The sequence below is a fragment of the Chaetodon trifascialis genome, chromosome 7 (assembly GCF_039877785.1).
Source record: "Chaetodon trifascialis isolate fChaTrf1 chromosome 7, fChaTrf1.hap1, whole genome shotgun sequence".
Lineage (NCBI taxonomy): Eukaryota > Metazoa > Chordata > Actinopteri > Chaetodontiformes > Chaetodontidae > Chaetodon > Chaetodon trifascialis.
In genome coordinates, this window is record NC_092062.1 from 14,789,492 (window position 1) to 14,860,401 (window position 70,910).

General features: G+C 41.1%; 5 protein-coding genes across 8 annotated transcripts in view; 2 read left to right on the top strand and 3 right to left on the bottom strand.

Annotated features, from left to right (window-relative positions):
* Nucleotides 1–371: 371 nt before the first annotated feature.
* On the bottom strand, nucleotides 372–27,184 carry mtbp (MDM2 binding protein). 2 transcript variants are annotated; one of them, XM_070966635.1, is made up of 23 exons: nucleotides 27,030–27,184; nucleotides 26,474–26,557; nucleotides 26,300–26,373; nucleotides 25,208–25,356; nucleotides 24,817–24,875; nucleotides 23,967–24,111; nucleotides 23,286–23,400; nucleotides 19,500–19,616; nucleotides 13,728–13,822; nucleotides 13,323–13,389; nucleotides 12,926–13,043; nucleotides 12,386–12,568; nucleotides 10,526–10,639; nucleotides 7,357–7,521; nucleotides 5,471–5,564; nucleotides 5,228–5,386; nucleotides 5,021–5,116; nucleotides 4,635–4,898; nucleotides 4,334–4,497; nucleotides 3,437–3,549; nucleotides 1,769–1,882; nucleotides 1,073–1,138; nucleotides 372–994 (listed from the first exon to the last, which is right to left on the bottom strand). In XM_070966635.1, the coding sequence occupies exons 1-23, from the start codon at nucleotides 27,094–27,096 to the stop codon at nucleotides 956–958; spliced, it is 2,661 nt and encodes an 886-aa protein (XP_070822736.1). In that variant the 5' UTR covers nucleotides 27,097–27,184; the 3' UTR covers nucleotides 372–955. The 2 variants fall into 2 exon arrangements, with proteins under 2 accessions (XP_070822736.1, XP_070822737.1); XM_070966636.1 differs by having other exon boundaries at nucleotides 10,526–10,636; nucleotides 27,030–27,157.
* A 956-nt stretch (nucleotides 27,185–28,140) lies between these two features.
* Nucleotides 28,141–39,168, bottom strand: zfat (zinc finger and AT hook domain containing). 3 transcript variants are annotated; one of them, XM_070967274.1, is made up of 24 exons: nucleotides 38,995–39,168; nucleotides 38,001–38,159; nucleotides 37,524–37,691; nucleotides 37,088–37,216; nucleotides 36,784–36,897; nucleotides 36,535–36,657; nucleotides 36,352–36,425; nucleotides 36,094–36,182; nucleotides 35,851–35,931; nucleotides 35,403–35,551; nucleotides 34,740–34,831; nucleotides 34,237–34,385; nucleotides 33,181–34,144; nucleotides 32,844–32,970; nucleotides 32,504–32,736; nucleotides 32,307–32,388; nucleotides 31,801–31,920; nucleotides 30,858–31,031; nucleotides 30,361–30,449; nucleotides 29,769–29,907; nucleotides 29,514–29,620; nucleotides 28,877–28,964; nucleotides 28,685–28,782; nucleotides 28,141–28,606 (listed from the first exon to the last, which is right to left on the bottom strand). In XM_070967274.1, the coding sequence occupies exons 1-24, from the start codon at nucleotides 39,011–39,013 to the stop codon at nucleotides 28,406–28,408; spliced, it is 3,768 nt and encodes a 1,255-aa protein (XP_070823375.1). In that variant the 5' UTR covers nucleotides 39,014–39,168; the 3' UTR covers nucleotides 28,141–28,405. The 3 variants fall into 3 exon arrangements, with proteins under 3 accessions (XP_070823375.1, XP_070823373.1, XP_070823374.1); XM_070967272.1 differs by having other exon boundaries at nucleotides 33,166–34,144; nucleotides 38,995–39,135; XM_070967273.1 differs by having other exon boundaries at nucleotides 28,287–28,600; nucleotides 33,166–34,144; nucleotides 38,995–39,135.
* Nucleotides 39,169–39,653: 485 nt separating this feature from the next.
* On the bottom strand, nucleotides 39,654–49,033 carry LOC139334113 (protein tyrosine phosphatase type IVA 3). The gene is made up of 7 exons (XM_070966868.1): nucleotides 48,733–49,033; nucleotides 44,912–45,393; nucleotides 43,298–43,426; nucleotides 43,040–43,132; nucleotides 42,830–42,960; nucleotides 42,339–42,413; nucleotides 39,654–41,742 (listed from the first exon to the last, which is right to left on the bottom strand). Exons 3-7 carry the CDS (start codon nucleotides 43,391–43,393, stop codon nucleotides 41,625–41,627), a joined length of 513 nt encoding a protein of 170 aa, XP_070822969.1. The 5' UTR covers nucleotides 43,394–43,426; nucleotides 44,912–45,393; nucleotides 48,733–49,033; the 3' UTR covers nucleotides 39,654–41,624.
* Nucleotides 49,034–58,052: 9,019 nt separating this feature from the next.
* LOC139333520 (protein NDRG1-like) lies at nucleotides 58,053–62,679 on the top strand. The gene is made up of 12 exons (XM_070965982.1): nucleotides 58,053–58,288; nucleotides 58,549–58,654; nucleotides 59,007–59,127; nucleotides 59,251–59,313; nucleotides 59,419–59,479; nucleotides 59,829–59,915; nucleotides 60,138–60,194; nucleotides 60,316–60,482; nucleotides 60,826–60,925; nucleotides 61,053–61,088; nucleotides 61,194–61,245; nucleotides 61,625–62,679. The coding sequence occupies exons 1-12, from the start codon at nucleotides 58,238–58,240 to the stop codon at nucleotides 61,855–61,857; spliced, it is 1,134 nt and encodes a 377-aa protein (XP_070822083.1). The 5' UTR covers nucleotides 58,053–58,237; the 3' UTR covers nucleotides 61,858–62,679.
* Nucleotides 62,680–65,758: 3,079 nt separating this feature from the next.
* LOC139334466 (focal adhesion kinase 1-like) overlaps nucleotides 65,759–70,910 on the top strand; it is a 58,694-nt gene continuing 53,542 nt past the window's right edge. The window contains exon 1 of the mRNA XM_070967362.1: nucleotides 65,759–65,922. The gene's annotated coding sequence lies outside the window, so the exon portion shown is untranslated. The remainder of the gene's footprint in view (nucleotides 65,923–70,910) is intronic.

Sequence of the window (70,910 nt, forward strand, 5' to 3'; positions counted from 1 at the left end):
CCGGTTCGATCCCCAGGTTGGGCAGGGCCTTTCTGTGTGGAGTTTGCATGTTCTTCCCGTGCATGCATGGGTTCTCTCCAGGCACGGACCAAAAAACATGCTCATTAGGTTAATTGGTGAATTGGTGACTCAAAATTGTCCTTAGGTATGAGTGTGAGCGTGAATGGTCGTCTGTCTGTATATGTTGCCCTGCAATCGACTGGCGACCGGTTCAGGGTGTACCCTGCCTCTCGCCTGTTGACAGCTGGGATAGGCTCCAGCCCCCCGCAACCCCGAAAAGGGATAGTTGGTATAGAAAATGGATGGATGGATGGATGGGTTGCGGTTGTGTTCTCGATCAACCTGAACTGACAACAAACAGGACAAATCCGAATGTGATAAGATTCACAAACACTTTATTATGTTACAAATGGTAAAATGTGAAACACAAAGATAAAATATGTACATCCATAAAGCCTTAAAATTATTAGTGTGTTTAGAATAAAAAAGGAACAAGCAGGAAAGGATTTAAAATCACGTCTGAAAGCTGTTACAAAGGAAAGACGAGTGAAACCTGAAGCCAGCGTGAAGCCCTCGCAGCCTCTCAGTGACTGCAGCCGGAGCTGAGTGTACTTCTGCTGCAAGGCTCAGGAGCAGTGGGAGAGTGTCAGGATAGAAAAAAACACAACAACAATACAAAAACAGAACACATCTGAAAACATAATATGTTGCTTTCTGATTGCCGCAGTGAAAGAATGAGTGAAATTAAACAAAGGATTAAGATCATTAAAACAGGCTTAATGTGACCGTTTACAACTAATCAGGAAGGCTTAAAAAAACAAAGTCTCTTATAATTATGTGGAAATGTGATGCAACACCACGCTTTCTTTTGTTAAGGTGGAACCCTCCTTTACCCATGAAACAAAACCCCATATCAAAAGAGATGTTTTTCCCCACTTCTTCCTCCAGACTGTTTTTACTTCTTCGAGGTCTTCTCCAGCACCCAGTCAATGACCTGCAGTGAGAGGAAAGAACCTTTAGCTGTTTCAGGCTGAGGAGAGCTGAACCGCCTGAGGACCAGCAGTGGCGTTACCTGTTTGACGTTACTGCCGGCCGCCTTCTTCATCTCATCGTGGAGACCCCGAGATGTCTTCAGATCCTGGGATCACGCAGCAGAAGAGGAGGATCACAGAGATAGAGATATAATCACATGGGCTTTGCATCATATGAATCAAACATTTTAGGTCACAGCAGCTGACAAGTCGGCAAAAAGTTAACAAAGAAATTAAGGCTCGTTCTGCTCCTGTCAAAAAACCACAGCCCCTCTCAGGTGGATGCTGGTCCTACATAAAGCTGAGGTGCCTGCAGTGCTGCACATTCCTTACAAAACAAAGAATTAGCTGAACGAAATAAAGAAAACATCTGACACTACCCAACAGAACATGAAGTAGATAAATTAGCTTCTTCTCGATCAGCTACAAACATCAAAGTATACTCATGAACTCATGAATTTTAACAGGACTTTTACATTGTTGTATTGTTGCTTCAAAGTAAAAGATCTGAATACTTTGCTGGCAAATCAGGCAGTTTTTACCCATTGTTCATATTCTATGAAACAAAATTTGGCAGAAATAGCATAACAGACAAAGGTGTTGCCATTATTGTGCTAATTTGTTGTGAGGATCTATGACAAAACACAACATATGGTCAAACATTTGCGGTACAAGAAGCATACAAATAAAGAAAGGGAGGACAGCGCTGACTGTGTGTGGGCAGTAAAAAGACGAACCTTGAGATAGAATTTCGAGATATCAAACAGTCTTTTGCTGCAGGCCTCAAAGCACTCATGCTCGGCAGTGATCCCGTGCTGTTTGAGTGTTTTAGCGACTACCTCCAGCAGCATCTGAGGACACACACACAGACACATGCGCAATTTCATATTAGCACAATTGTCAAAACATTAAATGGAGTTGTGCTTACTCCCTAACCACCTGACGAGGTTCAGAACAACTAATTTTAGCACAACTCCCTTTTTTTAAAAGGAGGGGATGTCAAAATATCTTGACTTTGGGGGACGTCCTTGTGCAGAGTTTACATTCACAGCATGAGCAGGAAGAAACATACAAATATGTTACTGGTAGCACTGAAAGGGAAAACAACATCCCTGAAATAAATAGATCTGTCTTTAATCTTGTCACATTGACTGTTCTGATGAAACGCCATAAATTATTGTGAGGAATCATCTGTGCCACGCAGTCTCATGAGGAGCAGAAAGGCAGCTTTTAATCTCTGTCCCGAATAAACTGCTATCATTATTTCTGAACAGGACCAACTGTTCTTTCCTATACTTGGGTTTGGATGATAAGCCTGTTTGCATAGCAATCACAAATCAGAACAAGTCAAGGTTGGGATGCAGATTGTGAGCTGTACATGGGACAGAGGAAACGGTGTGCGTGCGTGCGTGCACTTATGCATTTATCCATGCATGTGTTTCTGTCATTGCACACACTGTGCAAATACGTCAAAGATGAGAGTGAAAAGTGTGTTTGTCTGTGGAGGCAGGCGGCGGCTGATGTGATAATGCTATAGTTACAGTAAAGTGCCTTTGCGGGGACATTATAATGCAGCCCACACATTTACAGTGATCGCACGTAAAACGCTGATCTTCACTTGAGCTGTTGCACAACTCGGTCTGTCTGCCACCGTGTCTGTGTGTATGACGTTTATAGTGAGTGGGGGAGCAATTCAATTTTCAGATTTAAGTAGGGAGAGTAAACGATTTCTTTTTTTTTCATTGCTGAAGAGGCGAATATCACAGGAACGCTATATATTCATGCCTCCAGCCATCGCTTCATCGATTATGACAACATTTCGCTAAAAATCTGCTAAAACTAAGACCGATTTCTATGACTGTTATTACCATTGTTTTCAAAGGGCATCGTGAACACAGCACAGCTCTCCTGTCTTCATTGGCAGGTCTTAAAAGTCTCGAGGGTTCAGCTTTTTTCCCCGTCAAACAGAGGCAGAATGACCACAGCCGGCTGGCAAACCAGGCTGTTTATCTCTTTACAGCTCTATTTACTGAAGCGATGCTAACATCAGCTTGATGACCTGCTGGAGGCCTGATAGGTGCTGAACTACTAGTGCATTGCTTTTAAAAAAATCATAAAACCAAAGCTGTAATAAACCATACTTTCAAGAATACTTATCCAACATGGTGAGAAGTTCATATTACACTGAAATTTTAAGGTCAACGCCAATTACTTGGTATGAGACGTATTTTGTTCTCATGGTCAATGTCTGCTGCCAAAGTGCTGCCTAGCAAGAAACTTGTAGGCACATTAATTTGACCCCCATTACATACTACTACTAGAAAACATGTGAGCTTGAAATGCTTTGATAAGGACTTGTTTACAATGTATCAGTTACGTTTATCTCATTGCATGCAAACACTCACTCTGTTGTGTTTCTGGGAGCGTGACTCTTTGGCGGTTTTGTCTTCTGTTTGTCCATGATGTGTCCTCTGCTGTTGAGGTTTAGGTTTGTCAGCAGAGGGAAGAGTCACCAAACCTGGGCAGTAACATCAGGAAAATGAACAATAAGATATTACCATCATGGCAGTACAAATCTTTATCATATCAAATAGCAAATAAAAATAATCCTGATAATATCGATATGAATAAGTATGTTTGTAAAATTTAAACAGCTCAAACGTGGTTTCAGGATTTCCTGTTAAGACATAAGCATTTTAAGTCAGCAGACGTTCACACCTCCTAATAAAGGGCTTGCAGTAAAATTGGAATTAGTGAAAAAAAGATCCATAAAAACCATTCTTTAAAAAACAAAAAAAAAGGATCTATCTAAAGCATGTTGTTCCAAAATGATGTGGAATAAAGACTGAAATATGGAGATAATTTGCAAATCCTCTGATACGAAAGGATTTCTAAGAGATTATTGGATAGCTTAACTGGTAGCTTTTTGATGCTATAATCACACGCCTCTAAATTTATTTGATAAAACATCCCATAAAAATACAGTTTGTTATTGTACATGATGACAGACATTTGTTGTCTTGCTTCCACTCCATACATCAAGAAATTAAGGGTGAGGATTCACTGACTTTTCAATCATTGTGCACCATTCTATGTTGGTCATATATACATTTAGCTCATGAATTTATTTAATGGTGGAATATTTGCCAGTTTTGAAGTTCTAGCACCGAAGCACTTGACTACAACAAACAGAGGGATGTTTCTTAGTCCTGTCACTGACACCATGCACTAATAACAACACTGATTACACTAGTGCGTGGAAAATAACCTAACGCAAAGCAGGATCACTGTTTCTGTTGTACCTGAGGATGTGCGTCTTCCTGCTGAAGAGGAAAGAGGACTATTGGTCGAGGAGGTCGACTGGGATCTGCTCGGCTGTTGTCGTAGAGACCTGAGGGCAGGGTGTGTCCCACTGCTGCCGCTGCTCTGAGAACAGAGGGAGTCGCTGCTCTCTGACTTCACCAGCCTGACAAACACACAAACATGGTTAACATTCCCAACACTGAAGCGACAACATTCCACATACCACAACCACCGCCTGAAGACCCGCCCATCCATCCACCAATGGTAATCAGGAGCGACATACACCATCACCGTCCGTACCTCTTGCGAGGATAACCTCCGATAATATCTGCGTCCCGCGACCTGCGCTTGAGTCGCGCTACATCAGCGTTCTGCAGAGTCTCTCCGTCAGGCACACTTCCTGGTTCTGACATCACAGCAGGGGAGGGGGCGGGGCTGAGGGCAAAAGGGAGGGCACAGGGCTCCTTGGAGCAGGTGGTTTGGGTCTCATACCGAATCAGACGGGACTGGAGTTTTACAAAGGCCTGGTCCCGGTCCAAGGACCGCTGCTTGTCCAGGCAGAACCTAGACGAACAAATAAAACTAATTAAAATTTCTGTCTGAGCTGCTACTGATAAGAAACGTTTCATAGCTGCCCGCAGCATACAATAGCAGTTACTGCAGCTGAATAGTTTAAAGAAACTTACTCTATGCCATGGTAATGTGACGCTGAGGCTTTGTTGAAGGGCATCTGGCTGACTCTCCTTGGAGAGAGGTCTGGTGACAACTGAAACACATTATTACTGAACAGCAAGAGAGGAGGGGGAGGGAGGAGAAACAAACAGTTTGTCAAAGAAAATTCATCTGCCCCTTCATTAAACTCAATTAAATCAATTTGAGATGACTGAGCCTACCCTCTGTTGATAGCCAGTGGTTGCAGCTCCCCAGTTGGCAGGCCATCAGATGTGAAGTGTTTCAGAAATTCTCTTGCGTCCAGTAAAGAAGACAAGCCTTTCTGACTGTCTTTAGGACCCAGCAGACCATCGCTGGAGCCTGGACCTAACAGACCAAATCTAAGACACATAAAGTGCACTGTAGATTAAATCCAGCAGATGACGAACACGTCGCTGTCATGCGTCTATTTAATTGTCATTTACCTCCTCTTCTGTCGTCTCCTCTGCAGGTTCTCTATGTTGAGGAGGACACTCCTCTCAGGCCAGTCGGCTTGCAGCTGGGAAACGGTCTGAAACCCTTCAATGACAAAACAACAAGCATCTCTCAATGTGAGCCAAACATTTCTGTTTGTCTGCATGGCAATGAAAAGTGACTGCTTCCCTTTTCTTCATAGCAGATTGAAGAACAATCAGTTGATTCCACAGAAACTGCAGTCACACGGTGCTTCACATTATGAAGCAGACACAAAGGTACAGTGAGCTGAATAGAACAGACATTTCGCTGTGAATATAAGGCTTTAGTTGTCTGATAAGGACATGTCCAGAAATACCAATAACTGCTCAGCTTTTATGCTGCTTGACACTGCTTGACCTGTGCAGCCGGAGCTCACAGTGGTTTTAAAATGCTGATGGACAACCATGCACAGCACCTTAAAGGATATAGAGCTGAACTGGAAAAATCAGTCAGACAGTACATGTTTGACATTAATTATATTTCAGAGAAACTACCCAGTACAGGCCTCATATGAGGACCATGTATTGTATAATGGACTACAAAGGTTGAATATAGGTTAATACATTTACTCAAGGACTGTACTGAAGTACAAATCTGAGGTGCTTGTACTTTCCTTGAGTATTTCCATTTTATGCAACTTTAATCTTCTACTACAATACAACAATACATCTAAAGGACAGGGAGCATTTTACTTTGACGTGAGATACATTCAGAAAACTTCTGATATTTCGATAGTTTTACTTAAGCAGTGCTTGAAAGCAGGACTCTTACATGTATTGGAGTATTTTCGGTGTGGTATTGCTACTTAAGGATCTGACCGCTTCTCCAATCACTGATGGATTACAAGAGTTATCCCCACTCTCACTTGAGCCAGGACACTGAACCCTTGGCGGACAAAAACCTGAACCGATACAATCACACCATCCAAAATATCATCACTCTGCAGTCTGCACTTTTCTTGTGTTTGGACAAGAAGATTGCATGTTATCTCAAGGAGGACAGAAATGCGATGAAGCTGTGTACAGCAGGTTCACTGCCGACATGCACAGTGATGGCCTGAGGTGGTAAGTGTGTGCGATATGAAAAGACTGAAGCGCTCCCACACAAAGTCATTCACACCTTCAGGTAATGCAGACACTGGGTTTCGGGAGCTGTTTATTGCTGTCAACGACATTCCCATCTCCAGAGTAGAGGGTGGGCAAGGATTATGGAAAAGAAATATGTAGTGCAGTGCATGTGTAGTGCAGAATGTATGTTTCTACATGTTTACACCTATCATCCCTTCTGACTGGCTCGCTTCTTGCAAGGTCCTGTAGAGCTAAATACACGTAAATGGCACAGGACATGAAAATCGGGAGGATACACACAAAGACAAAGCCATTATGTGGACTGTGTTAGACAATCAGACAAGTGTTGATTTGCTGGTACAGATGCAGGCAATAATTGGCAAATAACGTCACAGCATTTATGACATGAAAACTGCTTGACATGCAAGTCTATTAGCCCAACAGCTACGATTTTAAAACCAGCAGCACCCTCATTGTTCACATTTAGCTCTGGCTGCAGGCTGGAACTCCTTTTATTGCTTTCAATTTCATTTGTGTATTATTAGCTGGCATTGTTTCCTAAAATCGTCATCCTATGAATGTGCGTAAATACTGAAGCACTCATGTCAGAATATGTATTTTGGTAAATGGGTGAACACACAGAGTTTCCTCTAATGCATGTGTTGATTTTTGCACACAGAACTATGAGATTTCTCTTGTACTGTTCACTTAATATTGCAGGATGATGTAAGAAAAGGTGGTCTGTGGGTAATCTACATGAATGGATGTGTTTTTGGTATCTTTCTTACTTGAGTTCTTGGTGGCTGTGCTCTCCTGCCTGTCTGTCAGACAGGTGGCAGCAGAGGGCAGAGTGGAGTCAATCATCTTCAGATACTGCTCCCTGGCCACACTCACAATGACCTTCAAGTCATTCACAGGTATTGAGGTCGGGACCGATGCTTCTTGTTTCTGCTCTGGACACACAAACAGAGGCTTGTTTTCATTTTGGCAACATCTCAGATTTTGTTCTTGGCTCACTGGTAAACTTGTTAAACCTGGTGGAGGACTTTGGCTTCAGTGTGCTTCTTGCTTAATGAGTGGGTTGTTGATTCTCCTCCAAAACAGGAGTCTATTCCTTTAATTAGTTTTATTTCAAAGCAGCACTGGGTAATCATACATGCTGGTAGTCCAAAATAACAGCAATGCATATGGCTGGGCAATAAACCAACCAAACCAGACATCCTATACCTCTCTCTGATGGGGCAATTAAAAAAAGTTCAACATTACATTAGAAACAGTTGAGAGTTTGACATCCAGTGAAACTGAAACTGAGAAAAATAATAAATGAAATCATTGGCATGCGCATAGATCAGCTTGCATACTTATCACAGAGTGATTACAGCCTGTACGACAACGCACGCACGCACGCACGCACGCACGCACGCACGCACGCACGCACGCACGCACGCACACACACACACACACACTTCATAAAATGACAAAAACTTCCAACAGTACTTCTAACTTTTGCAACTTATAAGGACATGCTTTTTCCCAATTTAATGCCGAGTCAGAATATATTGCAATGAATTTCATTAAGGCCTCTGGTCTGTCAGGGCTCTTCATTCTGCTCACAGCCTTTTCAAAGAACAGCCCTATTGCTTTTCCTCAAGTTTGAGGAATTTCACTCCACTTCCTTTAATCTGGCTCCACTCCACTGCTGTTACACTATCTTCGCCCGCCAAGGGGAAATATGTGTGTCTGTAAAATAATGATATTTCAACACTCTTTCTATGCAGCAGCCAGTGCTGAGGGCTGGAGAGAGCTGAGAGCTCAAACTGATGACAGTTCAGGAAGCTCAGAGTGGCGCCGACAGCTGATCCGTCTCTTCTGTCCATTTGGCTTTGTCTCGGGTATGAATACATATCTTACAGACTAACATTTAATCTCAATTGAATTTCGACCCTTAGGACTCTTCACACTGTTTTTTTAAACAGCGGGTGACTGAAGAAAGCCAACACGTATGGCACAGCAGCACACTGTTGGTCTGGCTTTACTTGTTTCAAAGAAATGATTTTTTAATTACTACAATATTTAGTACCAGCACTGTGTTATGTTATAAATGAAAGAGCTGAAAGCATTTGCCAATTTCATCACAATAGTTATTAATAGAAATGTGAGAAAATGTTGAAAAAGGCCTGCTGCAATTCCCACATCCCACAATGGTATATTCAAATTTCTTGTTTTATCTGACCAACCTTACAAAACACAAATATATTCAATTTATTAGAACATAAATAGAGAGAACGAGCAGATCTTGACATTTAAGAAGCATTTGGAATTTTCATATTCCCCAAAGATGGCATACCAAAAACCTGGATGTTCACCTCATCAACAAACTGGACTGTACTGACAACACAGCTCAGAAGACTGAGGTCCTTTGGAGTGTGTAGGAGACGGTTAAGACCGTTTTATGACACTGTGGTGGCATCTGTAATTTTCTACACAGTGGTCTGCTGGGGTTGTGGGAGCTCTGAGAGGCACAGAAACCAGCCGGTCAGGAGAGCTGGCTCTGTCTTGGACTGCCTTCTGGACAGCATCGAGGAGGTGGGTGAGAGGAGCATCTTAGCCATGCCGACATCAATCATGGACAACCCCTCTCACCCCCTGCATGAGACAGTGGGGGCATTAAGGAGCTCCTTCAAAAACAGACTGCTGCATCCACTGTGTAACAAGGACCACTACCGCAGGTCCTTCATTCCAACAGCTTTCAGACTGTTAAACTCATTTTACATAGCACTGTGTTGATGTTGTTTCACATCACAAACCCACTGTTTGCACTACTGCGTTAACATTTGCTAATATCCACCACATCCGTGCAAATATCTTGTGCAATATTACATTTTCTTTTACTGGGCTTATATATTTTTTCTTCTGTGTTATGTATTTTCAACTGTGCAATAGTAAAAAAGACTGTTTTATTAACCATATCCTACCATGTGCAAATTTTCCATTAAGAAACTCAGCCATCCTTCTAAAGGCAACTTCATTTTTATATACTGGATGCATATGATATATATAGGTGATTCTATATCGTATTCCTTTTTATTGTCTATTTGTTCTTTCTCTAAATCTCCCTCTTCATTCTTGCTATTATTGCTGTCTGTAACAACATAATTTCATGGGATCAATAAACTTATATCTTATCTCATCTTCAGTAGAAAAATGAATCAATTATAAAAGCAGCTTCTGGTTCGGCTTCTGTGGACTGAATGGTTAATCGACTACTCCTTTCACCCCTAATTACTTTATCAAATGAGACGACTTTTTGAAGCGATGTGCCATGAAGCACGTGGTATGATGTATTCTTCCATCCATTACATTGTAAATTATATATCATGTTTTTTGATCCCCAAGCCAGAAAGACTTAATTTCAAGATGACGACATGCTGAAAAGGACCAGCTAATGAGGGGTGTGAGCCAGCAGCCATCTTAGGGGTCAGGAAAGGGTTAGCGGTATGAGGCCGACACACACCTCTCAAATAATCCCATTTTTTTTAAACAACAATGTTCCTAATGAGAAGACACACAGCACTTATGAAAGTATGTCGTGTTATTTGTATCTGTGTGTGAAAAATCTGTTCCCATGACACTGAAAATCCGTTCTCTCCTCCACTGTTCTGTGAGAGGTCACCTCGCCATCCTGCTTGGGGGCACAGTATTTTGATTGACATATTCTTAGAGAGCTCAAGGTGCTGTTCGGAGAGCTTGGCTTATTACCATACATTAGCATGCAAGCAAAAAAAAAAAAGCACAATGGTAACACTAAATTACAACAAAAACGGTGATAAAATCTGTAGTGTGTGATCATTTTCTGCTGTCTACATAATGTCCAACACCTACTTTTTGTTCTTAAAAGTATGTGTATATTCTGAGATGTGTTTTCCACGACAGGAGCTCTTTAAGTGTATTACTTACTGAGATATTCTTTGAGTGCCAGCGTCTGGACCTGGGTCACCTTCCTCTCTCTCTCCAGCAGGCTGTCTCCCTGGAGACAGGGCAGAGGGCTGAGGATGCTGCCCACCGCGCCTCCTGGTCCAACAAAGAGAAGGAGGGAGAGGAAAAACGAGAGAATAATTAGATCATTTGTAAACATCAATTTGTATTTGTGCTATTTTGGATTCATTGCTTTAACATTCTAAGGATTAGTATAGTGGTTCCCACCCCTGGGGGTCAGGGTGCCTCTCAGGGATCAACAGATAATCCTCAGGGGTCACAACATGATTTACAGGAAGGCAAAGAAAAAAAAACCCACTTCTGCTACACAAATGATGCATATTTTTTTTGACATTTCACTCATCTCTCCTGTTACTTGTTCAGGTGCAACAACCCTCAGGTGAGCATTTTAATACTTTCATTTTTCATGAAAACTGTGCTGTGTTCACGCTGTGTCATTGCAGGAGTTAGGGCACCTTTTATAGTCTTACTCCGCGTTTAAAAGTATTCCAAAAATGTCTCCTGAAGGTTGCATAAAATGTTAACAACAGCAGGAACTCTCGGGAGGAAACACCACAGTAGGTCTCTTGAATATCATATAAAGCCCAAGAACAATGAAGGACTTTCATCAGGAAAGAAGCTTTAAGTTTAGGGAACAAAACAAATAACAGTGCAAGCTTCACATATCTGTCATAACCAGGCAAGGTTTTTGTTCTATCATCCATCCAGTTCAAGCTCCACCCATCTGTACATTCACTCCATTCTTCCTTATCACCTTTCCTCTTTTCTTCTCTCTCTCTGTGAATCCATCTGCCACTTCAGTGCATTTCCCCATTCCTTTCTCCTTTAATTTATTGTTCTTATTTTAGCGATAAAGTTGAGGAAATCTTCAACAGAGCAGTGATGGAGGGGGACAATAAATAAGGGGGAAGAGGTAGCAAAACAGACACATGCAGCCCTGCTTTTGTAATAGAGGCTGATTGAAAATGACAACCCTTCAGCTTCTGTCAATGAAGCCAGAGGGGCTTCTACTCCAATTAAGCTGAAGAGCAGTTTAAGAGAAACGGGAGCCTTGGAGGGATTTTCTTTACAAAACTGGAGAAAACAAATTACTGCTAGATGTTCCCAAACCTCAAAATGCTTCAAATTTGATGCAGAGATTCTCAAACTGTGAGGTGGAGAGAGAGACATGAGGCAAAGATACTGCATAAGGTGGGAGGTAGAGTCACTCACCAAGATGGTCAGCAGTGAGCCTTAAGGCTTAGGCACACCTATCTCTGAACACGGGACATGATACAAATATCTTTAGATTCAGTGTGACTAACGTCCTCTGAGGATATAATTATCTCCAATGTCCATCTGCCATAAATATCTATAAATCACTCGCAGAAAAAAGACGCTCCTTTTAAGTCCAGAACTCGCCTTCTCCATCTTAATGTTTTCTTCAGTTTCAAAGTATTCCAGTGGTAGCTGTGCACAGGGTCCACAAAAACAATAAACAGGCTCAAGCCCACAGATAACTCAGGCTACATGTCAACATTTTATTTCCTGTTTACATCCCCCAACACGTGACGGAAACTGTAGTTCCTACATCATTATTTATGTTATGTTACCACTAACCCTCACTCACAAAGAATAACAACAAGTTTTGTCTGGGAGGGGGCACTTATTAATAGAATTATTTGTATTTTTATCTGTTTCTCACTCTCTCAGACTGTCAGGTCCGAGATGCTGTGCGTTAAGTGGTTTGGCAAATTAAAGTGACACCTAAATACAGTGACAGTGGTACACGCACAGAAACACACGTGCGTGCGGCTCTAAGAACTTGACAGCATAACATACCTGATGATGATGACAGAGACTTCTCTCTCAGCAAACTGGAGATGGTTGCCATGGCAGCCGCTCCATTGATTTGATTGTCAGAGTGCAACATCCTGACCCTGCAGGCCCCACAACCAACGTCCTCTGAGCCCTGGACCAACAGGAAGTAGTGAGCGCTCTCACCTTTCATCTCCACATCAGGCACTACAGGCAAAAAAATGGAAAGAGATTATCTCCAATATAATCATACTGTAAAAAGAGTTAGTCAAACGTATTGAACATCTAATCCCTGTGTTCCAATTCATATCTTGTCCATACACTTGTGTCTCATAATTTGTTTCACCAAAATTATTTTTGAAATTCGTTCAGTCCCTCTTATGAGTCCGCTTCCCGAACAGAGGGCTTTATTATCTATATCAGTGTAGTTACCAATTTATTTCCCAACAGGAGGAGATACAGCTGCTCTCTGTAGCAGCCATCCATTTAACAAGGTCATGAAAAGGACCTGAAAATGAAAATTAAAAACTAAAAAAATAAATAAATAAATGAAAAAAGGCTTACCAGGTAAGGACTTTGGTCTCCTGGCAATAGACTCCCTCCAGCGCTGGGAGCTGAGCTGACTGGCTGCAGGCTGGGCAATGGGGGTTATCAGACAGGAGAGGCTGAACAACGCTCCAACCTAGAGATAGAAGCACAGTAAATAAACAGAAACAAACATATATATATATACACACACACACACACACACACACACACACACACACACACACACACACACACACACACACACACACACACACACACACACACACACACACACACACTGTACCTCTGAATCCCAGAGGTACAGTGTGTAGATGAATCTGATATACATCATCAACTGTATGTCCACTGTATGTTTGACTGGGGACATTTTCCAATACTTGTATGTATAAGGGAGCAGCTCGGGGGCCGATACCTTTCCATGCAGTGACCTCAGCTGGTCCAACAGAAGTTTAGCTTTCATTGACTTTCCAGACAGGCTGCTGTATGTTGGTGGTGAAGAAAAAATACAATATTGAGGAGGAGATGTTACCAGCCACCTTTTGAGACAGGAAAATTGCTGGCGGGCTGCTGTAAAAACTGTAGACCTCTAACCTTTATTTTTATTTATTTAGAAATAAGTACTCTCAAGCATATTAAAATCTATAAGTCAATGCAACTCGACAGTGCTGCATGTTGGCAGTGTACTGAGGTTTGAACATACCATCTAGCTGTTTCACACAAGTGGGTCCATTTCAACGTGGACTGAGGAAAATGTATGGTAGTATGGTTCCCAATAAACACACACACATGCTCACACACACTTCAGAAATGAGGATACAGTTCAAACTGCGTTCCGGACATCAGAAAGCCGGGCAGGTCTGACAGATTAACCAGCTGGACCAAATCTAAAACTGTTGTGTAGTAATGGAAGACCTGCAAACACAGAAGAGACAGAGTGTGGTGGTGAGGGGAGGAAGGAAGCAAGACAGAATGAAATGAGGAGAACAAAACAAGAGAACAGGGTGAAGACAAACAACCGGGTCATCACACAGAACCGCATCTTAAAGGAAAAAAAAAATCACAGTGGCTTGGGAGGCAACAGCTTGAGGAGTTGGACACCATCCATCAGTTTGAAGAAGATGATGCAACTGAGGTGTCCTTGAGCAAGATACTGAACCCTAACCAGTTCAGAGGTGATACTGTGTAACTGAGCCTGAAATCTGATCTTCCTGTTGGTACATCCAGACGAGCCGAAACCAACAATTTTCCATCAGTTCTTTTTTTGACTGTTTGTTTGGTTGAAAAAATGTCACAAAAAGAGTCAAAAGTCAGTCAGTTTGAGGTGAGGTCTTCACATTTTGTTCAAACAAAAGTACGGAAACCAAAGATAATCGATTTGTAATTACATAAAACAAGAACAGATCCTCAACCGAGAAACTAGTACCAGGAAATGTTTGGCAGATTGTCTTCAATGAATGACTTAATAGATCTTCAAAAACTGTCAATTAACTTTCTGTTGATGAACTAATGGTTTCAACATTACTAAACATAACACAAAGCACCTATCACACAAAAGATCTTGTGTTTTCTGTCGGGAGCCCACTTCACACACTGTAGCTCACATTTAAAGAAGGCTTCACTTCAACAGTGTGCAAGCTGTCCTACTTATCTAATGAGCTCATTATGTTAAGAGGAAATCAATAATATATAAATCACTTGTCACATGGAAAAACAGGTCATCTGCATATATGGAAAATTACAAGAATACCAAGCAAACCTTGAAATCTCAATCTCATAATTTATTGATCTGGAACGAAGAATGAAGTGGCGACCTATTTCTGATGGACTCTTCTAGATTAAGAGTAGATGAGGACTTTAATGAGCCTGGGACGAATCCGCAGTTTCACGAGCAAGCTGGAAAAGTTGATTACTCCCTTGTCCAAACGACTGAAGAGAAACTCGTTTAAAATGATTTTGTATAGTTAAACATGATTCTGGATTATTCGACATGAGTTTACTCAGACTACTGTTATGTTTTTCTTGGCAGGAGGAACATATATTATCCTTATTCATTTTTGGACATAGATTGCTATAATCTTGTCCCACGTTCTTGTGAATAGCTGAGCAGTGAGGGCAGTTCATCATTCCATTGTTGTTACATTCTAACAGTAATCCAGATATAATAGGGTGCTGTGAGGGCAAATCACTGACCAACACCGGCCCTATTTTCACAAACACCACACAAATCTACATAAACTTGTTACACTGTGATGTCAGCCATCAAGTCTTTACAATCACATATCCTGTGGTTATTTGTGAAAGCAGATGTAAGAGAAAAACATGTCTTTTGTGTAGCCTCAACAGATTAGGCATCAACAAGTAGTTGTTTTGATGTTGCTGAGGGAAAAAAGAGGAAGTTTCCAGCAGTAACAGGCTGACAATTAACTTTTACTGCAGGTTCATGTGCTCAGGAGAGGGGGAAGTGTTTGAATACAGATATGTGGGGACTGAAGACCTGAAAGAAAAGTGCAGTGTGACACTCTTCCCCTTCCTTGACAAACAGTGTTGAGGCGCTTTTATAAAGGACAATCCAACAGACTAAATGTCAACATTTGAATATGCTGCAGGGCTGTTGTATCTGTGTAGAAGAACATTGACAATTAATACAAAGTTTTTTTCACATACAGAGAATAAAGTCAGGAGGATAAAAAAAAGGAACTCTGACACGATTCAAAGAAATTTCATGTGTATAGCGCGCTTTGAAAAAGTGTAAAATGGATGTATAATTACTTTTTTAGCAACATTTCCTTTGCTGTCCATTTTCACTTTTTCACTTGAACTTTATCCATTGTGTGTGTGTGTGTGTGTGTGTGTGTGTGTGTGTGTATGTGTGTGTGTGTGTGTGTGTGTGTGTGTGTGTGTATGTGTGTGTGTGTAATTATCACGACAGTTACTCCTGACAGTGAGGAGGCCTAATAGTTTTCATCTGAGCACAGTTTAGATTGTGGATGTGTGTGTGAGAGTAAGTCATTTCACAGTCAGTTATCCCAGCAGTCTGGAAATGTGATAGTTTTGTTGTCCTCAGAGTTTTTTTTTTTAATTGTGTGCCAAGACAATCACCACCATCTGCTTCTCTGCACAGGGATCTGATAAGATCACACGCACGCACGCACGCACGCACGCACGCACGCACGCACGCACGCACGCACGCACACACGCACACACACACGCACACACGCACACACACACACACACACACACACACACACCACAGTCATGTAAATGGGTGGCGCGCGCGCACACACACACACACACACACACACACACACACACACACACACACACACACACACACACACACACACACACACACACCTAAACTATTATACTACTATTATACTATTGTGCTCTGTTGTGTTAATGGAATAATGTGCACACACAGAACAACATAAACATGAACTATCTGATGCCAGACACAGGCACACCAAAGCAGACAATGGTCCAGATAAATACAACAACCATATTAAAGTATATCAGACTTACAGAAGTCATTCTGAATCGCTACTCTCTCCTGAAGAGATTATTTTCAGTATTTCTTAATGTGTACAACATCCATCCTTTCAAAGTGATTGTCTTTAATGCTTATGCAAGTATGCCATTAAGACCGCCTGTGTGTGTGTGTGTGTGTGTGTGTGTGTGTGTGTGTGTGTGTGTGTGTGTGTGTGTGTGTGTGTGTGTGTGTGTGTGTGTGTGTGTGTGTGTGTGTGTGTGTGTGTTTATGTGTGTGTGCGTGCGTGCATGCACGTGTGCTATAGACCCCACATCAGGCCGTAACGTCCTGGGCACAGCTCCTGTGTGTTTTTATTGTTGCGGATATTAATCTAAATAAGAAAACTCATTACAGAACTATAGCAACTGTTATAAAAGACCTAGTGTCACACAGAGCATACTCTTTATACTATTACACAGCTTTTATGATGCACACAACCACCATCAACACACATACAAATAGAGTGTGAACACTTCATTATCACAATTGCCATCATTATATTAACATTTAGCAATTTAACAACAGAAGTCAAACAACCAACAGTGTGCAGCCATGCTAGCAGCTCTGTGTAGCTCTATTTGGTACAACAGTGTTTTGAGGTCAACATGCTAAGATGCTCACAATGTTAATATGCTGATAGTGTTTACCAGTAATTTCCAATGAAGTTGGTTGCTTAGTTTTGCTTGTAAGCATGATTAGTCATGATAAAAACTGGCAGAATAATCAATTGTAAGAGTTTAATTTAATAAGAGCTTAAAGCAGTAGTCTTGACATAAGGTCATATGAGTCGCTGAGACTCAATATTGTTGATACGCTGACATTAACTGAGGCTACACACTCTGTGGATGAAGATATCACAGCGAGCTGACAGCGAGCTCGAGTTTCTCAGAAGCTGCCAGTGACTCATATCACCTCAAGACAAATAACTCCATTAAAAAATGTCAGACACTAAATCTGACAAAAAAGGAAAAGCTGATGATTGAATGGTGAAAGATGCAACTTGGCAAAAAAAAAAAAAAAAAAAAAAGTTGATGCCAAATGAGAGTGAGGTTTGCCCTAAAAAGTATATAAACTCTGGTGAAAGATGAATAGATGAGTGCAGAATCTAAGAAGGAACATATGATTTAGATCAGTTAGCCCCCTGGCCATTGGCCCTCCGTGATGAGATGATAAATCTATATTCGAATGCTGTTTTCTGGCTATGAGGTCAACCCAGGTACAAGAGGTCAGCACTCATTTGGCAAATAAAATACTGCACATTGGATTTATCTGACTGATCCGGAGGTCTTTCTGTCACAGCTTCCTCAATGTGATTAAAGGACAAGCAGGAAGTGACCCTTCAGAACTCCTCTCCTTCTAGCCACCATAAATCAATAGAGATGGGAGTGTATGCAGCTCATTCAGCTGTTTAGCAAGGAGGTAAGATGTGGGCTGAACTGGGGTTGAAGGAGCAGTTCTCCCTAAATGAAAATTCTGTCATTATCTACTCAACATGCTGTCAATCAAACCCTCTCCTAGAGTTTGTTAGCAACATGGAGATACAGACATAATGTCATCATAGTCCTCTGTCCAGCTGCATAAATGAACAACCTCAAACATATTACATGTCTCCAAACAAGGTTTCCTCACTGAGACCTTTTGGAACAAGAGCAGGACTACAGCACTCTGGCAGAAGAATCTGCTCACTACTGTGGGGTGACTGCAGGCATGTTGGAGAACAAACCTTTGTCAGAGAGGAAGAAACAGGAAATAATGAGGCAAACAGCTTTTGAAAACACAATGCAATTGTCTGGCTATAAAAGCCATAAATGTAGCTGCCTGAGGTGTTCGGGAAAGTTAAATGAGATGCAGCTCTGACACTGCCTGGTTCCAGACCTCTGAATCGCTGCCCTGATTTGTTCAGCGATTCAAACAGATCTGTGGTTGTGCCCACCGACCTGTGTTTCCCAGGTTAAATAAACATTCCTCCAATCAGATATTTGTATGAGGGAGAGTGGGGAGATATTCTTCCTACATTCCAGCTAGCTGTTAAGCTAAACTGTGAATAATGGTGTGGGGAAAATGGTGTGGATGAGAGGGAAGCAGCTATATGGGTACTTAGAAATAATAACTCGTGATCACCATATTTCTTTGATCATAGCGAAAAACATTTTCTTGCAAACATTCAGAAATGTGTGTAATCTTGAGGTCTAACAAACATGCTGAATGACATTACTTCTTCAGAAAACATTTGAAAAGCTGATTTTTAAAATATTTCAAATTGCAGCTTGTTGACATCCATGTTTACTTGCTAGCAGTCTTATTCCTCCCAGCCTTTGTTGGCATATTGCTGCATTTCATATTACCGCCACCAATTGCTGATCAGCTGAATAGCGTGAAACTAGAGGCAGGGTGAGAATCACACACATGCACAATATAAACAAAACATGGACCCACACAGAATTATTTTTCCATTGAGCTACTAGTGGTCAAAGACTCCACGGGGTATCTTTAAGCTATCTGTGCCGAGCATGCGGCAGCCTGCGGAGCTGAAAAATGAAGTCAACACTTGCGCGCTAAAAACTACAGTTCCTCAAATGACCACTTCAGGCTGGCTCCAAAAGCAAGTCAGTCTCCATAGACCTCCACATTTAAATGCCAACTTCGCAGCAGAAATAAACATGATTACAGACTGGTGCTAAAAACACCAGTCTCTGTTGCTAATTTTCCAGTGCATAATATCTGTACAGGGGGTGAATTTTTATGTAACTCACTCATCTTAAATTTCTGCATAATTATGGCCATGGCCACGGGACAGATATGTCACTCTCCACTGATTGGCTGGGGCAAAACAAAACAAAACACACCCATTCCCAGCAAGAACACACATTGAAACCAATGTCAGGCTGAATGAATTATAAAAAAGGCATTTCAGTCTAATTATTAGGCTAACTATCACACATGTGAACATTCAACTGATGACCACGATCTCATTTCAGTTTGAAGGCTTAAATTCAACAAAAAGACAGATTGAGGTTGGAAATCAAAGATGTGAGAGGCGGTGAAGACCTCAGAACTCACCTCAGACTGTAGTTTGTGGTCTGTAGTTTTGTAGGGACCCTGCAAGAGACTGGACCCCGATATCTGCTGCACTGGAGAGCGCAGAGAAAAGCCATCAAAGCGGAGCTCCGACACAGACTGTGGCAGACACACAGACAGGAGAGAAACAGCAAAATGATGTTATTCTTTTGATTAAAGTACACCCAGTCTCTCACAATCGTACAACTTTAGCTGGAAATTAGATGTTGTACAACATAAAGCATACACAAACCCCCCAGGGTCACACAGATTGTTATGATGCTATAGTATATCATGCAACAATCAAGTGTTTGCTCTCAAATTAAGTCTTTGTCACATGGCTGCATAGTTAATTGTACACGTGCACATATACATATATTAGTTGTTATGCTATGTATAACACAGCTGTAAAGGGGTGGTGGTTGGTCTCAGACAGGCATTTATTCCTCTGGGAATCCTCCTTTGTTTCACCGCTCTCCAACAGAGAAGCTTTTACTGACTGACTGCTGGAGCCCACTCGCTTCTGAAGGCAGCAACTTAGAAAAGGTCACTTTATTGAAGGAGAAGCTGCATGCTTGCCTCAGCATACTCACAGCTCAGTAGACAGAGCAGAGATGGCTCGAGAAAACGTTGCAGCGTGCAATATCGCGCCAGTGGACTAGGATAAACATCTCATCAGATTACAGCGTGACTAATTCTTGACGTAGCCAATAACAGGAGAGATACATGAGAGTTTTAAAATATGATAACAATATAGAGGCCATGATGTTTTATTTAACATTTTTGATAAAGATCCTTTAAATGTGCTTATATTTTGAAATATATTTTAAAACTTTGAAGTGCCCAAACTTGACATAAAACCTTTTTTTTTTTTTGGCCAGTAACTTATTACAAAAAGTGGAAAAGGTGCAAAGCAAGATTATAAATGGGATGAACCAGAAAGAAGAGAAATGACTCGAGCAGAGGGGAGATCCCGATGGGACAATTAAAGGATTTCTAATGTTCCTAAAGGAACAGAGGGGCCATCTCTTGTGGAGTTCTTTCAGAGTGAATCTCATGTTTTCACCTCAAGAGAAGGATTTAAGAAACTTTTCCAATCTCTCAGGCCTTAAACCCTTTGAAAAATGAGTGGGTTACATTAAACATGCATTGACATCAAGCAAAAAAGCAAAGATATGCAGTTCTTAAAAGGTTGATATTTAAGAAATACTAGACTTTGACCTGACAGCGACAACACATGCTCATTTGGCATTCTTTGCAAAACCCATGACTTAACATGCAGATGCAAGCTGAGCTGAGCTGTAAGTGAGCTGTTTCTAGATACCTCAGTTTAAATTTTCAGATACAAACTGAAAATGGCAAGTGAAAATCTCAGCCAGATTAAAAAACACCAAAAGCATGAAACATAAAGGGAAACTTCACAGTGAAACAGATTGTTGCCTCTCCCCAGAGAAACGTGGAAAAAAAAGGCACAAAATTGGCCAATTCTGTCCAGAGACAGAAAACTTCTGCACCTGCCAGAGTCTCCACTTAACGAGAAAGAAGTACAAGTGGGCATGAAGTCGACTCCAGAGTAGCAACAAAAAATGCTGTCAGCTCACCTCAGCCTATTCACTTTGACACCAAAAGCACGTGTGTGAAGCTATTAGGACATAAAGTGCACTGCATGGCCAAAAGTGTGCAGACACACAGACATTACATTACATTGCTCCAAAACGATGGGTGTTAATATGCTGCAGCAGCAGCAGCCCCCAGACAGAGCAGAGCATTACTGAGGCGCTCTGGTTCATCCTAAAAGCGTTCAGGTCAGGGTTTGGTGCAGGGTAGTCAAGTTCTTCCACAACAAACTGGAAAGACCATTTCTTTATGGACCTGGTTGTGCCTGCTGAAACAGGAAAAGGCCGTTGCCAAACTGTTGCCATGTTGGAATCACATTGTCTAAAACAGTGATCTTCAATGACCAATAGATGATCAATCTCTCTCGCATCATGTCATCATGACAAATGTAACATCACAAACACAAACTTATTTTAACTTAATCCAATTTTTGAAAGTTTTTTTTTATCTTGACTGAATGCACTTGTTTGTTGTGGTCCCTCACCCAGTGGAGTGTGCAGAACGATTTCTTTCACATTCATCAGCTTAAATTTGCACACACTGAGAATGGATTTCTCAGTAAATCAGGAGACATCTTGTGTCCAACACATTAGCATTTTCATAGATTCAGTGTGGAAAACCCATTCATCAGACAAGAACTGTTATTCAGTGCAGATCGTTTTTATATGTCAGAAAGGGACTTAGTCCAGTCTTACCCTAAACCCCCACCCACCTAAGGTTGAGTGCTGTTGTTAAAGTTATTATTTTCATCTAAATGTCCTCTTACACTTTATATTCCTAAAAAGGTTTAAAAAAAAAAAAAAAAAAACACCTTCCAGCACTATACCTGTATCTCTATAACACCATCACAGCGCTGTACTTTAAATACAGACAGAAACTGCCAGGAGGCGTTCTTTTTGTCCTTTGCCGAAGCCAATAATCAATTGCAGCAGACTCCTCGGGGAGCGAGGTCAAGTCAGAGTGGGGCCGTGTCGGGCTGGGCTGTGCCGTGTCAGGCTGGGTCAGCTCTGCTAGGGCAATGCCAGCAAGGCAGAGCCATTTCCCATGACCCCTCAGTGACCTCCAGTAATACCACTAGATTCATTCAGCAGCAGAGAAAGACTTATCACCCACTGAGTCAAAAATTCACTCAATTTCAAAGAAAATCTGTGAAATTTTCCCCTATGGCCTTGTGTGCACTGCATGAGTAATTCCTTATGAAAAAGATAAAGGAACAAACACTGAGGCATGAATCAGGTCTCGGAACCACGATTAGACTCAGTAGAGAAGGGTCTTGAGGAAGCACTGTTCTCTGTGCCATCTCTCACTGGGGTCAGCGAGCTGTCTGCTACGGCCTACAGGGAACACTGTTCATCAGAAAAAGCTCTGGGCAAGCAAGCAGGTGAGTTCAAGAGGACAGATTTTTCTCATGCTCTCTACAGTAATTGTCCAGAAGACATACATACAAAACATTTGTTGACAAAAGAAGCTCTCTCTTTCTCAACAGCCAGTACCTCACACACACACACACACACACACACACACACACACACACACACACACACACACACACACACACACACACACACACACACACACACACACACACACACACACACACACACACACACACACACACACACACACACACACACACACACACACACACACACACACCCTTTTTCTTCATTGCTGCTTCTAAATGATCAATCACACAGACAGTCCTTCAAAAGCGTATATAGATTTATACAAGTATATACAAAGACTTTCAGATAAATCATTACTTTCTCCTTTCTGGCACGCAGAACAGCCGTCACCCACACACACATTTTTCTAAATCCTTTTTGTTAATCACAAACAGATTTGTCATACTGCTGAGGCACGCACATATTCTCCTCTTCAGAATCCTTATTCTTCCTCTTCCTAATAAGCCAGCTTCTTTGCCCCCCAGACTCCTGTGTCACCAACACCCTCTATTTTGTGTTTGTAACCATTAAATTGCGCTTTCAACAAAAACTAACAGTGCTGAGCTGTTCTCCTGCTGTATACTGTATGGCTTCAAGTGAGTTCATGTTTTCTTCACCTCTTCCATCTTTCTACAGTAAAGATGATAAAAGTGAGATAAATTATGCAAAAAGAACTGCATCCTGAGTGTTTCTTCTGCACACTCATTACGGTTTCTGAGGTGCTTACCTTCCTCTCTCTGATAGCCAGGCCGCCCCTCCATACTTCTCTATGGTCAATACAGCTGTCTTTGTCAGCAGGCTCCACCAGACTAGCACTCAGGTAGGACGCTGCTTTCTGCCACCTGGACAACAAAAGAAACAGGATCAATCAACAAGCAGGAAAAGGGAAATTTGGGAACTTTTCTTCCTGATTGCTGTAAATTAAGAAAAAAGTCTTGATTCGTGTCAAATTTCATAATTAGGCAAGTGCAGCAGCAATATAATGCTAAGGATTTAATGAAACTATTATGCTGTTAACTAAAATGAGTTTCTCTTAAGGAATGTTGCTCAGATTTCATCCATCACTTTGCACCTGCTCATATGTCCTACTCTAGCTCCCCCTAGTGGTAACCTGAGTGCATTTCACACACAATAATATCTTAAATTCACAGAACACTGCTGCATTTCCTGCATTTTACACCCTGTTTGCGATTTCTCATCAGCCTCTTGTGTTTGGCATTCCACAGTGAACTAATAGGTATGTGTGTATTGGCATATGTACACTGACTCCAACTCCTAATGTACAGGTGTCCTGTTCATACAATGATTTTAGTTTCTGTTCTTGACTTAGTGTGACTGCATATTAGATTGGATTATTCATCATTTGCTTTGTGCAAATCCAGTGCATGTGTACTTTTGATCTTCTCACCCCGTGATGTGCCGTGTGACTACACTGATCTTTGCAGCATGCCAGCAGGACATATGTTTGAGGGCTCCCAGCAGAGGCAGCAGGTCTTTGATAGCAGGGGACTGCTCTGCACAGCCCATCACCAGCACATCCAGCAAGGCTTTACCTGAGGAGGAAAATGGGACAAACCATAGAGGAATTCCTTAGACATCTTTTCCCCTTTTCTTTTTGAATACATTTCTCTACAGGGTTTCAGGAGGGGTCAATGAACTGAATTGGTTGCTCCACTGACACCATCTTTTAAAACATAGATAGAATTGCCTGTTAAAAAGTAGTCAGAGCAGAAGTATTCCCATCTTCCCAGTGGTGAGTGCATATTTATGAAGTACGACAGACCACCTATTCTACAAGGCTGCTGCAGGCAGATTGCTTGAAAACCTAATTGCTTGAAATTGGACTGGATCCTTGTCATACAGCTGAGGAGTTTGGCTTCACTAAAGAGGATTTAATTCCTCGTTACTGGAAGTTTTTGGCAGAGACAAAATTCTCACTTGAGACACAGTTTTGTGAAGTCAACTAACTTCTTAAGAAAACTAGACTATTGCTGTTCTCATTGTTAAAGAAAAAAGGGGGAAGTGGCGGCCTGTGCTGTACTGACAATCATAACACCCAAAAATGATTTGAAAGGTAGTGTGCAAAAGCATTTTGGATTATCATGCAGTTCTAATTCATCCAAACCAGATATTCTGAAACATTTACATCCCTACTGGGCACACAGTTAACATCGTTACAAACGACAGCTACAGAATGATAAGATGACTCAGTTTATACTGGATGAAGAACGTGAGCATCATGCACTGGCCAACAGTACCTGGAGGTGGCAGCTTGTCTGACAGCAGATGCAGTCCTTCTGCAGCTTCCTCCAACAGCCTGTTCAATAAAGACATTCAGATGAAGACTTGCAGGCCCACTGTCCATTGTTTGAGACACAAATAATATTTTCAATAATATGGTTTTTTTACCAGAAAATTATTTTAAAATCAATCCCCTGACTCAACTGTACAATAAAAAAAAATCTAATAGAAATTTGTTTCCATCAATGAACTCATTACAGTGGCAAATCCAGCACTATCAGCAATGAGGTTTAATATGTTCAGATATTATCAACTTATCATGGGCTTGTATAGATGTATCAGGCACATACCTGCAATATCAAAAACAAGCATATTTATTTATGTAAAGAACAGAAAATGTCATCTCACTCTGACAGTGGTGGCTGGTCAGCCTTTTGGTCAGGCGCCTCCTGATTACTCAAAGAATTGAGACATGACTCCACAGCAGAAGACTTCTCCTCCTCACTGTCAGTTTTCTGGTGACCTGTCCCCATCTCCTCCCAGTCTGAGCTGCAAAACTACATCAATAAACATAACATTAATAAAGAGGTTCACAACAGCTTTACTAAGTGCTCTCAAGCCCATGTAGTAACATCCTTTATTCAATCATGTGTTCACAAAGTGGTGAACCTCTCTCCACCCTTGCTTGTGATCAACTGAGCCTTTCCAGGATGCCTCTTTCATACCCAATAATGATACTATCACCTGTTTCCAATGAACCTGTTTATCTGTGGAATGTTCCAAATAAGTGTTTTTGGAGAGCTCAGTCTTTTGTTGCTCCTGTCCAAACATGTTTGAAACGTGTTGCTGCATCAAATTCAGAATAAGTATAAATATACAAAAAACTATGAAGCTGATGAGGTCAAACATTAAATACATTGTCTTTGTACAGTTTTCCATTGATTGTATTGCCAAAAAGGATCAGCAAATTCTCTTTTTTTTTCAAGTTTTTTTGGAAGCAGGGTCGTAACTATCAGCACAAAATTTCCATCTTTTTTCCTTCATCCTTAACCATCTTTGGAAGGCGCTTATTTTTTAGGATTGTATGTGACCAAAAAGGTTGCTTTCCATGGGCTCAACTGTTTTGCAATTATTTTCCATACTCCACTATATTATAACCTATGAGGATACATTTCAGCCTCATAAAAGTCGAGCAATACGAGGATTAAGGGGGTTCACTAATTGGTGTAACACTTATTTTTTCATGAGATGAGTGCTCTTTATGATTAGGACCAGGAAATTACAATCAAAATAATCCCTACTTAGTGCTGACTGAATTGTGTTAAGTACTGAAAACGTAACAGGCACCAAAGGTTGAAGCTTGTAAAGCTTTTTCTGATCTATGGACACTTTGCTCATCTATGTTCTGCATCACATTTTAAAAATGGCTGTAGGCACATGAGAAGGTAGTTGTATGCAATATAAACCATGATTATCGTAAAAGCTGTCTAAATATCTCACCTGTGTTGCACCGTGGCATGCCTGAACAGCAAAGTACCACCTCTGAACTGATGGGCTGCCACTGACAGAACAAGCTGGGAAAACATGCAGAGGGAAAGAGGTAAGGAGAGTTATGGGAGAATAACAACAGCTTCAGCGTCAAAGATACCCATACAGTGCTGTAAGTTACTGTACCTGGAAACACAGAGATCCCTCTCACTGATTCCTCGGTTGAGATGTCCACAAGTTTGTCATATATCTGTTTTACTGGCTCCACACCTGTGAAAAACGACAACTGAGCTGTCAGGCTTCGTCACAACCAGGCTAACGTTACTGGTTTATTTCAGACTTAAACAAATAAATAGCATGGGTTAACCCATTATCAATTTAGATACTGAAATTTCCAGGAAAAAACACTGTGGCTATGCTGTTATGCTCTTAACGTTATATCGTGAAAGAAATGTCAATTGCCAACTTTTATTATTTACATTCTATTTATTTAACCGTATAGCGGTTTTAATTCACACGTTTAACGTAAAAGCGTAAGCGGCAGCACAACTGGTCCACCAGAAAGACCTTAACGTTACATGTATGGTGTCAACTTATGTGACTGTGTATCCACAAACGTTTTAAACCAATGGCGACTATACTTACGCCTTAGCAGAGTAGCTAGGTTGTATGAAGTCAAGTTAGCATTGTAACGTTACAGTAGCAGCTTCGTGTATGTTTCAAAACGGAAATCAAAACTTACATTTACAGTCCTCCGCCAGGCCGTCGTCAGTTTGGCAAAATGATATCACCAATATGTACCGGTCCATGTCGTGTAAACATTCGTAAATTCCCGGTTAATATTTGCATGGAGTTAAATGCCGGTCAAACATGAACAACAACCTTTTCGCGCACTGTCAAATTTCCCACCGGTTCTTCTTCCTCTGTAATCTATACGTATCGGCAGTTGGCAACAGAAGCCAAATCGCGCCGTCGCCACCTACTGGACGGAGACTTAACTACCAGATAGACCCACTACTGCCGAGGGTCTGACTCTAATCGGACAGCGATACAAACATCAGAATCTTTGCATAACTTACATTCATCGCATTTCATTCATTCTATGATAGCAACTGTCTCTCTTCCCCTCCTATACAATACATAGCGCATAAATGTATGCTTTCTTGGCATCAATCCCATCTTAAAATGCCATTCAAGGCTCAAACACAAATAGGTTCATATATAAAAAAGTATGTATGAAAATCTAGTAAAGTTACATCACATAGCTGTCTAAATTATCCCTCAGTTTTAACAACTTCTCTAAAGGATTTTCTTAGGTCCCATCCTGCTGAGTATGCTTATTAGAAACAACTTCTAATGAACTTCCAGTGTTGTGGAGTTGTCTAAAGTTTTACTTTCAGTACAGCATAAGCTACATTTGTTTCCAAGCAATGTGTAAATATCATGTATTCATAACAATACCTTGCACAAACGGGTATACATATTCCAGATTATTATGTAAACATCAAAAGCACGGTTTGTCTCCATTCTGTTCTGAGAAGACTTAATTGATCATCATGATTGCAACTAACATCTCTATAGGACTTTTTGCAGTGCATAGAAACCACTACATTTAGATCATAACGCAAAGCCTCGCTTCTCCAAGAGCAACATTTTCCTCTTTGAAAGTATTCACAAGGTTCAGTGCTTTCTGCTATAATAGTCTTAATTTACTTCCAGCTAAAAAAGAAATCTTTTGCAATACTTTGAAGATATATTGCAAATAGTCTGTGTCATTTTGTCTCATTTTAGTTTCATGACAAAACATTTTGATCAACTGAACTCAAATTAGTAAAGGATGCCACAATGTATCAAACAGTGCATGACAGGGATTTTATGTAAATATACTTTGTAGTACAAAACACATCACATAATCACACAAGTATACACATCAAGTATTGCACTTATTGTTTACATAATTACCATGTGACTGAAAAATAAATCTGATGAAGGAAATTCTTCATGATGGCAGGGAAACATTCACTAAATCCTGTTTATCGGTACACTTGATGTAGCTTAACTTCTGTAAACTATTTACTGATACTCACTGATCAGTAGTCTTGTGTTGAAATACTAGCGTTAGTTGATTTCTACAGTGTGTTCCTGGACGTAGACGATATAGTGGTGCGCGTTTTCTCCCTGAGTGAGGACTGTCAAAGCCTCCAGGCCGTGTGCATCCTCCACCACCATCACCTGGTCACCAGTTAGACCCCCCTCTGCATTCACCACCATCAGTTGGTTGCCGCAGTTACTGACTTCTTGCTCGTCAGCTACCTGCAACTTCAGCCACAACTCGACATCACCATTTTGCTGTGACCCCCCTGCAATTCCTCGAGTAAGTGATGTGATGTTGTTTACCTGTTGGACGACTGTAACAGTGCCTGGAGCCATGGCAATCATGGAGGTGACGGCGTCATGAGTCTCTGAACTGAATTCAGTAATCTGCTGGATATTAACTGCACACAAAAGACACATATTTATTGTAAAGTGTTAAGTAAATAAGGAAGTGTCTGTTGGCTCGTCTGAATCCACTGTGTGTTTAGTTGTTACCGTTGTCCTGCAGGGCTGCTACAGGTGCTTCTGTCAGCTGCTCTTCATCCTCTACAGGAACATACTGGGCTTCTACTGCCTCCCCCACCTAGATATTTATACAAATGGCACGAGATTGAATTATGCTGAAAACACTGGCATTAACATATAAAAGACTGATATTCAGAGCGGATATTTTGGCAGCAGTTTTTAAGTTCCGTCATCAGAAATACAATTCTTAATGACAAGCACTTAGGACAGAAACGTGACTTAGAAAATGAATTTTCAGGGTGTCACCGAAAAGATTACAATTCACCCTCTGGGGACTATGAATGGCTGTACCACATTTTGTGCCAATCCATCATCTTGAACTGAAATATTTAATGGAATAAGTGGAAACTTTGACACAATGGTGGCACTACAGAGAAATGTCAGGGGATCACCAAAGTCATTAGAATTTTTCCTCTGAGGGCCATGAATGTTTGCACACAATTTCATATCAATCCATCAGACAGTTGTCAAGATATTTCAGTCTGCACCAAAGTGTTGGACTGACTGACCGACAGACAGACATCGCCATTCCTCGAGCTAGCTCGGCTAAAAATAACCCAGTGCCTTTGTTCACTGTATCTAGTCTTTGCATGGGTGTACTGTTTACCTCCCAGGTGCCTTCCACCACTTTCAGGCTGTGTTTGCTCTTCAGGTGCCGGTTCAGCTCCCACTTGGTGCCATAAACAAACTCACATTTAGGACACTTCATACCACCTAAACACAGGGACACACAAAAGCCACATTAGGATGTGCTAGAGATCCCACATGATTTTTTTTCCTGACATACCGCCATTACAGTCTGTCAAGTACTTTCAGGAACGTGGAACGTCTAGACATGGCAGTACGAGAGCAGAGATCAGACCTTGCAGTTTCAGAGCATCGGGGTTAGGCAGTCCAGGTCCGGCATTGTGATATTTCTGATCTGGGTGTTTGATGTTGTAGTGTCGCTTTAGAGGACCAGCAATGTTACAGGAGTAGTGGCAGTGGGCACAGCGAAATGGCTACAGATATAGATGAAAACAAACACAAGTAAATGCAAATGAAATATCTGCGAGACAAGACTGCGTTTGAAATATTAATGATTTTTAGTAAATGACCCATTTGTATTGTTTAAGTTTGGTACAGAAAGCAGCAATACAACAGCAAATGGAAATTACTGTTGTCTAATTTCTAGTCTCCTGAGCAATGCACAGTATAAGTCAGATGTAATTATGCATAGATAGCATGGAGAACTAAAATACTACTGCTGGATCATCTGTAACATCTGTCTATGACAAAGAACAATAAAAATAATAACTACATATAATTACAGAATACATTTTAACATTCCCAAAGGAGATGAATGCCATTTTTAGGCAGTTTCTTGTTACTGATTTTTTACAATTCACACAGCTATAGTGTAGTAAAAGGGTATTTTTACATACTGAGGCAATAAGCTTTGAGTGTATTCTGACCTTAAACTCAGCGTGTTGCTCCATGTGTCTGAGCAAGGAGGGTTTAGAGACTGAGGTGAAGTCACACTCCGAACACTGAAAAGGTTTCCCTGAAAAAAACACAAAATAGTTGCTCACGTATTTATCATCACTCTGCACTTCCACAAATTTCTGCAAATTTCTGTCAGCACTCTTGTGACAACAGTACATAATCAGTGATAACATGGACAGTAATAAACAGACAAATAAATAAAAAACATATTTCATCAAATAAAAACAGGTAGTCAAACAAAAGTCAAATGTCGTGTTAAAATATGACCAATTATACTTACAAAACAGAGGAAATTAGAAATAAAGACCTGCTTCTAATACAAGCCTGCTTCAAGTAAAGGCCTGGTATGTTCTGCAGTTGAGGTAAATAAAGACCGTGGCCTCTTTTTGATGAAATATGACAACCATTAAACTACCAGTGATAGCAATTACATCACAATAAACATCATCAGCGACAGTGGACGTACCTTCATCAGTGTGGCTCAGTCTGTGGCTTTTCAGTGTCACTTTAGATTTGAACTTTTTACCACACAGATCACAGAGGTGACGTCGCTCTGTGTTGTGTCGGTTCATATGAGTCTTCAAGTTACTCTTGCTGCGGCCTGCATAGTCACACATGCTGCAGACGTATGGCTTCAAACCTGCACACATGGAACATGCAACGACATACAAAAAAAAGACTTTTTTTGTAATTAACTAATATAAAAGCGTGAAAAAAGGAGATGATATATGATTAAGAGTGGGATTAGTTGCCTGGTGAATGGCTCATTTGTCTTATTAACATGCACTGTGTTAAATGAAGGTTCTTGAGGTAACATTGCAAGAGGACAGGCCTTTTGAAAATAAAATTTTAGTTTAGAATAGCAATTATTGAGGGAAGTAAACTAACTATCATAGGCAAGGTTGTTTTTAGTCCACAGGGAAGCAGCGAGAAAACAAAGCCAGATGAAACTGCTGAAAAACACAATGAGCATATGCATTTCAGGGGTTTTTTGGCTGTATTCACGGAGACCTTCATCAACACCTGTTCTGGATTCATATCTGCCAGCTACTTCAGCCTCAGGACAGATGCAACTTCAAGGTAAACAGTTCATCAAAGTAAGCGAGCGCTACAACAGGGACTGGCGGGAAGAGGAGTAGGACTAACAATTCACTTCCCCAAGACAAAACATTGTACATGTACATATGGTTTATGTATTTAGCAGCTTCAGCTGAGCAACCATGCCGTGCAGTGATTTTTCAGTCTGGTCCTTCCTCCTGGAAGACAGCCAGGAGGAGAGACAGATGGAAAACCAGATCACAGGGTAATCAAGTAATGAAATGCCATGCGATGGGCCCAGATGTGTCTCCACATACTCTAGTGTTGCGTGTATGCGTTTGTCTGTGTTAAATTATAAAGGGATATCACACCTTGATGAGCCCAGATGTGCCGCTGAAAGTCACTGCTGTTCTTTAGGAAGTAGGAGTCACAGTAAGGGCACTTCTCTGCGCGCTGCACCATCAGTCCTTTGCCCTGCATGGGTAGCGTGTCTGTCCAACACATACATGCAAACATACAAAATTCAATCACAGCAGTGGAAATACAAAAAACCCAAATATTTTTTCCAACAGTTCTAAATATAATAGTTGCTTGGCCATATTGTTCTTCAATATATCATCACAATGAGACACCTTCAATAAATAATAAATAGTAGATATGCTGTAAAATTAATAGAAGCATGCTAACCACAAAGCAAGAAAAACTGTAAGTTGTCAGTTTTGTGTGTAGATTTCAGCCTAAAGTTTAAATCTGGTAGAATGAACAAATACCTACAATGATTTAAAGGACGGGTTAAAAGTTGTTTTTAAATAAACATTTGAAGTAGTGTCTGTGTGCATTTTGTCTATATCTGTAGACATATTTGTGTGTTCTTTACCCGGATGGGATGTTTTGATGTGGTGTTTTAGCCTGTGCTCTGGATAGCTGTGCTGGCAGACAGGACAGGTCGCACTCTTCCCCTGTAAACAACAGCGAGACAAAGACAAAAAGACATCTGACAAATGTCCCAGAGAGAAAACAAGAGTCTGTGATTTCAAGGAGTTATTTTTCCAGTATCAACTACTGGCTGGTTACCTGTTCCTGGTGTGTCCTCAAATGGGCTTGAAGCTTGTATTTGTCAGGTGTGGTGTATTTACAGCCAGGATTTGAACAAGGCAGCAGCAAGCCGCTGTGCTTCTGGATCTGGTGCCGCTTTAAAGAGCTTTTGGTGATGGACGAGTAGCTACACTTTGAACAGTAATGCGAGTGCTCCTTGGTGTGTGTGCGTACGTGGACGTTATAGTGGACTTTGTACCAGAACAGTTTACCTGTGCAGCAGAAAAAAAGCACAATTTAACAGCCACGAGGAAAGAGGAAAACCTGCATAACGAATAATTACATGTAATTTAGAGTCAAGGGGGTTTCATCATCTCACCACAGTATTGACATTCCAGGTCTCCGTAAATTTTCCTGAGTCGCTGGAAAGACTCCATATTAAGCCGAGTCTTCTGAAGAGATGTGAAAACCTGCTGGAACGCACTCTGATGCAAAACCTCCAACACCTACCAGCACAAAACAGAGAACAGGTCAGAATGTCTAAGTCAGGATGAGATGAAAGGATGAAACTTTTCATTTGAAAATTTTTCGGAAGTTTCATCGTCCAATTGATTCATTAAGAGAGTAATAGGCAGACTAATCAATTATAAAAATAACCGTTATTTGCAGTCTTAGATAACACTACTGCCCTTCTCTAGTACCTCTAAGTAATTTACCCTTTCTGATTGCGGATTTTGTCCATCGTCCCCTGGAGGTGCTGATGACAAATGTGTGTGTACACCTAAATCGCACAAGTTTGCATTTCCTGATGACGAAGACATGTGTGTGTTTTTGGCTGCACGTGTGCTCTCATCACTTGGGTGTGTGTTTTCTTGAGTCCTGTGTTCCAGGAGCGCACTGTGAATGCCCTCTGGTGATAAAAATGTCTGTGTGTTGTCCTCAGCTGCAGGGGTGCATGAGTCTGTTGTGTTGTCCTGTGTTTTCGCCTCAGCTGTTGCTTCAGCACGTCCATAAGAGGGAGTTGTAGTCTCTTGATGATGCACTTCTTGGGAACATCTATTTTCTAATTGTCCTTCGTTCCCTGTCACTCCTTCTATCACCTGCCCTTCTTCTGCACCTTCACCCTGAGATTTAGCTCGTTCTCCCTCCGTCCACTGCTCCCCATCTTCGCTGGCTGCTACTTCCAGCTGCTCCCCTTTCCCGTCTGGCCACTCCTCCCCTCCAACACCATTTCTTCTACCCTCCTCTCTCATCCTCTCATCTTCTCCCTCCTGCTCTATCCTGCCCTCTTCCTTCATCTCTCCCTCTGCATCTCCCCTCTCCTCCTCCCCCCACACGCCTCCTCCAGGCTGAATCAGATAGTAGCTGTTGTTGATGCAGTCGGTGAAGGCTTGCTCCTGGTCCAGCTCAGCGTGAGACTCTTTCAGGTGACCCTTCAGCCTTTGAGAGCTGACAAACTTCCCCTCACACACGCAGCACAAGTAGAGGAAAAGGTGCTTCCTGACGTGAACAGTTAGGGCGGTCATCTTGGTTGCAGCATGGTCACAGAGGAGGCAGGCGAACGGACGCTGGGGCCCATGGACCAACAGGTGGCGTTCCCGCTCCAGCTGGTTCTTGAAGCGTCGGTTACAGGTGGGACAGTGGTAGAGGAGCTGTCTGAGGCCCTGGCGAGTCTTTAACCTGGACAAGATAAGCAGAGTAGAAGGCGAACATGTCAGGTCGTTGTTGGGTTTAAACAGGTGGATAGAGCGGTAAAATAACGTGGGTCAAACCTGAGTTGTTGGTAGCTCTGGTGAACAGCAGGGTCTTTCAAGTTATGTCGTTTCTCCATGTGTTTCAGCAAGTTCTTCACATCTGAGTACTTCTTCTCACAGAAGCTGCAGTGTTGCTTCACCTTCAAATGGACTCGCTCAATGTGGACCTGCATTAGCAGAGACACAAAACTACTGCTGGAACGACAAAAAACAGCTGCAGCTACACCCTGAATACAGAGTCAATCTATCTGGACATGGAAACTACTTGTGAAACTGGATTAGTACGAACAAAAAAACAAAAATACAGCTACAACCAAAACATAAAATCACACAAAATAAATCCACTAAGAGTCGAGATTGCATTTACTCTAAAGTTAGTGAACTGCTGTATTGCAGTATGAAGATAACTGATAACTTTATTCATATTGTTTGTTAAAGTTTGCATGTTAATACTATTTGTACTAAGGATTCAACAGTACTACTAATAATATAAATGGACAGTAATGAAGGACTATCAACACCTTGAGGTGTCCTGGGCTGAGGCAGTTGAAAGGACAGTGCTGACAGCTGAACTTCTCTCCTGTGTGCTTCCTCAGGTGAACGTTCAGGTTGGCTTTAAAGGGAAATGAAGGATTTAAGCAGGTTTGTAAGTGAGCAGCTTTTACAGGAACTTAATGCAGTTTGTAAGTGCACGTTTTATAATTTAGTCATTTAAAGACTATATGGTGTGCTGTATGTTTTACAAATACTTACTGTAAATTCACATTGGTGGGTTTGAACTACTGATATTTCCAAACTTCCTCATGGGGAGCATTAAAGACCTATCAAGTCTTATTGATTATAATGGTGATAAGCAGTGATTGAAAGGGACTTGATTATATATTTAATGGAGCATTTAAAACAAATAAAAAACTGCACTTTTATTGGCAACACTTCATTTTGCACAAACAAAAACTTGTGCCATCAGAATAATTTGAAACATGCACATTAAATACTACAAATAGGGACACGTGATGGTTAAGATGAATTCCACATAACCTGGATCAATCATACACGCCCTCCTGTTCATGTTTCCTGTCATCACCTCCACAAACTTAAACAATTCTGTTCAGTCTCACTTCAATTTTCAGTGTGAAATTTCTGTGTGGACTCGAGAACTGTTTCTCCTGTGAGCCTGGACTTACCTTTGATGGCTGATGCGTAGTCACAGTGTGGACACTGGAACGGTTTCTCCTGGGTGTGTGTCCTGAGGTGGGCAACCAGTGAGTGTCTGAATTTAAAGATCTTATTACAGAACTCACAGGCAAAGATCTTCAGCTGGCTCTGAAGTAAACTGGGAGAGAGAAAGTGACAATATCACATTTACCAGTGAACAAGTAACATTGAGATGCTATTGTAGCACTGGAGGTTGCTGTTGATGTCACTAATAAAATAGATTAGCTTCTTCAACTGGCTCTAGGCTGCACACATAACAACACTAGCAACTCCTTAAAAATAGGAAAAACAAAGAACAAACAAACAAACATGTCTTTTCTGTTAGATTCTTAGATTAGAACCAGATTTATTATTTATTCAGTAATTTAGTATTGATTTCTATCTTGATACATTTAGTAAAAAATATTCACACAGTACTTAGTAGCATCTTGCTTGATAGAATATTCCTGGAAGCCTCTGCTGGCCACTGTTGTTGTTGTCATGGAGGTTGGGTCAGACCTAGGACAGAAAACGAAGGGATCAGACTGCTGACAGAGGATAATAATGACTCTGATGTCACATTTTCTATATCAAGCACACTGACAATTTGTTGTTATGACCGTCAATAATGTTTTACATGCAAAGAATAAAAGGAGAGATGGACATTTTCCATTATATTACCTTGGCTCCGGATTTGTTTTGGGGTTATTTTCGCTGGCAGTGGCGTCACTTACAATGTCTTTTGACTGACTCTGGAAGACTGCAGACGGCTGGCGGCCCAGGAAAATTCAATTAATAAAACCATATGACACTGGGATTCACAGATCAATTCAAGTCAATCAAATATTAGAGTAGATACTACAAGAAGTAAGTGAGAAATTATATTCTACAATTTGGATAAATTGACCTTTTAACGATCCTGCGTATTCCTCCACTTACCTGAGGTGGAGCTTGGTTGGCTGCAGACTCTGTTTCTGCTGAAGTGTCCTCTACTGGAACCATTTTAGAAACACCTGTTGAATTAAAGGTTACACTGTTTTAAATACATTTTTCTACAACGGTTTAATGTTTTGTTAGCCAAAATGTAAAAAGTAGCACAAAAACAAGCTATTTAAGGCTAACCTGGAAGTGCTTTATCTTCTGTCAGAACAACACTGATCACTGACTTTTTGTTTCCTGTTGCTGGGCCTCCTTCTTTGGAGGTGCGGCTTCGGTTGGTTCTCAGGGATCTTAAGCCACCAGCATCTACAAGCAGAGAACAAAAAAGGTAATAAAACTAAACCTGAAAACCACTTGAACAAATGCAGCAGTGTGAGGGAGTGACACATAAGAATTCATTTACAGAAACCACGTCCTGATATTTAGATTTACCCTTTTCTCTCATGAGTCCTGCTCTTGCTGAGTTTTGCTGCATCTGGTTTGGATCTACGCCCCCAGGATCTGAACTCCCAGAACCCTCGACTCCTGCTCCACCACAGATGCTACCTGAAAATGATTATGTTTATTAATCAGAATCACCTCAATCACCATGTAAAATAAAGGTACCTATTTAACACAGAGGTAATTCCATATTCGATCATTATAGTAAGGATAATCCTCAATCTGCTGTTGTTTTTTAAAGCCTCTTCGGCACATAACTTTTTAACTTTTCTGTTGCTGGTTCATTCCTCCTCACCACTCTCATCCTCGTCATCCTCCTCTTCCTCTTCTCTCAGGCAGATGTGTTTGAGGATCTGTCTTCTGTTGCTGAATGAGCGATGACAGACTCGACATTCCAGCCCCAGCATCCCATCATGGCTTTCTCCTGGCAGAACAAAACAGGACGCTCTCAGTCTGAACGCAGAGTGCAAGAAACAAAGTTTGTGTAGCAGCTTCACAAAAATCACTGAGAAGTGGAATTGCGACCTTGCACTTGTGTGCCAACAAATCAAGTCACCAGTTGTAATCACAGTGACTTTAACCTTTGACCCACCAATATCTAATCAGGATATCTGTACCAGATTTGGAGAATTTCCACTCAACCGGCATGGTGACACGAATTGGGTATTTATCATGTCTTCTGCAAGTAAAAGAAAGAATTATGGGAAACGCCTCAACGGCATCAGTGCTACCTTGTGTCAAGCTACATTGTCTGCCTCCCTCCTCCTTATTCCTTTCTTCATCTTTTTGAACATCATCCTCTGCTGGATGGGTGGAGTCGGCCTTGCCCTCTGTCAAATTTGTGCGCGTCTTCTTCGTAGAGCCTTTCGGTCGTCCCCGTTTTCGCTTCACTGGGCTCTCTGTGGGCCAGCAAGACAGCAGAACAGATAAGAAGATAACATTTGGTTCTTTCAAGATGCTATTTCAATTAACAAATCCCCATAAGAGACAATGAGTTTATCATTTATCAGCAGTTATTTTCTGGAGAGCCAAAGCCTGATATACTATTAGCTTTGCACTTTATTATATTGTAAATAATCATGTATTTGGAATGCTACACCAAAGTCCTATTCATGCCTAAATTAGTATATGTAGTGATAATTATAGGATTTTCTTTCCTTTTCACTTGATTTTGTGATAATAATCCTCCACTGACACACTGATCTGACCTGCCGGTGTCTCCACAGGCCCTCCTATAAGGGGCTGCAGTGCAATGATGATGTCATCAGGAGGCTCCTGCTGGGGGTGCAGCTGGGAGCAATGGGCCAACAGCTGAGAGCGACTGGGAGAGAAGAGGTTGCACAGCCGACACATAAACACAGACCCAGCTGGAGAGACGGGAGGAGAAAGGTGCCAGACCAAGGAATGACAGAATTGGTTTAAGTTAAGGTGCCAAACAGACAAAGAAATGTTCAGTTAATGTCACTACATTACAATCTCAATCTTTAGGAAGAGGCTTATATGCTGTTCATTAAAATAATATCATCCAACACTGCTCCCATTGGCCAGCATTCATGTTTGCATATTCTCTTTTTGCTCCATAACATGGCAATTCATAGTAAATAGGGTTCAGACCCACAAATGGTTAAATATTCAGTATCAACTTATTTTTTAAGTGGATGTAATTAACATGGATTCTAATTTATCATATGGGACCATCTACAGTTATCTTTAGCTTGTTGATTTTACTAAAGCCATGTGATGTGTTGCTTTTCTTTCTTGTGAACTTGGCCATCATCGTGATTATGGAAAGATCCAATGAAAATCTGAGGGTTCGTTGACGTATTTCCTGTTTAAATACGGCCGATTATCTGTCTCTGACCAGACAATTTGATCATGTCTCAAATCTTCCATCATTTATAGTGTTACGGTCAGGTCTACTTCATTGAGCTCGAGGGATAGAGTTAGTCAAATGACACTTTAACGCCTTCAGCCCCAACACGTCCACTGTGAAACACACTCTCTACGGACTAACTTACTTACATCTTTATTGTAAAACATCAAGTCTGTAAATAGTGTCTACAGCCAAAATAAATATTAAAGGACACCGAAAATGGGCGCAGGCACTGTTCAAAACTAAACACGTTTGTTTATTTTGATTTGGCCCAACTAATATGAAGACCCGACAAACATATTCGAGTTGAAAATAGCTAAAATTCTTGCCTGCTTTTTGTCCATCCATCTCTCCAGCGTCTAAACAACAGAAGAACACTAATTCATCGATGGATTTGAGGCATCATGCGACAAAACATAATCCATGAATTTGGATTTAGAGACTAATTTCACATCACGTACGTAGAAATTTCTGTCGAATCTGCCACACAAGTCCTTCCAACCAGCGGAAGCGGAGAGCACACAGTGATGCTGTAGCCGGCAGAGCAGCGCCCTCTGTGGCGGGAGGATTGTACTGCGGCTGAGAGGGGAACAGCAGTCTCATGAGCTCCGTTTTCCTCAAAGGAACACATTTAGCAAAGGATTTCTTTCACTGAAATGTTCAATTTGTTATCCATTGTGTCAGCAGGCCTCAGCCCAACTGATGTAGGCTTTTTGTGCAACTTGTGGGAGTACGGCAACTGTTTATCATCCAGCTCATGGGCTGACTTTTTAACTATAGAGCTGGTAAAGAGGTACGCTGATCATTCAATTTGCTGTTTTCCACTGGCACATTTTCTTTCAATGGCATATTTATCACAGTTTAGCCAATTCCTTTGTTTTGCCTACAGCTTACTGTAAGTTTGTGATTTTATGTTTCATCATTTCCAGGAGAGTGGAGCTTAATAACTGGGATCCATGTAGACTGACAGAGGAATTAATGAACTAGGGACAATGACAAAACCTTTATTAAACAATGCAAGAATTTACAGGCATACAGACATTTACAGCATTAGATATTTTTTTTACATTAAAAAAGTGTCAGCTCAAGCCAGTGCCAATGATTAACAATAGCTATAGACTACGAAACACACACACATACATCTTCTGCGAATCATATCCGAAATTGTTGATTTTTCAGGTAAAGATGGTAGATCTTCCTTCCTCTCTGCATCTCTGCTGCTTTTTCTTACTTCATTTTTACACCCACTGCTCTCATCTCCTTCTCACAAATTGTTGTTCCGGATATCATGTTTTTTATAACACAGATGATTTGACTATCATAAGCAACATACTAATTCATAAGAAGTGCATGCTCAAAAAAAGCATCAATTTTGAATGAAAAATGAATCAAAAGTCACAAGCAGTTGGTTACATGCATCATTCAGCAAGAATACAAATGAATAAGTAAACTCCACCACTCAAGAAAATATGTAGTAAGATACTGCGTAAGCTAGTCTGAAGATGTGTTGATGCAAAGCAGTATCAATGCTAGGATTAGAGCAATTACTCAGTTAATCCAACAACATTGGCCTTGGATTAACACTAAAGATTGTGTAACAGACTGGTGAGAAGATGAAGTTTCCTCCCTGACACGGGAACATAAAAAAATAGATTTGTAATACCTGCAATGATTAGATTCCTTTGCACATTTTTCGTCGTCAATAAAAGGGAGGAGTGGTTCACCCTGACCTCCAGGAGAATGAAAGTTATAGAAAGTTATAGAGATATTTTATTTAACATGATTTATAACTAGTTTACATAACCTTTCCTCTTTTATAATACACAAATGTACTTTAAACCTGGCTTGAGGTCAGCTGCTGCAAACAAAGATGTTTCCTTCGGTCGGTGTCAGTAAACAGGGCATAATATACTGTAATGCGCACACTCATATGTAAACACTTGAGCACAATGTAGTAATATTAAAACAGTGACTTTAAACTCAAATGAAGGCATTATGTTTGCCAAATTGTTTCGTCTATCATTTTGGAAAATGATTTTCATGCTGATTGCAGGCAGATGGCAGAAAATGCTGGGATGAAAATGAGCCCTTGTATCTCCATTTACACTGAGAACAGACACCAACAGGAATAATGTAAAAGAGAGGGTCAATTTAGAATATTGACACCAATTTATAGTAAAAAAACTGTGAGCTGCTAAGATGATTTTATTCCTCTATTTCAACGTATTAAGAGTTATTCTACTGAAATTGTTCAAAAAGTGTCTCAATGGGCTTTTCATGCCATAAAAATACTGCAGGTGATTTATACCAAGATCATGGTAAAATTTATACATATCAAACATCTGTACAAAATAATGAAAATTCAGTGGTATATTTTACAAAATTCCTGATATGATTTGAGATTTTGAAGGCCAGTAGATCATAACAAATCAATCCTACACCAATTCTGTCGAGGTGTCCACAAGCACGCGTGCTGCTATATGGATTTGTCTTGTTTAAAATTTCAGTGTGATTCATACACCTCAACTGACCCAGTTGTGTCTCTTTTCCAGAGTTATCTAATGAAACAGATATGGCTGGATTAGCTACAAAACATAACTATTTATGTAATTTTCTCTCCCACATCCATCTTTGCTATCGTTCGTCATCGTTCATAAACTGTATTATGAAGCAAACATACAGATGAAAGACAAGAAATCATGTCAAACGAGGGAACAAAGGTGGACTCCTTTACAATTACTGTAAAAACATTCAAAAATTCCCAGGGTACACTTGGGCTAATGAAGCCCATATATTTTAGTGTTTGTGGTGCAAGGCTTGTATGGTTGGATTCCTGAGACAGTTGTTGAGGGGAACAAGATGTCTGTCTGTCTGTGTGTGTGTGTGTGTGTGTGTGTGTGTGTGTGTGTGTGTGTGTGTGTGTGTGTGTGTGTGTGTGTGTGTGTGTGTGTGTGTGTGTTCACATGGTGCAACACTTGTTCTTGTGTGCGTGAGATTCTTTGAAGCGGAGTCTCTGCTTGGATCGATATTTCTCCAGGTAGGTGAGCTGTTTACTGTTGATGGCTCCCCGACGCTTCCTGAGACACACACAAAGACAGCAAAGCAAGGTGGAAGTCAACAGTATCAGAGTTTAAAATGTTCTTTTCAGTACTTCTATACATCTTGCCTGCAGAAAATATTACAGATATCCTCTTGATATGGATAATGTTGAGTCATTGGACTCATTAGGGGGCATGAGGAAATGTATAATACATTTCCTTGTACCTTGTATTTCTTGCATATAATAAAAATCATCCCTAAGATTTTGTTCATTCATCGCTCTGAGCATCAGTGTGCGTTCCTATGTGCTACACTGCCACGTCTTTGATACCACCAGCAGATGGCACCAGAGAAAGAAGTTTTCAATCTCTTCACAGGGTGTGTTTAATGAAAGCAATGAGGAAGAGAGGGGCAAAATATATACAGTCTCTCTATGAAACACAAATGCACAAGCATAATTTATGTTTGTGATGTAAAGATCTAAACCATGTTTAGCACTTTACACATTACAAAGCTTTAATAAGAAGACACTGTGCTTCAGCTGTTCTGTGTATAAGGATAACAGACACTCGACTATAAAATACTGCACTTGCAAATTCTGCATGATGAAGACGCAGTAAATAAATGTACTTACTGTCTGATGAGTTGAATGGCATCTTCATACTTCATTCCACTCTCTATCAGAGCCAGAGCAACCAGCACAGGAGCCCTGGCGCAGGAATACACACACACAGTCACATTTGTTGGGTCTGATTTCAGAGTATAAATAACAACAGTTTGTCTGCATCTTAAAAAAAGGTGTCAAAAATGCTGCTTAGAAATAGAACCATTGGGTTGCAGCTACTGTTTCTGTCTCGTGTTTAGTCACGCCAACAGGGCTCACTTGAATCTGGATGTGTGGAAATGCCAAAGCCACAAAAACAGCAAGACTGTGGCATCAGTTAATACCAGAAACATGAAGCCAGTGTACCTGATTTCATTTGTCTAATTAATTTTCAGCTTCCTCTTCAAGTTAATCCCTGTTGTGCACATATGCGCTGTACTGTTTGTGTGTGCGTCTTCCTCCCTGGGATCCACTGCGTAAGGTGAATGCATTTTCTACTTCTTGTCTGGTGTCTCTCTCACCTCCCCAGTCCAGCCACGCAATGAACAGCCACACAGCATCCTGGATCCTCCTGAAACTTCTTCTTCAGCAGACTCAACCAATCATCAACCAGCTTACTAGGGGGCGGGGCTCCATCATCAAACGGCCAATCCTGATGGAAAAGCAGAAAAGTTACGACACTGCTGACTGAGGTTAAATGCTGTGTGTGCACGTGTTTAGCGTGTGCTCACCACTACATTGATGCCGTCTTTCTCCAACGGCGTTTTATCATAGGTGATATCACACACTCGAACAACTGTGGTCGCACCGTAGTGCTTCAGATCCTGAAAGGAACAACAGCAGTGGGAGATGATTTTCACAGCCATGCCAAAACATTAAGTAGATCAATTCAGTTCAAATATCTGTTCATTGTTTCAGTTTACATGCCATCAGCATGGGAAACAACACATTGAGTTTCCACACGAGGAACACACATAGCCATTTCTTACCTCTATGAAGGAGCTGAGTGTGCTGTCTGTGGGGTTGTGTGTGATAAGGAACCTCATGTTCTTGTGGCACAGTTCCACTGGAGCGGGACGGTTCATGGTGGCCTTTGAAATCCCAGGATGACCTCTGACCTTCATGTGCGAACAGTTAGTTGTCAGTCATAAGCTCAATGTCAGTGAGAAATGCATTGTACTGAACATGATTTCAAATGTTTGAGGCACATTTAATGCGCCTCTCTGAGGTTCTTAGACATTTTCTTATAAAACAAGCAAAAAAAATTTACACCACATTAAATTGGAGAAAAGCTGTTACCAGTTACCTTATTTGCTGTTCCCATGCAATTTTCCCAATTTGTCTAGAAAATCTACAGTATCTTTGACACCTACGGAGGACAATTTTGATATGTCAAAGTAGGAAAAGCACAGGTGTAAATTATAAAATTAATGATGGCCGAATTCCATTTAGCTGCTTCAGTTTCAGGGCCCTGCAGCTATGCATGCAGGCTCAGTGTCGCCTGGCATGGCTTTCTGGGACACTTGAATAGATCAGAGCCATCGTTAATGTTGTCAGTAACACCTGAGCTTTTCCTGCTCTGACTGTGCGCCGTGAAAAAAGGCCTGTTCAACACAACCTGCCCCCACAAGCGTGACTGCTCTGGCCTATATTACTGCACATTTATTTCTGATAAGTTTTCAAATGCAACCAAAGGCCATACTTAGAGTGTCTTTATGTAAGTTTCACACAATACAGAGTAAAAACAAGCAAATCTAGTTATGGGACAACAGTGTTCAGAGAGGAGTGTGATGCTGCAGATGTTTTTGTTTCATCTGGATTAGACCTCATCTCAAAACTGTGTGGGAGGACACAAACTGTACTTGATTGACATGTCTCTCACTCTTTGGTTACACCTGTTAAGGTGGGACAACTCGTGCCTTTGTCTTCAACTCCAACTTCAACCTGGTCTAATCGTCAGAATAACTGACAACACCTGTGTGGGTTTGCAAAGAGAATTTAAATGACGTAAAGCAAAAGTTCAGGTAAATGTAAATGTGAATAAAGTAAGCCAGTGGCTTGGCTGGTGACTTAACCATCTGACTGAAGGAACTTACCGTAGCCAATAATTCTTATTCACATCACAGTATAGCATGCAGTACAGAAGCTCTGCAGCGACATGTTGACACTTCCCAAGAACACAGAGAGAGGTGTGTCTGGCCACGAGATCTGGTCCTACAGCAACACTAATTATGATGTTGTATGAACAACGCTAACATGGCAATATCAGCCAAACCATCTGGTTACTCCTCTTCCCAGCAGCACTGGCACTGGCTTTATTACAAACACTGCTTTGTCGGTTTGAGCAGGCTTTATTTTCTGATTTCAAAGAAAGAACTAGCACTGAAAATGTGGATGATGATTTATATTTCTATGCCAAGACCTGGGACATAAAAAAAAGTCTTGTAAATATCTTACACTCCTGAAAAGGCGACCCAAAAGCTGATTTCAGCTCATTCTGGCTGACTGAAAAAAGTACCTCAGAGTCCTGTAATAACCAGCCACATGTGGAACACCAGAGCAAGTCAGTAGATGAAAAAGTGTTGGTCGATCACTATATTTACCTTTAGCTCCAGCTGTGGCAGTTTGCTGCTGTGTCTTCAACTTATATCAGGTCTCCAGGTGATTCTGGACTTCCTGTGTCTTGTGAAGCTTCCTGTTGGCTGACTGTACTGTTTATATACACTTCACTGGTATTTTCTTAATTCTGATGTCTTGGTGTCTTGTATTATCCCATCAGTTGACTGTATCCTATAGTCCAGGAGGGTACAGCTCTCTGTTTGTCTCTTTGTGTTTATCTCTCTGTCCAGTCCTGTTCTTTCTTTGTCTCTCAGTAGCTCTCTCTTTCCTTCTCTCTCCAGTTAGCTTTCAGTGTCGAGGCTCCACTTGTTACCCCATGAGCGGGCTGATTCAGAGGGCAAAGGCCAGTGGTCTTTCAGGTTTCAGCGCCACAGGACTGCATGGTGCAGCTTCATCCCCAGGTCTAAATGTGTTGGGCGTGGCAGTAGTCACCACTCTGCCGCATAAACTCCATCAACCAGCAATTCTAAAGTACAAAACATACCAAAAACAACCTCTTTAAATAACAGTCATTAAAACAAGTACAGTGTACTGAAGGTGCTCCAAACACAGTATCCGCAAAATCAGACTATAGTGTATGGCAAAATATACCAATGACAGCCTTCATCAGTAATGTGGAGGCCAACAGGAGGGCAGCTGATTGTAGCTGATGTGCACAAACACAATAGCACACACATTAACATTAAATGTTATATTAACATTAAATGTTTTTCCATTTAACCCATAAATCAAAATGATGGCATTAATCTCAAATGTTGAATGAAACCTACAAACATTTTTGCGTGAACAAAGGTCAGACACACAGCTGCCTGTCGCTAAGTGGACCTCAGTGGACTTTCAGAAATTATTTGGTCACACACCATAAACATTAACATGAAATCTGTCACACATGTGAAGTATCTAAATTGTTAACATTCACTTTATTTGCAGATGACAGTAATTTATGCTAGAGAGAGCCTGTATGAACTCGAGGGTGTAGGCACAGAGGGCTACAAAAACCTACAAAACAACAAACAAATTACTGCTACTACTATGACGAATACTACTACTGCAGTAAAGTATCATCTTAAACAACTACTGAACAATGCTCAAATGTGTTCCTACTTGGGGGGAGGACAAAAAAACTGGGGAACAGATGACAGATGAGGCATGAGCGAGAAAATCTAATACATGAGGTGGCTCATAAAATATGGAAAATTTTATTAGATCAGCCTGCACAATATCAACAAAATTCAATTTGGTCTGAGGAGCAAAAGACACAGAAAGCTGGTGGAGTATTTAATGTGCTCCAGGAGGATTGTAAGGGGTAGTGAGCTGAGGGACGTTCCCAGGCTTTGGGAAAAAAGATCACACACTGGAGTGCTATACATAAAACAAGTTAGCAGCTAAGTTAGCTCACTGGCTACTTCAAGTAGAGCAGGTCCTTCTGGACTAGGGCTGGAAAAATGTATCCATTTGCCAATTTAATTGACACATATTGGCAAAAAGGGGTTGCTGGCCAGTGTCATCCAGCTCAAGTATAAATTTGGAGCGCTTCGATTGCGCCTTTAATGTATGTCAGATCACGAGTGGGTGAAATATGACAACAGCTACTGACTTTGGCATATTTTGTCAAGCAAACAGTTGCCCTTGATCAGATACACATCTGCAATATATGTTTATGGGATGTTCAAATGAATGACTTGCAAAGATATACTTACAATGACAGCCTATTTAGCAAAGATAATCTTGCCATGAAGGTGTGTTTAACAGCTAATTTGCATTTATGCTCTGATGTGAAAGACATTGGGCTGAACTCCAGCTACAAAGTATGCTTCACTGGCTCAGTCTTTTTGTAGAAAACTCATGTCTGCTGCATTCTGTTCAGGTAAATATTAAGTACCTCGGTGAAAGGATAATGGATACCTCTGCCAACAGGTTTAAGACTGTTCTTAATGGGCCAGCAACAATTTCAAAAAAGTGGAAACTTGACTGATAACCCAATTAAAATCTCACATAAAAGGCTAGCAGGAAACATGATAGAGTTTTACCCACGGCAGGAGCTGAAAAACAAATGCTCATTATCTCTGTGCCTGGTTGAGCTGCTTCAATCTACGGTAAACACATTGGCAGCCAACCAAGTGTTGTTATCATGAGAGGTTCTAATGGACAGTATCTGTCCGAAAATGCAAATTAGCAGTGTAACTCCATTATGCTTTGGACAGCAGAGACAGTGAGGGAAATATGAGGGAACGTGGTCAGAGATGTAACCCTCCTCTCACTCACATGCCCAACCATCCAGACAAACAACCAGGGAAAGTCCAGAGGTACTCTGGGTAATCTCTGGTCACCTCTTCACCTCGTTCTGACAACACACACAGACACACAGACACACAGACACACACACAGACACACACACACACACACACACACACACACACACGCACGCACGCACGCACACACATGCACACACATAATCACATGCCTACTTACTCACTAACTCTTCCAGAAGAGTGCAGTCTATTCCAGGTTGTTGACTATCTATAATTAGGAATTTATCCTGTGTTACAGCTAATCAGGACAGAGGTCAATTATTTTCCAACTATTCTATTCAAAGTGTTAAATGAACATTTATTGCACTTTAGTGTGTTTCCCTATAGATTCCATTGCTGATTTTTTTTTCCCTAAAGCCTTGTATAACTCAAACATAATAAACTCATTTGTATCACACGGAGCAACAGGACAGAAGGTGCTGTCACAGACAAGACAAAGGAGTGCATTCACTGAAACTCAGAGACAGACTAGAGGTTTCTAAAAAGCTCTAAAACATAACCTCCTAATGCCAAGTGACTTCATATAATAACAACATGTGGAGGCATAAAGGAGCATGAGAGAAATGGCTAGACAGTAGCAGTAAGTCCAATTAAAACTGTAAAGCCGATCTTCCCTGTTACCTTAGAGCGTAGCTTGGTTCGTAAAAACAGGTGCGTCCCCAGTTGGCCCCCTCGCTGCCTGGCTGTTTTCCTCTCACAGGCTGGGTCAGGACCCAAAGAGGTTAAAAATGGATCTCAATATTATTTTGGAACTGAGTTATGTTGGCAAACTTTTCAGCAGTCCCTACAATGTGAGGCTGAATGAAACACAAGTAAGCTTATAGGTTAGTAGTAGCCTCAAATAGGACAAATCCTGTTACACCACATTCACCTCTACTGTTATAGAGGAATCTAACAGCTATAGAGGAAGTTTCCTGCTGCAGCTCCAATTAGTCACTCTGAAGAGGAAGATGAGCTAAATGCCTAAATCGGAGTTGTTTCTGAAAACCCCCAGTATACAGCCTTCCTTCTTACCTCAGTGGACAGCCTGGCTGCTGAACTGAGAAATCCACAAACCACTGACTGGCAGTTACACCAGTCCTGCAGAGGCAGCAGCGACAGCAGCCCTGCAGCAGTGTGAGTGCTGCTGACAGTCAACCAGCTGACTGCCTGTTATAGTAAACCTCTGTAGACACCGAATACCCAGCAGCTGTATTTATAGCTGTATCTATACTAGCAGCTGATTGTATGACACATCACATTTTTGTGGAAACAACAGTCTCTGATGCGAGTCTGCCCTCGCCTCCCTGCTCTCAGCCTGTTCCAGTGAAGAAATGTGATTAGCTAATGGTAACACTATTATGAAAATGAGTTTCTATGGAAATTCTCCTTTACCGCATCAACATGTTCTCAAAAGTTACAAAACTTCCTGCAGCCGGCCACCACACTTCTGGCTGCATGTCTGGAATGAGGTAACAAAACAGGTGCACCATCCACTGGGCATTTGTCCTTACCTGCTCTTAAATGTCATCTCCAACCACAGACTGAACTCCAGCTCCTCTTGCCACAGTAAAGTCCACCCGCTTCTAGTTTTTTCCTGCCACTAGGAGCTGAAATGTGTGGCAGTCGAGCAGCAGAAAATGAAGTCCCTCTGCAGCAACCTGTAGCTCTGCCCCACTATAACACTGAACTATCCACCTCTCCCTGTGCCTCCTGGCCTCAGGGTAGCTAATGCAGAGTAGTGCACATGCCAGATTGTAGCTCTACCTTGCCTGTGGCAGTGCAGTGTGCTGGGCTGAGGATCTGCTGTGAGCTGGTCTAATCAGGCTGAGAAGCCATCTGACCCTGACAGACCTGTCACCACCAGAACACTCTACAGTTAATGCTCTTAGAGAGAGAGAGGAGAAGGGCCTCACTCCCTCCTCCTCCTCCTCTTCCTCTTTTTCTTCCTCCTCTTCATCCACTTGACTCCTTTTTCCCTCCCCTCTTCCAGGGTAAAGAAGAGGTGCTGTCCCCCTCCTCCTGCCCTCGCCTCAGCCTTCCTATAGGCCGATGGTTACAAGGTCAGTCAAAGAAGCGTGTGGTCTCACACGTAGTCCAATGCGCAGCAACAAAGTAAAAGCACATCAGTGTTTTTGGTTCATGTGTCGGTCAGATATTACTGAAAGAATTTGTAAAATTGTGGGTCTGATAAGTTTTCCCTGCCATGACACGTCTGTCTGGACCTTCTCTTGTTTTCCTGTCCTCCCTCTCTCCCCGCTTCCCCTCCCTGAACCAACTAAAAATAGTCAGTCCTTTGAGCCACCAGCCAGATTGGACAAGTCAAACCTTTGAGTCTCAGTTCATGGAATTAACTTTCCCCTTAACTGACAATAGTCTCAAGTCTGTTGTTATTATTGTTGTTTTCCTACAGTTAAGTGTGTGTGTGTGTGTGTGTGTGTGTGTGTGTGTGTGTGTGTGTGTGTGTGTGTGTGTGTGTGTGTGTGTGTGTGTGTGTGTGTGTGTGTGTTGCAACTTCACATAAGCTAATGCCTTCATCCAAAAAATCAAACAAAAAGGCAGAAAATCGCAGGATACATTTTCTAAAACCGACATTCATGCAGCTTTGGATTTGTAATTTTTTAAGGATTCTTTTTTAAGTTGTCTGCTTTATGCAATTTGTTTACAAGGTTACGTTAAGGATACGTGAGTCCCCAGAGTCACAAGGCAGTCATAGGCTGCAGACTTTTTAAAGCAGAACAAGCTGGGGCCTCACCTCACTATCAATCACTTTGAGTAGAGGTTAACATGACTGTTCACCCACGAACAGAGCTTTAAAAAGCGCCTTCCTACTGGCTGAAACCAGCTGAAGCACTTCTTGAACACTCTCCAGTTTATTGCTTTGAAATGTGCTGTTGATCATAAATGCTGCAGGCAATTTTCAGTGTGTATGTGTGTTCTCAAAACTGGAGCTGCGTTTTATGTATTATGGTGACGAATCCTCTGCTACTGTATGATGGGCCAGTGGTATCCCTCATCTGATTTTCATTATAGTGACCTGACACTGTCCAGATACTGAGTGTAAATATAGTATGGTGCAAACACAAAATCACAGTTAAAGATGAATATCTCCAGATAGAAGTAGAAAAAGATGCAATGTCCTTTAATGAAGATTCTGACTGCAAGCAACATCTAAACATAGAATAGAGGTGAATATGGCTCATTCACATTCTGTAGATTTTACAAGTCTTAAAGCAAAGGTGCCATCAGTTTGTGTGTAAATGCAGTGTAGAGAGGCTGGGAGTTGTGGGGAGAGATAAGGGCATGGCATGCAGAAAAGGTTTGAGTGGGGCATTGCAGTGTGTGTCTGACCACAGCCAGTTTCTTCAGTCTCAATTTATATTCTCAACAGTTTAGACTATAAACATTATATAACTGTAGTGACAACCACGGCTTGAGACTGAGAGATTGTTACATTGACTATCAAACAGGTGGTAGTATATAAGTATGGAGGTATGGAAATAGCCGAGCTGGGTGTTTGTTTTCACTGGCTGGGTTGTAAATACGATGGAAGTTTATGAGGATTGCTGTAATGTCAACGTTCAATTCAAGTTTGATCACACTTTTGGTGAATTATGATATCTTTCTTTCTACCACTCATTTTATACTGGCCTCAATTTTTCACACATTTCAAATCTTTTTGCACAATTTTATGTCAAACGTGTTAAAGAATCTATGAGTCTATTTCAGCAGCGTTTGAACATATCCTTTAAAAATGATGGAGTTAATTGATATGATGTTTTGGGTTGGGTTGAACAGATGTTAGAGTGAAGGAAAGTGTTTTGAGTTATATGATGTGACCACATATCAAATTTACAGTCCAAGTTGGTGTACATGTTTTGCATTAAAATGTATTTGATTCAGTTACCTTTGAACTTTTGAATGATATATACACAAATATACACTTGGGGCTTCCTCCCATTGTCTGCTTGCTGGCATTGTTCCTCATAGTCACATACTCTTCCTCTCAAGGCTTCCTCTATCTGACCCTCCTCAGGAACACTCTGCTCCAGTGTGACCATCTGTTTTGATGCTACAAACAGCAGTGCACTGGCCTAAACATGGTTGCTGCAATGGTTTCTGGAAACATGAGCTGACACCTTGTAGGTCAACCCTCAGCTGGCAGTCTTGTGCTTTTTAAGTAATGGACACTTTAGGCGCCGGTTGTAGCCTGATGAGAGCAATAGGCTGACTTGCTAAGACTTCAGCACTGAACGCTACAAGGAAATACCAAGGAGGTGCTCACACCTTATTTTGGTGAACCAAATAATGCAGACGGTGACGATCATGGTAATTATGAATCATAAAGCTCAGGCACACCTGCCAGAGATAATTTATCACCTTGTTTTCTACCAAAGCTTTAAGTCTAACACCGCCACATCTCTTTCCAAGCCAAACTTGTTCTTCATATCATGTCAAAGTGTGTGTGTTTGTGTCTTTTCATTTAGGATATATTGTGTTTATTGCTCATTAAAATAGATCCATTCATTCATGAAGACTGTTCATAGGGAGCAGTCCATCATAATGAAATTTAGGTGATGGATTAATATCACTGACACAAAAAGTTAACAACACTTGTGCTTACATGAATAGATTTAACTCGATGAATAGAACCCTATCGTTTTGCATGTTTGTTAGTGAATTATTCCTCATATGTTTGACTAAAGCTTTGTTTCGCTGTTGTTGTTTGCTAGATTCTTCTTGGTAAGCTATTTCTGGCATTATGTAATGATTGGTGCTATTTAAACCTCCTTACACCTTTATAGAAGAGCACTAATCTGGCTCAGTAGCCTCTTGTCTCACTCTGTTGTATTAGCGTCTGATTAATACAAACTTAGCCTCCAGAAAAAAAGAAATGTCTGACCTACAGTGATATAACCAGAACATATAACTGACCAGTCTGTTTAACATTGCTACAGGTGCACAACTACAACTGCTTTGAGTGCTACGTCTACAACAACAGCCGCAATGCTGATTACGCAATTACTAACACCACAAACAGCGATGCCTTTTATACGACCAAATAAGCTGTTAACTCCCATGTTTATCTGCAGTTCATTTTTCATAAGTCCACTTCCTGACTGCACTGACGTCTGTACGCTGTACGTTGATGTCACTCCTGATGAATGACACAAGTTGGAGCAGAGACAAACGTTCACGCTGATTTACCATGTTGATATATACCATTACACATTGCGTCCCCTCCCCGTGCTAGTTTGTAATTCTGCCCCTAAGGCACACTACACACGCAGTAGTGTGAAATACTATGTAATTCCCAGGGCATTCAGAAGAAACTGGATATGAAAAGGAAACATAGCTGCTCTCAGCTGTAATCCTTTATACTGTAAGCCACAATGAGGAATAGTTAATTAGCATACGATCACACAATGTCTGATTTCAGGTTTATACCTGTGTTTATGGGATGTGATACAGCAGCAGGTGCGTCACCGTGCTGGAAAACCAAGCCACTCATTGTCCAGTAGTGGATGGTCGAGAAGCCTCAGTATGCTCTGTGTTGGATCAGATGATATTTCAGCGGCTTCCTGCTCTGAGCCATGCTAATATTTTGAAATTCAACTAGATTACTTGAGGAAACAAGTGATTAAGTGTGTCAGTGTTACTTACTGCAAATCCGTTTACAGTTGACTGCAGTGCATCATGTTGCAGTTGAAGTAGAGGAGACTCTGACGTATCACAAAGTGGTTTCTTCTATATAATGCAATGCTGGACAATGTGATGTGATACAGTGCAAAGAGATATATGATCATTTTTATTATTCATTGCAGTGGTTCCCAACCTTGGGGCCAGGGCCCTCAAGGGGTCACAACATAAATCTTAAGGATCGCAAGAAGATTATCAAAATAAACAAGAAAAAATGAAATTATATATCAAACATTTTTTTAATTTTTGCTTTTTCACTAATGAAACTAATTCAAAGAATACAGAAAAAATATCTTTTGATCACTTAACCTGGTCACAACCTAGAAATGCAGTGTAAGGAACTGGTGATGATGGTGACAACTATATACACTGCTTTTAAGACAGCTGTGAGTTCTTTGAGACTAGATATTTTTACTTCTTTGGAAAATCCTGTTCTGTTTGTAATAATTTTGCTTATTTTTAGCATGATTTCTCCTATTTTATTGCCTTGTTCTCCTTTTTGAGAGTTGAGTTTAACACACTGTACCCTAATCATACGATACAAGAAACTGTGGAAAGTGACTGCGTGTTTTCACACATAAGCACGCACACACCCTCAGAAACATGCTTACAGGACAACTCGTACACATGCACATACACTAATTCGCAGAAGGAGGTTCAGAGAAAAATCCTACACAATCATACTAACACATACACACACATGTATTATAACAACAAATGCACACACACACACAGTCAGGCATGTGGCAAGCGGCAGCAGCTGCTGCGTGTATAATTAGAATGTTTTGAAAGCTGAGAGAGGAAGAGCAGGACTTTCACCTGCAGAGCTGTCAGCATGACAATACAGCTTTACTTTGTCAAGTACATCATACATGGGTAATTATGTGAGCTGGGTGCTCTGAAGTGAAGAATGAAAATGAAGAGTGTGGGATCCATACTCTCATGCATCCTCAAGCAATCAATGAGGCCTGTGCAGCGGGTTATACAGGAGCTTACACATCAATACCTGCCTTTGAAAACTTTCCATCTCACCATCCGGTCCATCTGTTTTGGAACAGACACACCCACATAGGATTTCAAGACCAAGAAAAAAAAAAAAGAAGCTCCATCTCACATCCCAAAATAGCTTGTTAACACACGTTTCTTTTAATTTTAATTATTTTGGGGGGATTTTCTAGCCTTTATTATACAGACAGCTGAAGGTATGACAGGAGGGGGGGTAGAGAGAGGGGGGACGACACGCAGCAAATGAGCTGCAGGTGGGAGTCGGACCTGCGGATGCTGCAAGGGACTAACAGCCTCAATGCATGGGGGGCACACCCTACCAGCTGAGCTATAGGGGCACCCCTGTTGAACACGTTTCATGCAGAATTATGTCAAATTCAAGTTATGTGAGATGACAGTGGGAATTAAGCTCATTGATTACCATAGAATCTGGATAGTTTAGTGAGATAAAACAGTTTGTGTGCACATACATGTAACAAGAAATACATCAACAAATACAACATTTTAATTTAAACCAACAGTCATTTAAAAAACAAGGTGTAAAACCAAAGCTGTGTGATGACATCCTGACTTTCTTCATGCTGCGGCTCGACAGTCTGCATCCAGAAAGTGGGCATGAAGCTCCATCTAGTGGACCTGACATGTGAAAGACACAAAGGTCCAGAATGTGCTGAGCCACACTGGGAATCTCCAAACCAAGTGAAAGGTTTGTCTTGGATGTGTTTACTGATTGGAAGCATCAGGAAACAGAAATATTTCTATACTCTTTAGATTAACTGCAGGTTTGTAAAAATGCTGCAAATATTTCATAAAATGTCTTAGCTGGTAATGTCAGCACAGTATGTTTTATGCCTACATTTAGGTGATCTCTGACAGTACAACATAGTCATAATAGGTCTGTTTCAGTCTGACATTTTGACATTACAGAAGGAAAAGCACAGTTGTAAATAATTAAATTAATCGTGGCTGAATCCCATTTAGCAGCTTCAGTTTCAGGTATTATGCGTGCTGATTCACTGTCACGTCATCATTTACTGGGACACTTGAACAGAACAGAACTATTGTTATTAAGAAGAGCTGTGCTTTTACTCATCTGACAAGCCAAAATATCTGTTGTGAAAAAAACCTCTTTGACCCAAAAAAAATGTTTCCAATACATATGGACCACACCACACAAAAAATACATACACCCAGACATATGTGTTGGACTCTCCTTTAGATTATTTGACCCTTAAATGCCTCCCACATACTGAGGATTGACTTCAGAGTAGTATTTAATTCAAAATATGACTCTAGAAAGTAAAGAAATGTTGGTTTTGTAGCCATTTCTATCAAATATAGCGATAGCCTTAAATTTTTAGGGTTGAAAATTCTTTAACAGCACTTTACTCTGTTCCCAGTTGGGTAAGGTCAATGTGCACGGCTGAATGTGTCTCTTAATCTCTTTCACAAGCTTAATGTGCTGTCTGATCAGGTGGCAGTGTGTCTTCAGTTAAACAGTAGGTGTGATCTTAAATAAATTGGCATATTTGCTTCTATAAAAATTGTGTTTTGTTCTGTAAACTGTTGCTGCATTGCTAGCAGGGTGTTTTAAAAGTCATGGCAGCACTAGCGTTATTATGCATAAAGTCACTCTAAATCTCAAACACATAGTAGAAAGCAATATAGCTTAGTGTTGTTGCCATTGTCAAATCTCTGTTTACACTCTGTGATACATCACATGCCCCAAAATATGGGCCAGTGGTCAATGGTGAAATAGGCTAGCAGGCCAAAGCTTAGTCAGGGTTATGATGTTAAAATGGCTTCAGACTGACGTGAGGCTGAGTAAGACCCATCTGCTGCCCTCTGCTCTTCAGCCACCACTAAATGGATTAAACGTGCTGCACACACAGCTCTCCTCCAGCTCTGTGTGTGTTCAAGGTGGCCTTATGTCTGAAAGAAGGTGGACACGGCGCAGTCTGCTTTGTTTCCGCTCTGCCAGCTGTTCCTGTCTGCAGCGTAGCCTACCTGTCTAGACTCTATTGTGTGCTTTAATTGATCAATCGAGGGAATGTCATGTTCTTGTATATATAGTGTAAGGCTGCTGCACGCAGATAGATGCAGATATTTGCAATAATGCGGATTCAGCGTTCTGCTCAGGGCTACATAACTGAGAGGAGAACACTCATTCATTCATCCACTGTGATTTTCTGCAGCTAACCCATAAACCTCTGACCCTCTGCCGTCATGATGGAAACATCATTTCATTTAAGAGCAATTAAATTACCTTAATGTGACTGACTACTCTGTGCTCATACATATGTCAACACAAGCAATAGAGGAAGTGAAAAATCATCAAAACCAGTTCAACATCCGGTTTTTCTTACTTGGTAAGTTTTTTGCACGAGAATCCAACATTGAGAGAGTTACAGAATATAAATACTGCTCAACAAATTGGGACAAAAATTGTTTTTTTAGAAATAGAAATAGAACTTCAATTAACTCCAGTGCTTCATGGGAAGAGGAGTGCTGCTGTCTTTCTCTCCATTATGCTTTCTCTCCTGGATGCTGTTGATCATTCTAGTCTCAGGTTTATTACTGATGATGTTTATCGCACTTGTCTTTACACCTTGTATGAAAAGGCTGGTGGTCTCCTCTGTCTGTGAGATGTGATATGCATATGTATTGGTTCATCTATAAGGACCTTATTAGGGAGTTATCACTGCTGTGCTTAACTGGCCCTCTGGATTACATTAAACTTGGTCTAATGACTGGCTTTCACTGCAAGTCTCTCGAGTTTGTACTGAATGATGTGTTTTCTATAGATTCTGCGTCTCAGCTACCTTCAACTCTTTATGAAACTCCCTAAAAATGTATACTTTGGTACCCCTTGATGAATTTAAATCCATGATCGTAAATCGTTCAGCTTCTGTTTGTACTGTTTCTTTTTTAAATGAATTTGCTTTCTTGTATCTTTTATGAGCTGTATTTATACACTTGTTTGGATTAATTGTTTTATTTTGGATCTTTTCATATTTTGTACCTTTAAAAAGATCACATCATTTTAAATGAGGCCAGCCCTCAATGATTTTTTCAATTTAAAATCAAATTGCTTTCTATCTGAAAATCAATTTATCTTCCATTCAATAACTGTTGAACAATTGCCTCACACTGCCAATTAAAGTGATAATTAAATTTATTTGAGTGTTAAATCAGACACTCCTCAAACTGCCTTGAAAGGGTCACATGACCTCAATTTCTATTGTTTTGTTTTTTGAAATTCTAGAAAGTTTTCATTTGTCAATTATGTCATCCAATGCTACATGAAGCACAGGTCCATCTTTGGTGCTTTAAAAACAAACAAACAAAAAGAGTTAAAGAGTATGATGGAGAAAGATAGACCAACCAAATGTACCGATGCCTTAAAGTTATAGGTTTCACCTTTGAAATATCTGAGTTAATTCTATCTGTAGTGCTGAATAAGAGCAGCATGACATACAGAGAGTTCAGAGGAACTAACCAAAGCAAGTTAATACACTGTATTAAGTTAGCAGGGGGGTCAAGATTACTGAACTGCAGGGAGCTGAATGTTTCGCTGCGAGGAGCAGATGGCATGCTGAGATTAGACAGCTGACCTCCTCATGGTTTGGCTGAAGGTGTGGTGATTCCCCTGACGCCTCACGGCAAAAAATAACAAGCTTTACTTGTGATTTTAATGTAAGTTCCCGCTGAGCAAGTTTATTACAGCCCAAATTGATAATTGGTTTCAAAATGTTTACGTTGTTCTGCAAGAAAGATTAAAAAACAAGATTAAGAGCCGATTTTAAGAAAATCTGAAGTTTAATAAATGCCTAGAAACAAATTTATAACAATCGTAACTCAAGTAATCCCAAAGGGAAATCATAGAATTATCATTACAACTGCATATTTGGCTCAAAGTATCATAAGATGCATGAAAACTTTTTTCAGTGAGGATGTTCTGCTTAATTCCCTCGAGAAATCCAGTGCTGTCCCTGTGGCAATGCAGCAGCCTGAGGTCAGATTAAAACAGGAAGGGGCCAGTTGGCCACGTGTGAGCCAGGTCAGAGTTAAGGCTTAGAGACAGATCAGCGCTGGAGGATATATAAACCAGCTCAAACAAACAGTTTGTCACACACACACAGCACTGGTGCTCTCAGGTTGTTTCTTCGTGCAGGACTGGCAGCGTAAATACGATTCAATTTGCTTCAATAATTAAGAGGAAGTTAAGAATCAAAGACTGCAAGCGGGACATCTGCTCTGCATCTACTACACAGCTCCTTTGTTTCCGTTCTGGTCTACTCTGCATCATCAGCCATGGTACTGGAGGACAACGAGTGCGACTCTGTCTTTGAGCCCCAAATCACTGTGAGTATCCTGTCAGAAAGGCCTTAAATTAATCTTGAGGTTACAGCTGTAATCCAAATATGCAGTTATAAATTAAGTTACGTATCACAGAGTTTTATTCTGCATCTCTACATTGAGAAACACTTACAGTTAAAATTGTCTTCTGTTCATAATAAAATAATAAAAATAGCCCAATGAAATAAATGAATTTTGGCTAGCAATTTCATTGCAGCATGTGTTATTTATCTGAATGTGTGATTGAATGTGTGTATTTGTTTTAGGAGGAACACGTAGAGACCCAGTATGGGAACGTTAACTGCATCATGACAGGGACTCCGAGGGCAAACCGCCCCGTCATACTGACATTTCATGATGTTGGACTGAACCGTAAGTCCCGCACCAGTAATGCACCAGTATACAAGTGTAAGAAAATGTAAACATAGACAAGATGTAGAACATAAGATGTATAAATACGCTGATATCCAAGTTAAGATTGGTATATCTCATCTATCAGATTTATTTCTGTAACATCACTTTGTTTACATTCGCTGAGTCATTCCAACATCATTTCCTCTATTTTATTTTCCTCTAAACAACTACCTCTTTTACATCTTCATTCAAACTTTTTGCATACTGAAAATGCATATTCCACACTTTCTAAATTCTCTCTATTCCTAACACCGTTAATCACCTCAGTTCAAGAATAATTGAGTTCGGTTTTTGTCTTTTCTTCTTGCAGACAAGTCCTGTTTTGCCACACTGTTCAACCATGAGGACATGCAGGAAATCATCAGACGTTTGCCTATTTGTCACGTTGAAGCACCAGGACAACATGAGGGAGCCAAGACTCTGCCAACTGCGTCAGTACACTGTCTTAATTACTCTCAGTCTCTTTTTTTCTTGATATTTTATGCTATAATTCTACCATTCTTTAACATGAGTTTGACAGCTGACACCTGTTGATGGTGATGTTGACCCCTCAGGTATACCTACCCCTCCATGGACCAGCTGTCTGAAGCACTGCCCGCTGTCCTCAAACACTTTGGGTAAGACAGGCAGTTAATCTGAGGCTTCACAAACATTTTCAGTTGTCCTTTCATTGAAGTAAAGGAATGTTCAACACATATATTCAACATATTTGTGCTTTGCAGGCTGCGCAGTGTGATCGGACTGGGAGTTGGAGCAGGAGCCTACATCCTGGCTAAATTTGCTGTGAGTTCAAATCCCTTCTCTCGATGCCATTTGAACTTGAGACAGACATTAAAAACTTTCCTATGCAAAGCTACACAGATACAATATCATATATGTCCCAGACTCTAGTCAGAGGTAGAAACTGATCAAAATCTCTGGGTGTAAAAAAGAGCAGCAGGACAATCAACAAAGTCACACTCTAATTAATTAATTAGACAACTGCTGAAAAACATGTTAATAGTGAGTTGTTAAAATCGTATTACTAACTGGTCTTCTCTCTCTCTCTCTCTCTCTCTCTCTCTCTCTCTCTCTCTCTCTCTCTCTCTGTGTGTGTGTGTGTGTGTGTGTGTGTGTGTGTGTGTGTGTGTAGCTCAATCACCCTGATCTGGTGGATGGATTAGTCCTGATCAACATCAACCCCAGCGCTGAAGGACTGATGGATAGTGTTGCAAACAAGGTCAGCAGTGTGTGTGTGTGTGTGTGTGTGTGTGTGTGTGTGTGTGTGTGTGTGTGTGTGTGTGTGTGTGTGTGTGTGTGTGTGTGTGTGTGTGTGTGTGTGTGTTGGAAGATATTGGATTGATAATGATACAGTATTTGTCCCAGTTTTACTTTGTAATGTATATACACCATAGTCTACTATCTGAATGTAGCTGAGTGTAACGCTTTGTGTGTGTTACAGATCACTGGATGGACTCACACTCTCCCGGACACAGTCATTGCACACTTGTTTGGAAAGGTAGGCTCAATCTGCAGTGATTGGCTTCAGCAGCCATGACAATGAAGGTGGAAACCTCATCAAAGTCACATTTACAGCTACAGTACAGCACAAGAACATCTCAGTTCAAACTGTTTTTCAGGATGAGATCGAGACCAACCATGACCTCATAGCTACGTACCGTCACCACATCACAACGACCATGAACCAGTCCAACGTGAGCCAGTTCCTCCGCTCCTACAACAGCCGCAGTGCTCTGGAGGTGGAGAGGCCTACGCCTGGAGGAAACATCAATGTCAGGACCCTCAAGTTAGTGCAACCTTTGACCTTTAAACAGAGTATATCGGCAGGCTGTTCACAATGAATAGTCAGACGTTTTTCACATATTATAATGCTCCTTGTTCATGATATAAAGATGAAGCTGGATTGTTCTTGTGAAGATAAATTGTAGTCGGCTTGTTGATGACAGCTGAACTTACTTTACACCAAGAGGTGACGACATATTCCTGATACACATAAGCACAATAATCCCTAATAGTTATTCTGGTCCGATGTGTCTGTCATCACTGCATCATTGCAGCAGGCCTTGTCAATCCTAACTATGGATCTTAGTTTTTCTGCCTATTTCACCAGCCTGTCTGTTGGTTTACAGGTGCTCCACTCTGCTGGTGGTTGGAGATAATTCTCCAGCTGTGGAGGCCGTGGTCGACTGCAACTCTAAACTCGACCCCACCAAGACCACGCTGCTCAAAGTAACGACTACCTGATTAAGAACCAACCTAATAACTGGTTATAAAAAATTATTTCCGTGTACGAATTGGTGTGATTCTAATGTGACAGACTGAAGCCGAGGCCTGACCTTTGATTTTGCTTTTCCAGATGGCAGATTGTGGAGGACTTCCTCAGGTGAATCAGGTAGGCTGTGGCATTTCATTGGCTATTCCGCTGGCAATAAATAGAGAATCTGCTCTCCTGACTGGTTGAAAATGTATTTAATACTTTGCATCTTTCTCTTCACAGCCAGCCAAAGTGATTGAAGCCTTCAAATATTTCATTCAGGGGATGGGATACTGTAAGTCACTATCACTTAACCCTAAATTAGAACTTTTCATCTCAGAGTCCTAAATGTCTGAGTCTCTGGAGATACCACTCTTTGTTCAGTTATGGCAGCTGCTCATGATAACTCAATTTTACTTTATTTCTAACAAGCCACTGCTAAACATCACTGCCTGTAGATAAGAGGATTACTTCAACCCCACATGGGTGTTTAGAACTGAAAATGATAAAGGCATTTATCCCAGTAAGTGGATTTACAGCAGGGTGAATCAATATTGTGCTTTATCACTCTGCAAAACATTGATTTATGTGAAATCCAAATTGCATAACCATAAAACATCATAAAGTCCACAGTAAACCCTGCAGGCTGTTAAAGGCTCTCCTCTTTTCCCAAGTGTCCAGCGCCAGCATGACCAGACTTCGGTCCCGGACGACCTCCAGCTCCAGCATCTCGTCCTTCGATGGCCCTCGGAGCCGCGCGCACACAAACGAGTTGCAGCGCGGCCGAGTGCACTCGCGTGGCGCCGAGGAGAAGCGTGGGCGCTCACACACTGACATCTCAATGGAGAGTGTATCAAACAGTAACATGGACCAGATCGTCTCAAAGTCCACCGAAGTGGCATGCTAGAGTGCACTCTGTCCCATATCCCAAGCACTTACATCCAATCATACCTCATTATATCTACTCAGATAGCTTCCCTCCTCTTTAATGTCATCTTTCCCCCCAGTCACAGTAATTCTTTAATCTGTCATGCCCTTTCATCTGCACTACCTCTAGCTGCAAGGTCACACGTCATACCTCCATGTGACTCCTCTGTCTCTCGTCATTTCTTCATCAGTTTAACCAGCCTTTTCTGCATCTGTACCTTCCTAGTCAACAACTTTAACCTCAGCCTCCTCCTGTCTGCATACTGTTACTGCACCTCTGCATCCTTCTTTGTGTTTTTTCTCCCTGTCCCTGTTCTTGCCCTTATCTACTTTCCTCTATTTTTTCTTCTTTTTCTCTCCCTTCCAACACTGATGTAGCAGAGATGCTGCTGCAGGCTTCCTCATGCTCTGATATGTATCATGTTATACACTGCATGAGGAGATTGTGAAAGCTGAAATGTATTTATTGAAAACTGCTCAAGCTATCATGTGTCTATGTAAAAGATGTGTATTCATGTGTAATGAGCATGATTAAGGTACTACTTCCTAGTATAAAAACTGGTTGTTCATAACAGTAGGAATGTCTATTGATTATATGCAACTGAGACAGCTGCGTGTTATTGACTGCAGGACTGTGTTATGGACATAAAGATTTAGATTACAAAATGTTTTAACTTGGACTTGCTTCGAGATTCGTATTATTACAGTAAAGATGTGTTACATTCTATGCAATCATTAAAACAGGCGACGTCATGTAAGTGTCTCCTGTGCTGTTGGTGAATAAACATTATGTTGTAAATAATCCTGTAGTTTGCCCTCATTCATGCCACAAGTTTAAGCTCTCATTGAATCACCATTCTCAAGATCATTTGATTTTTTTAAAGAAAGATAAAGTTTGTCCACTCTCACTGCTGCAAGTTATACATTACATCACTATAGTGCAGTATGTCTTTTACGTAAACGTGATACATAAACATTTTATTTGTGGTACTGTGTCAGGACATATCATATTGCACCTCTCCAATATGTCCACTAGATGGAGCTCTATATCCTCCTCTGTGGTGTACCTCCAGCAGCCACACTCCACTGTACTGCAAGAAACAAAATTTAAGATGAAATGTCTTAAAATATATATATATATATATATAGAAAAATATATAAATATATATATATATAAATATATATATAAATAAATAAATAAATTAAAAAAAAAAATATATATATATATATATATATATATATATTATGTTTGTTTTTTTATCTGACATGATTCTGACATGATACATTTTCTTATCAGGCAGTTTTTATACGAGAGTATTTCACTTGTATTAAGCTTTGTTTCCCTTAATTATCTTAATAACATACTATAACTTCTTACTTTTATTACTGGTTATTACTGAGTAACTTAATGCTTGAAAATATATATATACATTTTTTTTTTTTTTTTTTGAGAGCTAAATTTATGTCCAGCACATGCTCGGTTTTTAATATCACTCCTCTAGCACATCATCATAGATCATTTTAATATCTCTTAGCCTTGTCCTTTCCCAGAGGGCTGGATTAAAGTGCATTGTGTAATAATTTGTTTCAAATCCCACTTTAATCCAACCCATGCACACTCATATACCAAGAAAGATTGATTCATTCTTTCATTTGTTTGCTATTTCTGATTCTTTTTAAGCTATTTAACTACTTTTCATGGTTTGAAACTCATCCAGTTGTGTTCCAAACATCTGAAAATAACAGGTTGAGGGAGAGTAAAAGATGACATTTGCAAATAAAGGTGTGAATGTTGGAGAAATCTATATCCTTGAAAACAGGAATTACTCAAAGTGACCTCAGTTCTATAAATGTGCTTTGCTCCTTTTAAATCTGGTGACTGATTTCAAATTGTTCTGACATGTCTGTGCCTCTGCTTGTTTCAGGAATTTTCAGATGTTTGCATAAAATAGTGAGGTATCTGAATCCTTATTTTTCCCATGCAAAACAATTTCTTTGGCCTCTGCGGCAGCGTCTTGACTTTATTCAAAACTGAACCCAATAAATTTAATCTTGCAAGGCTGCAGTGCCATCAGACACAGTGATGAATATATGTGCGACACTTCATCCTCTATACCTACAGTGAGTGTTGCTGCATCCAGTACAGCATATGAGAGTGCTTGTGATCAAGGTTGATTTACCTTTTCCTTTCTCTCCCATACTGTTTAATTGCATAGGACGGATTCATTTTCCGCTAACCATAATAGGTTTTTCCCAAAAGCTGCCAAGCTGTGTGACTGCCAAATGTATAAATGTGGGGTACGCTGGTGGCCCAGGAGATACCATGCAGCTATGACGTCTTGAGTTTTAATCCACCTAAGTGTCACCCACCCTTGCGCCACAATTAGCACAATAAAAATCATCTCTGAATTGAGTGTGTGTCTGCATTTGTGTGTGTATGTACATTAGCTGCAGGCATGAATGTGCTGTACGTGTAGGTGGGACTGTGTGTGTCAGTAGATGGATTGTTTTAGGCTCTGACTGCGAGACAGTGGAGACACACACATCCAAGAGTGTATAATGGCAGTCGGCATCAAAGTCACAACAATTGTGTCCGTGTGTGTGCGTGTTTGCATGTGTTTGGGGTGTATCTCTATTTCAAAGCTTCTTTTGTTTGGCTTACATTATGATACTATGATGAATAATGGATGACAGAAATCTCTGAAGATTTCATTTAAACATGAGACATCAGCTCCAGCACGACTCTCGGTTCTTAATGTATCTTCTGTTTCCTATTATTTCACTTGGCTTTGGTGCATTAGGCTGCCCATAAAAACTTTAAATCCTGCACATTTTCATCCACTTCGGTAGAGAATTGTGATTTGTCCTACAAGGTGAATGTGATGGCCGCCCTGCGAGCACTGTGATTACTAGCCCAAAGTGGGGCTGACAAAGTGGAGAGCAATTTAATTTCAGCTTCACTCAGGAACGTATTGCACAGTGAGATAAAGACTATTTTGTTCAAAGACATTAGTGCCCACCCCCCAGCCCCCACTTCTTTTATCTCCTCACCTACAGCAAAGCAGTTTTGTTCACTGACTGCAACTCAGTTTATGCTGTTTATTCAACACCATCAGCGGTGAGGCAAATCTACTTATCTTACTTTACTTTTATTCTATAGACACCGATGCTATCACTTGCTCCTTTTACACTTTAGATTTATTGCTGCATTGCTTTTATTCTTATGTTACTGTAATGTTTGAGCAACCTCTGGCACAAGACCTTCCTTTGAGAGTAATAAAGTTCTATTTTAGCTTATATTTATCTCATCTTTTCAACCAGTGTTATCTTTTCATACATTTTTTTTATGAAGAATAGAGTCTTATACTGTTTTTATTTATGTTTTGAGTTTTATGGGTATTTATTTGGTTGACTCTTATGTGAGCACACCAGAATTTTATGGACAAATAAATTAAACACAGATTTCTGGCTATTGGCTCTTTATGTTATTTAGCCCTAGAATTGTTAGAATTGATAGCAATGGATTGAAATTTTAACCAAAAAGCAAACTAAGGTCTTTTGCCATGTTGCAACCAAACAACAGAAATTATTTGAAAATTAAATCGAAAGGTAATGAATTTGGGTAAAATACCTTTACCTTTCAAGGCATAATTTCATGTAAATCATGTCTCGTATATGACAAGACAAACGGAGGATGTCGCGTGTTGTCTTACATAAGGGACCCTTGCAGTGGCGCTGGACACGTAGGGCCCCTCTCCTCCTGTCAGTGAGCCCCGCCAGCTGCAGCCATGTTGGAAAAGCTCAGGCTCCAGCAGCAGCAGCAGCAGCAGCGGTGCTAACAGCTAGCGTCAGTGGACACTGACTGCCGGGCACGGCGCTGTTGTGGACAAAAACAGACAGGGAGAGGGACTCAGAAGGGAGAGGACACAGCCACCAAGCCGGCTCTGATATCAGCGGGAATATATATGTAAAATTCAAACTTCCTGGCTGAAAAAGGTGGCCGGTTACGGGGAGTAGTTGCGGCCGGGCTCCGGGGCTAAAGCGGGTGAGTATTGATCCATTTGGGGGGCGGATTAAATGGGAATAGCCCACCGTTAGCCGAGCTAGCTTAGCATTAAAGGGGGTAACACACACAGACAATGGGGTTAACGCAAATGCAATACGCGAGGGGGTGTTTTTAGGAGCTGGTGTGAGGGTTTGTGGTCACATCTTGTGGGCTGAAGGATATTAAATACCGGTCACTTTGACACCGAGAAGTCATTTGTATTCCTAACAGACAGACAGTGGTGCAGTGGCCGAAACCACCCCTCTCTGTGTCTCCGGGTAGGTGCAAAGGTCCAAGGCAAGGAGGATTTCTGTCATGCAGAGCAGCAACGCTGAGGCAAAAACACCAGAGTTTTGATGAATAACGAGCTCCTCGGGCTGAAGCTTATTGTCGGAAAACAGCGAGTTTGAGACAAAAGGGGGCAGCTCGCACTTAACCTGAGCGTCTCATGTGTTTTGGCTTGCTTGCTGCCTTGTCAGCCACAATACTGTACACTTCTCGCTGTGGTAGGCCGAGAGAAATGTGTTAATATTTGAACCAGGCCCGGTTTTAGGAGCAGAAATGCTTACTTTGGCATGCTTGATGGGATGAAAGGTGTGATGCTGAAATGTACACAGCCTGGTGATGACCGGCAGCCCTGGGGATGTGATTAGTCAGTGTTTCTCAGGGGTTTCAGGGGGTTTGGAGTCAGAGCTGCCCTGTCATGTCTGTTTTCCTGCCTTTTCCCATCTTGCTTCCTGCCTTTATGTTTCTGTCACCCCCGATCACATCCCCGTACAAATCCCTTAGCAGCCAAACTGGAGGATGAGGACCTCAAAGTGCATCCTCGGATGTTTTGACATGCCTGTGGACAAACAGCAACGTTTAATATTGAACGACAGCTAGTTGAGAGCATGCAGTACTTGATTAAAAGGAGGCTGGTAAACAGGTCACTGGACAGTAAATGAACATCAAAATGTCATTCAGATTTACTAATGATGGAGCCTCTGCTTGGAGATTTTCCTAAAAAATGGGATCTGACGCACTTGTGCGTTAAATAGAAATTTTACTTCACTTTTCATTCTAATGGATTTGCCTCTTCCAATAAATTAATCCAAGCTGAAACTTTACAGCCTAGCTGCCATTGAAAGTCTAGTTAATACTTGCTTGATTGCATGTCAGTCATGGCTTTTTCTGGTGTTGAGTACAGGTATGCAGACACCTGACTTGTACATTTTTCACCATCTGTTTTAACATGTGCGAATTTCAATTGTGAAGCAACTCTCTTACTTACATTGCATGTGTTGCTAGAAGTCTAAAGAGGAGGGCCTGCGCTCAGCTGTGGCTTTCTTTCTCTGTCTGTCTGTTCTCCTTGACTCCTCTTCAATTACCTCCACTAATCTGAAGTGGCAGGGATGGGGAAAGCAACATTGACAATGTTAGATCGATCTGTACACCTGTCTGTTTTCAGTCAGGATAACATAAAGACGAGGGACAGAGCGGTGTGTAAGGTGGCAAGCGAAGGGAGAAGGAGCAGGAAGACGCTTCGAAATGAGAAAAGGAGGCAGCTGTGTGGAAATGAAACTCAGCCCTCAGGTGTGTCAGTCCGAAACAATCAGTGGGCGGGTGTTTTCCTTCTCCTATAAGTGACAGCATACAGTACAATGAGGAAGTGGAGAGACAGCAGGAGCATATACAGGCGTCTGTGATTTAGCGGAGGCTCAGTCCTCTGTCTGCCGGCTGCCAACATGCAGTTCTGGGATTTCCTGGGCTGCACCAATGGAGGTATGAACCTGTGTAGTCATACTGATGGATTGGGGAATGTGTTCAGCCACGATCGGACTGGGTGTGTGGGTGCTCTGTGCGAGGCAGGTAGAGAGGGTCTGGCAGGCTGAGGGCTGGAAAGGAATTTGCGCTGCTCACCGCTGTGCAAGCAGTTGCATGTGAAAACCTCACAGACAGGTAGAGTGTGGAGCACAAACAAAGCCGCTGAAGGCTCTGATGCAGCGTGAGCCCGCTCTGTTGTCCTTTGATAAACCCGCTTGGTTGCTTCTGACAACAGATTTGACAAATGAATAAATTGGCACATATTGTGTGATCGTGTGTATCTGTCGCCCTGCATGCTGAAGTTTGCCCGCTTGGCTTGCCTCCATGGAACAGAGTTAATGTGTGTTGTCCTGTCCACACGGAGTACAGTGTTTTCTTTTTACCTGTTTACCTGCCGTTTTATGTTTCTATCACACGATTTGTGAACTATTTACATTCCCACAAAACTAAAGATGGAATATAACAACGGCTGCTGCCACTACACTTATTACTACTGCTCCAGCTGTTACTGTCATCGCTGTCCTCGCAGTTACTATCGCTGCCACTGCGACTGCACTTCCCCAAAGTGCTGTCATACCTCAAGACAAAAGATTGACGGCTGTAATTTGTCAGCCTGCTTATTCATTCATCCATGAGTCGGTTTAACTGTGGGTGTGATGAGCTTTGAATTTATCACCCTCATCGGCTTCTGTTATGGTTTTTTGTGCCCTCATCAGTTCCCACAAGCAAAAAGGGTTTTGTAATCCTTGTATGTGGCTCACAGCTGATGTCTTCCTGCAATACGATCTTCTTGGCTTGTTTGAGGCAACTGTGTCCGGTTGGACCTGTACCACAACGAGTTAAACATCAGATTTCTGTTCCTGTATAAATGCAGCTAAACAACCACAGGCCACAGCTAGCAAGTGTCACTTCTCTCGTCCACAGGGTCAGCATAGGTGTGCGACTGACAGCCATGTGGGCAATAGTCAGTACATATAAAAACACACAGACGCTCTTAATCTCAATGTAAAACCCTGCCTTTAGTTGTGTTGCCTCGTGTCTTGCCTCAATTGTGGTTGCTTTATTGTGCTGTATTGAATTCCAGGACACCTCTACCACCAACACCCTCCCTGCGCCCCGGGCCATGTTTTCTGCTATTGCACTAATAGCTATAGCTAAGATACCTGATGAGTTGTGTCATATTCTTTCCACCTGTATAGAAGAATACATTGTCAGAGCTGCTTAATGCAGTTACATATTAATAATTTTGCTTCCACCCATTAAACTTTCCCGGAGCAATTAGTTGTCAGATTACAAATGAGCTTGAATTCATTTATACCTGTTAGGTCTCTGTTTGTTGGAGCTATGTTTGTCGTGTTTTGAGACAGCACAGCTGCAGGCTGTCTATCTGTTAAGACCTGTAAAATGACTGGAAACGTGTGCTCCTGTTGTGCCATCGTCAGTCTTCCCCTATTTGCATCTGTAGCTCGCTGTTTTGTTTAACTTATTCCAAGTGGTCAGCACTCACTGTCAGATACTGTGATTGTGAAGTGACTTGTATTGCACCTCTTCATGATATAAATTTCTTCAAAGCAGTGTATTATACTAAAAACATTACCCTTAGGCTGGGCAATGTGGAAAAAATACACAGTGCAACATCTGTTTGGGTGTGGAGAATCACCTGTCAGGTTGTGTGGTTGATATTCATCTCATTGGACTGCTTGGTAATGGGAAGTCAAACGAGCATTTCAGTAATCATTATGGGAGAAATCTGACTTCGCAGTCATATCCTGATTCAATTTAGAAACTAAATCCCATAATACAGTCTGCAATGATAGGCAGCCTTTCCCTCGCGTTTGACTTTACTTTGCATTTTATGCAGAAAGGCATCTAAAGGTCTTGATTGGAGCAGCCAGAGGAGTGAAGTAGCTGTCAAATATATATTTAGTGTACGGATAAACACGAGCAGCGCTGCATTTTTACAGTTTGATGGGTGTTCCCACTTTTGAGGTTCTTTAAGCATGTTGCTCTTCGAGTGTTCTGAAAGCAGGAAAAGAGACATTAATCCATGGCTGGACAGCTCGGCCTGTAAAATGTCATATCACACTTGTTTGAATATTTTCTCTTCTCAGCGGACACATTTTTCCAAAGTGGTTTGCACTGAGAGGAAGTAAAAATGTACAGCAATATACCAGAAACGTTGGGTGTCTCTTAGCAAAATCCTTTATTCCCAGTTCCTGAAAGAATTTAGAGATGTGAAGCTTCTGTGGGACCGTGGAGATGCGGTGGTTCGGATCAATGTATCTGTGAATGTCTGTGTGACTTTAACTTTGGTGCAGTGCACTGCACACTGAGTTAGGGCCATAAATGGCTTGTAAAAAAAAAAAAAAAGGAAACAAAAAATTGTCAAACTATAAATTAATGAATTCAGCTAAAAGCAGTGAGAATGGCAGGGCTTAAATGGAGGATCTGAGAGTGTGTGCTGCAGTCGTGCCTTGTAAAACTTTACTTTATATGAACGCATTTTCTCGTCAAAAACTCTCACACAAATGAGTCATTGTGTCGTCGTGTCACATTACTGGTCTGACCGCCTCATAAACAGATAAACTTATCTTTAACAACTTAATTTACTTTGAACAAATGAATCAAAGAATGACTTAAGATAAAAAAGATAACAGGATTGGAAAACAGAATTGGTAAAATACGTGGATTTGTTAAATTTAGTACCTGATGAATCTTCCCTATTTTCCATTTGCAAACAGTAATGTGTAATGATTCAGGTAGCAATTTAGATAAATAGCAAATAATTAATCTGTCAGGCTGTTGAATGAATGAATGATGAGTAATGAGAGGGAACATGTAATAAAACTTTAGAAAGGATTTGCACTGTGTACTGCTGGACTCTGATTTGATATGTATGCACTGCAAAGTGTAGTAGTGCATTATGTTCATCATTGGCACACTGAGCATGCAGCGTCAATTGATTGTGTGTAAACAGTGAATCTACATGATGGCCTCTCCTGGGTTATATACTGCAGCTGGGCTGTGGAGGTTATTAACTGGGATATTTCATATACACGTGAAACAGTTTTATTGACGTCAGCTCATGTAAACACGTCTTCTGCCAAATACAGATGTGAAAAAGGGTGTAAGTAAGACCCTTCTCTGACTTACTCCCCATGTCTGCAGTAGTCCCAATACTA

Bases quoted from the DNA above. Each gene is read 5' to 3' on its own strand.
- LOC139333520 (XM_070965982.1), top strand. From the start codon at position 58,238: ATGGTACTGGAGGACAACGAGTGCGACTCTGTCTTTGAGCCCCAAATC. The intron at 58,655-59,006 runs GTAAGTCCCGCA...TTCTTCTTGCAG, and splicing joins TCATGATGTTGGACTGAACC to ACAAGTCCTGTTTTGCCACA. The intron at 59,314-59,418 runs GTAAGACAGGCA...TGTGCTTTGCAG, and splicing joins GCTGTCCTCAAACACTTTGG to GCTGCGCAGTGTGATCGGAC.
- LOC139334113 (XM_070966868.1), bottom strand. From the start codon at position 43,393: ATGAACCGTCCCGCTCCAGTGGAACTGTGCCACAAGAACATGAGGTTC. The intron at 43,133-43,297 runs GTAAGAAATGGC...TGTTCCTTTCAG, and splicing joins CACTCAGCTCCTTCATAGAG to GATCTGAAGCACTACGGTGC. The intron at 41,743-42,338 runs GTAAGTACATTT...TGTGTGTCTCAG, and splicing joins GCCATTCAACTCATCAGACA to GAAGCGTCGGGGAGCCATCA.
- mtbp (XM_070966635.1), bottom strand. From the start codon at position 27,096: ATGGACCGGTACATATTGGTGATATCATTTTGCCAAACTGACGACGGC. The intron at 26,558-27,029 runs GTAAGTTTTGAT...CGTTTTTCACAG, and splicing joins CCTGGCGGAGGACTGTAAAT to GTGTGGAGCCAGTAAAACAG. The intron at 1,883-3,436 runs GTGAGTGTTTGC...GTGTGTCCTCAG, and splicing joins GCTCCCAGAAACACAACAGA to ATGCTGCTGGAGGTAGTCGC.
- zfat (XM_070967272.1), bottom strand. The intron at 34,832-35,402 runs GTAAGTCCAGGC...TTCCCTTTAAAG, and splicing joins CTACGCATCAGCCATCAAAG to CCAACCTGAACGTTCACCTG. The intron at 32,389-32,503 runs GTAACCAGCCAG...TGTTGTTTACAG, and splicing joins TGAGGACACACCAGGAACAG to GGGAAGAGTGCGACCTGTCC.